The following is a 72,089-nucleotide window of genomic DNA, read 5'->3' on the forward strand; positions in this document are numbered from 1 at the left end:
CATTTTTCAATCACAAATTTTTTTAATTTACTGAGTATGACTTATATTAAACTAACAAGAAGTAAATGGATAGGTTCGAAAATTTCCGAAAAGTTACTATTTTTTTGCTTACACTTTTACTCTAGTAATGAGAGAAATTCTCTCAAAATTTTGGAAGAAAAAAATAAAAATGATAAAATAGATAAAATAAACATGATAAAATTATATAAAGATAGAAAATGTTTCAACCACATAAAATAAAGGTGATAACGCGAGTGTTGATGGGTGTAAGGTAGCAAGGGACAAACTCGTCAGACGTCAATTACCCAAAATAATCCGGGTTTACTTCGCGCTAATAGATTTTGTTTTAATTATATTGATTTAAATATGATTGATTTGAAGGTTAAAGTTTCATAAAAAAATGTATTGTGTAATAGTATAAAAATACGTACGTGTTGCATAAATGTCAATTTAGAAACACACGACACTATTTAAAATTTAATTAATTAATAATCGAAAGACTTTGATGTTGATTTTATATAAAATACACAAACAAAAAATAATAAATAAATAAATGTAATAAGTTTTGAAATTTAATTATTAAATTTAAATATGACATAATTATCAAAGTGAATTGTTTCAACATACCCAAAATAAATCATAAAAAATACCTGCCGATTGCCCAGAATGCTGAGAAGTCATAACTTATAACGAGAAATTTAAAAATATAGATATTTTTTTATGTTTACCTACACCTTAAAGTGATTCGGCTGTTTTGCAAAAAAAAAAACATTACCTTGAGGCGTTTTAAAAAAAAAAAAACTTAAAAAACTTTGGCTTTGAACGCTTTTTCGATATTTTTAGGGCATTTTTTTACATTTACGTCATACAAATTGCCTAATTTACGATATTTTTAGAGCATGTTCTTAACAATTACGTCATACAAATTGCCTAGTTTACTAGTTGAATAGAACCACTTTAAATATCGAATATAAAAATAAAATTATAAGAAAATGATACAAATATGTAGTTCATGAATTATTTTAGCCATAAAATGCCTGTAAAAAACTCAAAATGGGTTTTAAATCCCTTGTTACCGCTAATATAATTTTATATTCTCATATTGTTTTTCTTCCTACAGAAATCTCCCCGCGTGACGGCCCTATTTTAATCCTTTTTTTAAAATTATTTTTGGTGAACAATGAAAAAAATAGAACTTTAATGTTTTTATCATTTGATTATGATTATTTCAAGATTATGTAAAACAAATTTCAAATAAAAATCTTCATTAGAACGAAAGTTTTACCACTTTAAAGACACCCATCTCGAAAACCTTTTGTTAAGAAAAAAATAGAAATACTCGGAACTTTTCGATGGTTCTAAATAATTCCCAATTGGTTGAAAATTTAAAAAAAAAACCCAGTTTTGAGAAAAATATGTTTAATGCTTCAAGTATTTGAACTTGCCAATATCTGATTCTTCAAACAGCTGTATCACACGGGGGAAGGGGGTTTAAAGATATTTGTCACCATTAGCGGAGAAAAACAATATAAATGTCGAAAATTATGGTTTTCGAGTCGAAAAAACAATATGTAAATACTAAATAGTTTTTATGTATAAACTTTATACTGTCTACTTGTAATACATTTGTGTTAAAAAAGTTGCCTATGTAAAAAAAATGTAAAAAAAAATATTTTTATCATTTTATTTCCCATTTTTTATTTGTGTTCGATATTTAAAATAGTAGCAAAAAAGTTTTTGGACATTAAAAGGTACACTTTACAGAAAAAGCTTGGGAATGTATTTCTACCAAAAAAATCGTTATATATATGCTTGAACTATACATAGCTGGTGTTAAATTGGGCTTTAGTTTGGATATATAGATATTCTAAGTATAATAGCACATATTTTCCACAAAGATATCCTTACTATTATTATAACAAACATAACCTAGTATTGTGTGAAAGATTAAAGAGATTAAACTGTTTTATTATTCATTTTATTATCTTACTATCGTACTAAAATAGTAAAAACTGGCTGCCATGTTTTCTATCCAATATAGAAACGTGAGCGTCAGACAGTTTATCATGTTATATAATTATAAAATCCATCTAAAGTGTTACAAACGAATAAATTCTAATAAAATATTCAAATATTTTATCCATAAAGTCCTTCAGAAATTGTGAGAATTTTTCTAATCAAGAGAGCAAAGGTGTAAGTAAATAAATATTAACATCAAGAATTTTCGAGCCTGTTCGTGTACTTTTGTTAGTTTAAGTCGTACTCAGTAAATTAAAAAAATCTTGTGGTAGAAATATAATGAAATTAGTTAAAATGAACTTAATTACATCTCTGCTCTAATATTTTTTTAAAAATTAGCTTGTAGAATTAGAGCCTAAATGGCCGAGCGGTCTAAGGCGTTTGTCTTCGAGTGTTTGTCCATTTAGATTTAGGTTGCGGGTTCGAATCCAGGCAGCGGCAGTGTGAAAAATTTATAATTAATGGGAGTGCAGAATTGATCACATTGTCGTCGCTTGGATAAGAACGAAGTAACCGACTCCACCCACATCAAAATGTAATTGTAAATATGTTTGCAATTAAATAAATAAAGATAAACAAATAATGATGTGGGTGGCCTCTGTTATAGGAATATATGTCAGAGAAACGGAGGTTAAAACCCCATTATTATTATATTAAATTAGCTTGTACCTTAAAAATTAAATTAATATAAAAGTATGTAGAGGTTATGATTTACAAAGCATATTTGACACGCGAAATACTTTATGCATGTGCAGTACTCGTGAGTAATTCTCTCATCATGTGACTAAAGATTACCTAACGATACGAGTACTTTCTCGTTAAGCATTGGAGCGAATTTGTAATTTTGTTTCAAATACGTTGAATTCGCAAATTATCTTTGATAAGTTTACATTGAAATATATACCTACTATTGTTACCGAGTACCGAACACCGTTCCTCCCGACCGTCGGCTTACATACTTCGATAGAATAATATAGAATGAATATAGAAATAATATAAATGAAACCATTTATAAAATGAAATAATAATAAATAATAAGGCTTTCATCAAGTATTGTGTATGGTTCAAAGAATTTATTAAAACTATGTGCGGTAAGACGTGGTACCTTGAATCATTTCGTAATTTTTAACATACATATATTGTTATTTACTGGACAGAATTGGTACGTAATGCAGGTAGGCTGAAAAATGGTTATCAATTTGGTTTTGTTTTGAATGAGCTAAATATTTTTTTGCTAAATCTCATTAACCCCGGATCATTGAAAATACCAGTGTAATGTAAATTTTGATTCTAAAGAGGTACTACACGTTCCCCTATGTTCGGCGGGTACTGAGCACTCGCTGTCATAAACAATATTTTATTAAATATTGTTTATTGATTGGCATTGTTAAAGCAAACAATAATAAAATGAAAAGAAAAAAAGTACATATTATAGTCCAGTTTCACTGTGAGAGTGCAGTCTATATTTCATTTTTCCACATTCTAGTACAAAAGGATAATGAATTGATAAATAATATTTAAAATTTGTTGGAAAATTTTCATTTTTTCAGTCTCGAAATATCTTAAAACATTTTTAAAACTATACAATCAACTTTCACAATATACGTTTGCTGTAAGTTGAAGTGTTATGTGCTATGACAGAACATTTTGACATATTGTTCCAACAGTTTTGTCAGCTTGTTATACAAGATACAATATTTTGAAATTATTATCAGAACAAGACAGACAATTAGTTGTCAGACATTTAAAAAAGAATATCATATATAAAAATTCACTACATGTGAAAACTTTGTTTGTCTACATACTTTTTAGACATTTTTTTCTCCGAAAATAAAGACGTATGCGCTCTATCGATCATCAAAGACGAGAGGTGAGGGTATATTATAAATATATACAGCGAGATTACCTTTTATCAAGACGAATGAAAAAGCTCTTTAACAAATTTAGTTCTAATGCAAAATTTTCGAAATATTCTTAATGGAAAAATCAATAAATGCATTAAATATTAGCACTTAGTACTTCAAGAGATGTTCTTGGACAGGTAAGTAAACGCCTCCCTGCACTACCAAGTACCGACCTGCCTCCTATCTCTAAGTGCTCTATGATTAAAGGAATTCATTGATTTTTTTAATTAACAATATCTCGGAAAGTACACATCACATCTAAATTTTGTATAGAGCTTTTTTGTCCGCCTTGACGAGCTTAATCTCGAAGTATAGTTTTCCAAGATCAATAAACGAACATCTTGTATATAATATTCATGCGTTTTTTTTTTGACACAGAGTATACTTGCAACATCCATTAATTTAATGTAAGGTTTTTTACTGCACACATGTTTAAAATTGATTTTAACAATGCCGGAGGTTGATTTCAGGAATTTACCTGGGGAGATTTCTAGTTGGACGTTTTTAAAACTTTGCTCATATCTACAGGTCCTTCAAATTCAGTAACAGAGTTGAAAATTCGTTTGTAAATAAAATTCGTTTGTAAAATTCTTTTGGTGTCAAAAATTGGTGAAGAAATTTATATGAAGGTTGATTTAGTTCCAAAAAAGTGCTTACCTCTTACAGTTCCACAAAAAAGAAAAACCCACAACCAAAAGCACCTTATAAGTACCTATTGAGGGGAAAATATGACGTTAGTGATAGAGCTATGGTACACACGAGTTTTTTTTCTACGTAAATACGCGTGGGAGTACTTAAACAGAATGTAACTAGAGTTTTTACAGCAAAAATTTTTTTTATAGGCAATATGATGACACAAAGTGTTCAATATGGATGATAATCATCTCGTGTACTCTTACATTTTATAAAAAAAGTTGTTGAAGTTTATGGTATTGAATGATTTATTATTAGGGCTTTTATGTTATCCAATAAAAATTAGATGTGTACAAAAAAGTTTTTTTGCCTTGCCAATGTCAATCGAAAAATATGCTTTTACTAACTCCTGGTTTGTTTACATGCTAGCGTTATTCATAAAATTTATATTTTAATGCATTCTTATCGTTTAAAAATATCAAGCTCAATTTCGAAATTGGGAGAAATATGATTGAAGCAAATTAAAAAAAGTGAAAACAAACAATTGAGTGAGTTAATTGTTGAAATACCATGCATAGATAGTGTTGATTACTCTATCACATTACACATACATACATGTCACATTGATATAACTGATATTCCCATATAATGCATACTATACAATTTGCGCTCTCACGGATAAACAGTAATGTTAACGAAAAAATGTTTCAAACAAAAGTTGTTTATTTTTTGCATAAGGAACATTTTTTACATTTAAACTTTTGTTCTATCTCTAACGGTTTACAAGATGTGTCCTACCGACTCAAGACCCAAATGACCTATGTTGCTCATATACAAACTCGATCTCACTTTTTACGTCCTAAGCACGCTTTAAAAATTTCAGCTTGATTTCTCTTTTCGTTCTTGAGAAATCGTGATGACAGACGGACAGACAGACGACAGACAGACAGACAACCGGAAATGGACTAATAAGGTGATTTTATGAAAACCTGTACCAAAATTTTGTTCGTAGTATATTTTTAAGCGTTAAAAACTTGGGACTAACCTTGATATATTTCATATACATGGTATAAAAAGTTATCATATATTTTTATATATTTATGTCCTATGATCCCGAGGGGGGCGTAGGGCCTCAACAAATGCTCGCCAACGAACTCGATTCTGTGCCATGGACTTGACTTCTCCCCAGGATTTGCCTTCTTCAGTAATTTCTTGCTCCAGGGTTCTTCGCCAGGTATGATGAGGTCGGTCCACCCTTCTTTTACCTTGGGGGTTCCACTCAAGTGCTTCTTTAGCAATGCTGTTGTTTCGCCTGAGTGTGTGACCAATCCAACTATATTTGCGTTGCTTGATGGTGTGTGATACTGGAGTTTTTTGACACGTGTCCAGCAGGTTTTCATTGGAAATCGTGTTGGGCCAATAAATGTTTACTGTAACGTTTTACCTCCTGTAGGTTACATACAATAAAACAAGGATAAATTTTAACAATAAAATTATTTTTTACTTTATTTTTATTTAAATTTTTTGTTGATTCTACTTTTTAGTGAGTTTTAGAAGTTAGAAGCAATGTTTTTTCATACTAGCGTGAACAAATAATTTACTATCGTGTGAATAAACATAGTCGAGTTTTACTTTCAATAATGCATTGGTTTGTACACACATGAACAACTATTAGAAATTTGATGCATTAACTTCGAAGAAGTAAACAATGCTAACTACAATTGTTTTGTCTCATTTAATTTATAAATAATTAACTTATTGTTGGTATTGAATTACAACAATTTTCACTTTCAAATTTATCACTTTTACTTTAATTGGTTTTCTAACAAACTATTTGTTATTTCTCTATATTTCCCAGAATTCAATTACACAACATAAGAAGGTAGAACAGACGGAACAGAACATAAGAAGGTAGAATAGAAAAAAAAACGGTTTTAAATAATGAGGTTTACTTAGTTTGTTAAATATAAAACAAAATGGTAGCACGTGCAAACTTTCACGTTGTTTGACATGTTTCAATAATTGCTTTAACTTTAATTTTCCGAGTTTCCTTCTTATGTGGCATTCGAAATAGAAAAAAACTTGTGAGCCGTAGAGTTCCATCAATTAGGTTAAATTTTCCGATTCTTAGATGTTTTTTATTGCTCTGAAATTTTCGGTTTTTCATGTTTTTTTTTACTGATAAATTTTGCAAATCTTTAAAAATCACGACAAACCGTCATATTTTGGCAATAAAGTAGAAGTCGGTTGGGAAGTTGGTGCCCTAAAAAGACACTAACCCCACTTACATATAGATTTTTAATTCTCTCTAGCTAAGTTTGTCGAGGTTGTGGAAGGGTTTAACACAAATTAAAAACTGCGAAAGTTTCTGATATTTTGGAATCCAAAGAGGAAAATCTGTCTGGGAACTTGATACTCCAAAATAACATTCTTTTGACACTAATTCAGATGACATGTGACTAACTCAGATGAAAAACTTGCGAGGATGCCATACCAAGGCATGGACCAGCTACGAGGGAGGGCGAATCGCCAAAAGTCTGTTGGGTGAAGGAAACTCGCTCGGTAACAGAGCCGAGGAAATCTTGAAACTAAACAGAGCTGATATTAGAGTCATCGTAGAGTTGCTCACAAGGCATGATAACCCTGAACAAGTTCCAACATCAGATTGGAAAAAGACAATCTCCCGCGTGTGACAGACGCGGAGAAAATTCAGAAGAAACATCGATCCACTTTCTTTGCTACTGCCCGGCGCTCATACAGCAGCGAAGGAAATGGTTTGGTTCGACCATAGTCGAACCAGAAGAAATTAGGAAACTCAGCGCTAGTCAAATCCTGGGTTTCAGTACATCAGTTGGTTATAATAGCCACTGAAAAGCGTAGCGGGAATAGAGTACAAGGGTCTATTTGGCTAGGTGCTCTGAACCATTGCTTCGAGGCGCGATGCTCGAGCATGGCCGGCTAACCTCCATACCCATACCCATACCCAACTCGGATGACATGCAGATTTTCAACTCCCTACTTTAATTTCGAGGCGTGTGTTGGTGCACCTCGCTACAGTTTTAGAGAAAAATGAAACCTTAAGTTTTTCCCAAATTCTCTCCGCATGGGTCCGACGGATCTAAGACTTACTTATATTTCTAAGCGTTACAAACTTGGGACTAAACTGAATTTACTCTGATATACTTCATATACAGGATATAGAAGTAAAGCTGTTGAGTGAGACTTTGGAAAACTAATTATTATTCCGTTCTTTATCGAAATGCAATCATATAAGTAATAAGAGCTATTTTTGAGTGAAAGTTCGAGAAAATTATTTCGTTAATAATCGAAATGAATCATGTTAATTAAGGAACTAAAGCTCCAAAAACTTTCTACCAAGTAGTTTTCATAAATCATTCCACAATCAGTAAAAATTCCATTCCGTATTATAGTTTTTTTAATGGCTCTCGATTTTCATGCATTACTTCCTTTCTAAGTTTTAATCCACGTATGACGCAAAATTGTAATTTCTTTACACAATATATTATTTCTTGAACCAAGCATATCCCTATTTTCTACTGTATTATGATCTTTAAGACAACTGCAATATGAATTTGATAGCTTTATATAGAAAATTCGATATAAAGCTTATATATTAGAAATATTTAAAGTAAGTTAAAATCATAAATATAACTCGAATCATTAACCTTGCCCTTTTTTTACAAGAATAAAAAAACACATAATGTTGATATTAGAACCGCAATCCAGTAACCTCAAAGGAATTTATAAAATCTACCTTCTACCTACGTAGGTAGTTCACCTATATAAATGTATATATTTTGCTGAAGTTGCGTGTTTATTTATGTTATAATTAACAGATGATCATGAACTAATTTTAAAATAAATTTTTTTAAATAAAAAAAGATACTAATCTTAATTATAGATTAATGAAATGTACGATTTATTTATTATTTGATTGAGATAATTTATTTCGAAATGCCATGCTCGAGCATCGCGCCTCGAAGCAATGGTTCAGAGCACTTAGCCCAATAGACCCTTGTACTCAACTGATGTACTGAAACCCAGGATTTGCCTAGCGCTGAGTTTCCTAATTTCTTCTGGTTCGGCTATAGCCGGACCAAACCATTTCCTTCGCTGCTGTATGAGCGCCGGACAGTAACAGAGAAAGTGGATCGATGTTTCTTCTGATTTTTTCCGCATCTGTCACACGCGGGAGATTGTCTTTTTCCAATCTGATGTTGGAACTTGTTCAGGTTATCATGCCCTGTGAGTAACTCTACGATGACTCTAATATCAGCTCTGTTTAGTTTCAAGATCTCCTCGGCTCTGTTACCGAGCGAGTTTCCTTCACCCAACAGGCTTTTGGCGATTCCCCCTCCCTCGTAGCTGGTCCATGCCTTTAATTGTTGGTTTTTCAGATTATCTCCTAATCTGTTAAGATCTTCTTGGTATGATCATCCGTTTAGGCGCTACAAGGTCACAGACGGACATACACACAGAACGGTCAAACTTGTAAAACCTACCTTTGGTTCTGGGATTAAAAACTGGTTTTTGACAATAAATCGAATAAATTCGATAAAAATGATTAACAGATGCAAAAAATTTGTAAAAACAAAAAACGATTGTTTTTATCGAAACATTTATGGCGTTGAAATTTTAATTGAATAATCCAATAGATTAAAAATGATTAAAAATTGCGATAATTTTGCTGAATCATCCTTGATTTTGTAAACATTGACATAAAAATGCTGAAGTCACACAATTTAAAGTAAACAGTAGATAGATAGATATCTGGGTATAAAGTTAAAAATAGGTAAACATCGTAATTTATTGATAATTTCAAAATGGAATATAAACTTTAATAGAGTATAATTATATTTATGTTCTTCTATTTCAATGGTTTTTATTTAAAATAGTCACTTATATTATTATTATGCATTTATTTTATTAGTGGTCGTATATAAAAACCATTCCATTTGTTTTTTTCTACCATCCATAAAAAAAATCTATATTTAAAACAAGTGAAAACGAACAATTAACAGAGTTAATTGTTGAAACACCATGTATAGATAGTGTTGATTCCGCAATCGTTTGTTTTTTACGTCATGTAAATAAAGGCAGATAGCCACTCCTACACAAAAAGTAATAAGAGTAAGAAGAAGTCTTCCTTCTCACTTCCTCAGTCGATATAGTAATAAACAAACACGTAAATAATATAGGTAGCTTATAAAATTAAAATATATACAATACCTGTATAAATACTATATAATGTTTCTAAATTAATGTTTCAAACAAAAGTTGTGTGACCAAATGTTGCTCATTTACGAACTCGACTTCACTTTTTACGCCCTTAGCATGCTATAAAAATTTCAGCTTGATATCTCTTTTCATTTTTGAGTCATCGAGTTGACAGATAGACAGACAGACGGACGGACAACCAGAAATGTACTCTTTAGGTGCTTCTATGAACAGCTTTACCAAAATTTTGTTTATAGCATCAATATTTTCAAGCATTACAAACTTGGAACTGTTAACTAGTTAATATACTTTTGTTAACTAGTTGACTTAATTTCGTTAATAATTGTCGGGTTTAATTAATAAACGACCGCATGGATTAATTGACATTTTATTCCATACTCAAACACTTCTAACCTCATTCTCCATCCAATCACACTGCATAATATATATTATTATGCCTGACCTACACTTGTACATAAATCACATTTATGCCTGATATACACTCATGCCTGACATCCTCCTCTTTAACACAAATTAGTTTACAAAATTATAAAAACATAAAACATAATTCTTAGCACAAATTATTGTTAAAAAAAACATACACTTAAATTATCATGAATTTATGATTTTAAAATTCACAAATCTAACCTCCTAGGAGGTTTAATCAATCTTCCACTAGCCGTTCTATGGCTTGGTAACTTTGTTGGTAAGGTTTCTTCCGCACTTACTCTTTGTTGATCGCCTTGATTGTTAAGATCTTGCATATTTAATTCTTGACTACTTGCATTATCTGTAGCTGGTACATTTGGACTGGTATGATTTTGTCTAAGAAAGCCTTGATTGTTAAGATCTTGCGTATTTAATTCTTGACTACTTGCATTATCTGTAGCTGGTACATTTGAACTGGTGTGATTTTGTCTAAGAAACCACGAGTTTCTACGATATCTAATTCCTTCCGGGGTTTGGATAATGTAAGAATTCGATACAGGATGTTTGTCTATCACTTCGGCCGGAGTCCAATCCCGTGGAGCTCTTCTCCACAAAACTTTTTGCCCCACCTCGAATATTTGATTTGGTGTTTTACCTTTATCAGCCGTAGCTTTATGTTCAGTCTGCCATTTATTTAAAGCTTTTGAAACTTCAGCCGGATCTATTATTTTTGGCTGAAGACCGTGAGGTGGGCACGGTAACAGAGATTTAGTTTTTCTTCCCATTAATCTTTGAGCGGGAGAGCCGATGTTTCCTCTCGGTGTATTACGATTATTTAATAGAGCCAGATATATGTCAGAGTTTTCTTTTATACATTTTTTAAGTAAAATTTTTCCTTCTTGAACGTATCGTTCTGCGAGTCCATTGGATCTTGCAAAGTGAGGGCTAGATATTCTGTGCTTAATATTCCATTGATTCATGAATATCTGGAACTCTTGACTTGTAAACTGTGGACCTCCATCTGAGTTTAATTGATCTGGGATTCCAAACGTAGCAAACCATCTTTTTATAGCATTAATGGCCATCGACGTAGTTGTTGATTTTAGACAGACGAAGTCGAAAAATCCCGAATAGCTATCTGCTATTACAAGATAATCTTTTTGATTCAAAGAAAACAAATCGGTTGCCACAATTTGCCATGGTCTATTAGGAACTGGTTCTACTGTGAGGATTTCCATTGGTTTATCTTTTTGTATTGCTTGACAAATGGAACAAGCTTTTACATAATTACTGATATCTTGGCTAATCTTGGGCCAGAAGACATTTTCCCTAGCTATGCGGAGACAACTTTCCACTCCTTTGTGACTCCTATGTATTTCTCTGAGTATTATTGATTGGAAGCTCTTGGGAATGACTAGTTGTCCTCCTTTTACTACCAAACCTTCATAATAACCTAACTCTTCTTTAAAACTAAAATATGCTTGAACGTCTAAAGGAAGTTCTTCTTTGCTGTTGGGCCAACCTTCTTGAATAAGTTTTATAACCTTGGGCAACGTTGGATCTTCTTGAATTTCTTCTTTCAACTGCTCTAATCTGGATTTTGATAACGGCACATTTACATGGATTGTGATGTTTGATCCGTTTTCATTTTCTGTTTGATCTATTTCAGAATAAGCGTCACGGCTAAAAATATCAGCTAAAACCATATCTGTCCCTCTTTTATATTTAATTTTCGGACAATATGGCATTATTTCAAAAAGTATACGCTGAAGCCGAGCTGGGGCACAATGTAGCGGTTTCTTAGCGATTGCTTCTAGCGGTTTATGATCCGTCTCTATAGTCAAATTTGGGTTCCCCCAGATATATGAATGATATTTTTTACAGCCAACTAGAATGGCCGTAGCCTCTTTTTCAATTTGGCTATAATTCAGTTGACTTGTGGTCAACGCTTTGGAGCTAAAAGCAACTGGTCGATCTCCTTGCAACAAAACAGCTCCTACTGAATGTTTACTGGCATCAACAGACAGAGTAATACTTTCATTTGGATTATAATGTTTTAATATGGGGGCTGTTTTAATAGCATCTTTGATTTTATTAACAGCTTGTGTATGCTCTGCTTCCCAACACCACTCCACGTCTTTAATTAGAAGTTTTCTTAAAGGCGCTGTCAATTCTGATAAATTGTTGATAAATTTTGACAGATATGTAACCATCCCAATATACCTCTGCAGCTCCTTGACATTCTGTGGAATTTTTAGATTGTCGATTGCTTTCATTTTATTTTCATCAATTCCTAGGCCATGTTTTGATACGATGTGTCCTAGAAATTTAACAACAGGAACGTTAAAAATGCATTTGTCCGGATTTAATTTTAGCCCAGCCTTTTTGATTCTATCTAGCACTGTTTTCGTGATCGTTTCCATTTCCGCTTCACACGACGCATGTATTAATATATCATCTATGGCTACTTCCACTCCCTCTAAATCGCCCAGTAACGAAGACATCCAACACTGAAACACTTCGGGAGCTGATGCTAATCCAAATGGTAGCCGTAAACTACAATATCTACCCCACGGAGTGGCTATCCCCAAGTATTTCGAAGTTCGATCAGTAACTGGGATTTGCCAAAACCCTTTCGCACAATCTAATTTCGTAAATATTGATGAATTGTGTAGTTTTACCGCCACTTCCTCTATTGTTTTAAGCGGAAATTGTCTACGTCTGACATTTTTGTTTACGTCAGTTAAATCGATACAAATTCTGGGTTTATTGTTTTTCCAAACTACCACCATCGGGGAAACTGCTTGTGCTGGTTCCGTCATTGGAGCTATTATTTTATTTTTTACCATTTTTTCCAACTCTTCTTTGACTGCATTTCTTATTGAAAATGGAATTTTCCTTGGCGGAAAGATTTTAAACGATGGATTATCTATAAGATCAATATCATAAACATAACTGGTAGCACAACCAATTCCGGTGAATAAATCCCTGTCGTATTTAATGGTTTCCACTCTTTTCACTAGCCCCAAAGTTTCACATGTATTTTTCCCAATAATGCACTGGTGTCCCGAGGCTACAACTAAGAATTTTAATATAACTTTTTGTCCTCTTTTTGTACGTATTTCCACGCTTGTTTCCCCAATTACTGGCGTTCTATTGTTACTATATGATATGAGTGATTTAACTTTAGATTTTATCAATATTAACTTAGATTTTTTTACTTCGTCCATTGTTAAAATATCGGCTTGAGCACCCGTATCCAGTTTAAAATTTACTGTTTTGTTTTTCGGAAGTATCAATTTTTCTATCCAATCATTTTTGTCACAACTATTACTTTGAATGGACCCCACATAAATATTATCTTCCTCAGAACTTGAACGTATTGAAGAATTTTGATTCTCATTATCTTCACTAACCGTATTTACCTTTCGTAGTCGCGTACGGCAGGTTTCTTTAAAGTGCCCCGGAACTCCGCATTTTTGGCACTTCTTACCATACGCAGGACATGCGCGTTTTCCATGTTTGGAATTACATCTTCTACAAAAAAAATTGTCGTTCGATTTTTCCGTAGTATGATCAGAACTAGAACGAATATTATTTTTCCTAATTTCATTGACTGGTAGTGTTTGTAGTTGTTCTGAAATTTTCATTTCTGAAAGATGCTTTTCGGCTAATTCTGCCGCTCTGCATATAGAAACTGCTTTATCGTACTTTAGTTCATCTTCAGATAATAATTTTTTACGAACTTCATCGTTTATAATACCCACTACAATTTTATCACACAAAAGTTCATCTTTTAATGCGCCAAATTGGCATTTATTCACTTGATTTATAATCAGAGTCAAAAATTCATCAAATGTTTGTTGCTGCGATTGCATCATTTTATTAAAAAGCAATCTTTCATATGTTTTGTTTTGTTTTGGTATAAAATATTTTTCAAATTTTTCAATAATTACTGTTAAATCCTTTTTTTCCGCATCCGAAAGTTCCAACGAATCGTAAATTTCTAAAGCTTCAGGTCCAATAACTGTCATAAATGTCGCAACTTGTTTTTTGGCACTTTTTTTTGATAAATTCGTTGCTTCTGCGTACCATTCGAAAGAATTTTTCCACTGTTTCCATATTTGGCAGATATTTTTGGTTTTATTTGAAATTTGCAAAGGCGGCGGAGGCCGCAAGTTTACTCCAGAATCAGGATCAGACATATTTTCGAATAACACTTTTAACATAGAATTTATAAGTTTTGTTATAATAATTTATTTATCCAACCATTATTTTCTAATTTACTGGTTATAACCACTATTTCGGCACCATGTTAACTAGTTAATATACTTTTGTTAACTAGTTGACTTAATTTCGTTAATAATTGTCGGGTTTAATTAATAAACGACCGCATGGATTAATTGACATTTTATTCCATACTCAAACACTTCTAACCTCATTCTCCATCCAATCACACTGCATAATATATATTATTATGCCTGACCTACACTTGTACATAAATCACATTTATGCCTGATATACACTCATGCCTGACAGGAACTAAATTGAGTATACCTTGATACATATTACATATATACAGAGTATAAAAGTAGAACGGGATAAATAAGAACACGATTTTATTAGCAATAAATAGTAATAAGAGGCAAAAACTAATTAAAAAGATAGTTAAAAGTTTGGTTAAATTATCTTGAATATAGGCAATTGGCTTAATTACATAAAAAATTACTCAGGAGTAAAAAAAAATTGAATTCCTAATAAAATGAGCGTGTTTTGATTTTTCTTTAAATGTAAATGTAGGACTCCTAGCAATACTATCGATTACCTAAACATTTCTCAAGAGACCAAAATTATATTAACGCCAGAAAAAATAGTTAAATCTAAATAAACTCGCAGAACCGGTTTTAGCTCAGATCGCCAAAATATTTATGATGTATCTGTATCATTTGATTATATTATTAATAGAGTGAGTTTTTCCACAATACATTCATCGTAAATGTAATAATATTGCCTATGTCTATAAATCAATAATATCATTATTTAAAAATACAGGCAATATTATTTACATTAACGATACAAACATTGTGTGAAAATTCAAATTGATGATTTTACATAATAAATATTATAAATAATAAGAAAATTTATTTTCTAAAGAACGCCTAAAGACAATCTTGGGTGAATGTTTAAGTTGATGCCCACGAAATGTACTTGAATTTTTTATGAATTGCTCAAACTGAAAAAAGTACATATAAAAATTAATGGCTACTCACAACTTGTTTACAAATAATTTTAAGTAAAAAGTAGAAAAAGCACCCGTTTTATGACGTGTAAATTAAAAAAAAAAACACAAAAAACTTTTCATCTTTAAGCTCTGAAAGTTAAGGGAGGGGGTAATTAAAAAACAAAAGCTGTAGGTGTCTATTTTAATTAAATTTTACAAAGATTTCTTTTTTTTTTTTTAATGTTATAGAAGTGTTATTTTTTTCTTACAAGTTTGTACAATTTTTACATTTACCGTTTTATTAATTACGCTTTAATGGACGCCTTCCCGCAGCTTTGCTGCATGATTTTTTTGGAAAGAAATAAAAAAGACAGTGATTGGTACTCGTCTCTCGAAGAGGCTTCTTTAATTCTGTCTATCGAAAAAGCTTCTTCAATTCTGTAAAAAGTATAAAATCTTTTCGTGAAAATTTAATTAGTTTGATAATTACAATACTTTGAACTTTTAATAGAAGTAGAACATTAAATTAACAAAAAAAGGAACATACCTTTGGGAGCCTTTTAAACTTCTAGAACACATTTCAAGTGGTAAAATTTATGAAGAAGATGTTTTCATATGAAATTTTCTAGTTTTTCTTAATTTAATATTTAACATGCAAGGAAATATATTGTTTAAATTGGCAAGAAATATTCCTAGGAAATGAAATTTATTATCTATGGAATTGAAAGTGGACTAAACTTGATATAAAGTTTCAATGAAAACTAAATACACATAAGCGTATCCAAATTTTTGTTTAAACGGAGGCAAATTCAGGAATTTTTTTGCGTATAACTTTCATGAATTCAACAGTGTTTTAATATAAACGTACATTAAACTAAATCAACGGTAAATCCAGGTCCAAGTAGAAGCAGCTGCCTCCACCACCCCAACCCTTCGCTGATACGCTCGTGTAAATACAATAAAGGGTTGGTCATTTTAATATATATCTAGAAGTCCGTAATAAGAGTAATTCTAGTGTGCTGACTGACTTCATACATTGACTACTGAGACTCTGAGAGTGTTAATATCGATTTGTAGATACATATTTATTTAAATAGACATTCTACATTCAACTTGTTTGTACATCTCTTTAATAATAATAAGTGTACAGAACTTGAACAGGATGATTCAAGGAGGTAAAAACCGGATATACCCGAAATGGACACGATACACAGTACAAAAAAAACGGTGTGAGTCGAGGAATCTACGTCCGAAGTGAAACTAATAATAAATTTATGATTGATTATGTATCATGACAACAAATTGCCTTCTATGATTGGAAAATAGAATTATTGTTAAATTTTAGTACACGAGCGATATCTGTGAATGGAAACTAGAACTTTTGTTTCATAATAGAATGCCACCTGATAGTGGAAAATGAAATTATTGCTAATATACAGTGAGACTGAAAAAAAGAAGAACAAGTGAAAACAAACAATTGACTGAGTTAATTGTTGAAATACCATGCACATGTTGATTTCTTTATCACATTACACATACAAATATGTGACACATACATAACTGATAATCAAGTATAGTACATATTATAGAATTTCCGCCTAATTGGCGCCCTCACGGGTAAACAGTGATGTTTACGAAAAATTGTTTCAAACAAAAGTTGTTTAATTTTTGATAAGGAACATTTTTTATATTTAAACTATTGTTCTATCTCTAACGGTTTACAAGAAGACCCAATTGACCTATGATGCTCATTTTACGTCCTGAGTACGCTGTAAAAATTTCAGCTCGATATCTTTTTTCGTTTTTGAGTTATCGTGTCCACAGACGGGCGGACGGACGGACGGGCAACCGGAAATGGACTAATTAGGTGATTTTATGAACACCTATGACAAAATTTTTTTCCTAGCATCATTATTTTTAAGCGTTACAAACTTGGGACTAAACTTAATATACTATGTATATTTTATATATACATGGTATAAAAAGGGACGAAGCTTCAAGTTTCATCAAGTTCCAATGTGATGACGACATGATTCGCTTTTTATGTTTCGTTTTACTTCAAAAAGTATTTGTTGCAAGAAAGTATGTTCTTATATATTTTATTGGTTCAAGATAATCTTTACTTATAATATCTGCTATATTTTAATTTTTAAGTTGTCAAATACTTACTTTCTTGATTCAAGCATTGAGAGATCGTTTGATTCTTTAAATATTTACTTGTTATAAGAAAGTCAACAGCCAAGTAAATGCGTTTATTTGAATTCAGTAAATTTTTTACTGCCTGGTTGGTTGATTGCAAACCTCTTGCAATTCATTCTGGGTAAATTCATAGTTCGGCATGTACAGATGGTTTCATTTTAAATAAACCAGATTTAAATCGTCATTTTCTTCTTATAAAATATTAAGAATTTCAACAATTATTTATTTTGATATATAACTCTCCGGTTTTCCCAGTTATTTTCGGAAACATACCCTGGAGAGTATGTGTCATCGTACTTTGGTTATTATGTATTTATACTTTTTGAACATTGTGTACCGAATAATTTGGTATCCAAGTGAAAAATGTTTGTCATTTTCTTGGTAGACATTGTACATATATATAAAGCAAAATTATGGATAATTGAGCTTGTTTAAAGCAGCCAAGAGAAGTCACTATGGCAACTGTATATGATGATAACTTTATGTACATATACAGACTGATACCGTCACAACTAGCCAATCATATATAGAAATTTAGTATGAAAACCAATTATAATAAACTTTGTAAATCATAGTCTCTACATAGTTTTCCCATAATTCAACCAAATATATAATTTAAAAAAATAAAAGGTATTTATGTTTTAAATACCAATTTAGTCCCTTGGGAATATCTAAGACCAGTCTTGTATGTAACAAAACCAAAACAGAAGGTTTGCGATTGGTTAGGATGAAATATAACAATTGGATCAAGGGTAACGTTGATGAAGAAAGATATGAGAAATACAACCCAGATCATTTCACAGACATGACACTGTCCATCATTATTAGGGCTAGTCTTAATGGTAACAACCTGTATTAAAATATTATGCGTTAGAACTGCTAGAATACTTCAGTAACCATGTATTTAGTTAGGTATTATGTGGAGCTGACAGACTCAGTTGTCAGTTAGGCATGAAAATTATAAACACAGGCACTTTATTATTTGTAAGTTATATATACAACATTACAACATTTCCTTAGCTCCTAGACTTTGCTCCTGTGTAAATCTAATACATATATATAAATAAAGTGTTGTAATATTGTCGGATATATTGTTTGCCATCCTGTCAGTCATGATATTTGTCATTTATGCTCTACGTGTAATGTTGGTTGCCTATACTTACTTTATGATGATATACACGGTGTTCTGTTATTGACTGCAGATCGGTGGCCTACAGAATAAACTCATAAAGACAAAGGAAAAAGTTATTTTCCAATTTTGGATCTGAGACCTAATTTGGGCGCTACAGGCATGACAAAAATTGATAAATTTGTTCACTCACTGACTATTATTCGATAATGAGCAGCCAATGATAATCAGTAGATATTAGTAAATTTCATTTAATAATATTCACAAAAGTAAAGACAGCTTAACAGTGTAGGATTTTTTAAAATTGAGACCTAGGCGAGAAAAGAACGCCTTTTCACTGTTGAGCAAGGCTTTAAAATTAATTAACTTTGCTACAGTTCGTGATTTTCGTATCAACTCTGGTTGAAATAGTGAATTAACTTAATCAAAAGATAAAAAAATTTATTAAAAAAAATTCAGAGACCATGATAGACCTCCCAAATCATGAAGTTAGACATTACTGGATTTTTCCATAGAGTTTTGTACACTCTAAGATTTCTGAGAACAAGTATGCGACCATACTTGAAAGAGAAACTTCAGATCTGTATCATTACTATTCAGCTACATTTACACAAAAGGGTCAAGGAATATTTCGGCAAAAAAATGTCTATGTGCCATCAAGATCTTGGAATTTTATCTGATATGGTATAAATTTTACGGTATATGATATTTTATGGGTAGCTCTACACTGCAAACTTTATGAATTAATAAAAAATTAACAAATTTAAATTTAAAAAAAACTGTGTTTTCTATCAAACTTACTTCTTGCGTTAATTTTGGTACAACCTTTAAGTAAATTTAATTCGAATTTTATAAATATTAGAAAAGAGATGAAAAACGGAGACAAGAAGAAAATATATTGTTTTAAAATAAAACTCATGGTTCATGACAACTGAATGTGATAGATAATTATGTGCAAGGGTTACGTATAGTGAGAGAGTAGCCAAATTTGTCCTCCTTAACTTAAATGAGTCTAGCCCTAGTGGCCTAGTACATCAATCTGATTTACTAAGGGGTTATATCTAATTGCGAGTGCAAAAAAATACGTTTTTTTATTTTTTTTTGGAAAGACCGTTTATTTTAAATAAATATAAAAAACGTAGGTATACATATAGAAGATTTGTTTAATTTTAAGATCCCGTTGTCCGATTTCAAAAATTTGATATGATACGGCTCTTGTAAAGGATCTCCTGGAGGTCCTTCAAAAAAGGTGTCCACAACACCATATCTTTGGTTTCAAATACTAAAAAAGAAAAATTTCAGAAAATTTCTTAAGTCGATAGATGAATATAGATATTAATCATTAATATTTCCATATCTGCCTTGGCTTTCGAAATATCGAAAGCTGAATAATTAAAGTTTTAATTTTCAATATTTTGAAATTTACTCCAGATATCGAAAAATTGTACTCTAACTTTTCGTCTTATATTGTCAAGTTATTAAAAAAAATATTTTTTAAATTTGTTTATCTAAAAATAATTGATCTTTCACCCTCATATACCCATAAATAAAATTATGTCTTTGAAAGTTTTTGCTTCATTTATAAGTAGTATCTATTATAGTTTTCGAAATTTGAATAATTTTCCGTAATTTTGGTTTATTTTAAGGGTCTTTTATTCTAAGGGAAACAAACGCATGACATTATTTATATATTATACACAGGGTATATTAACTAATATATAATAATCAATAATTATTATTACCTAATATCCTAAACATCTGAATATCGTCTATTTTCATTTCCTGCATTAAATTGAAAATTCTTTCAATTTCAATCAGCTTTTATTCTACTTACCTATATTAAATATATCTATCTCTATATATTATAAATGCGAAAGTAAGCATGCTTGTTTGTTACGCTGTCACGCTAAAACTAGCGAATGGTTTTTAATGAAACTGTACAGCAATATAGCTGATATATCAGAATAACACATGAGATATGATTTATAAAGATATATTAATAAAAATTTAAAAAAAATTTAAAATTAATTTGACATTACCATAAATTACAGATTTCTGTAAAAGTAGTCATTTGACATTACCATAAATTACAGATTTCTATAAAAATAATCAATATAAAATATTTCACGGCCATCTTTTCTGATATACTCAATGAATAATTACGACTATTATACATTTAAAATGATAGAAAACCATACATATATTTTATCTGTGTAAAAAACTCCTTCCCATTAATTCGAGTGTTATAAAAAGGGGATAAGCGAGAGCAATCTTTACTTTTAAGCCCAGCGAAGCGGATGGGTACCACTCTAGTACTAAATAATATTATTTAAATGTATTTAATAATAATATTTTATTAAAATATCTTAAATTTAATTCAAATGAAATATTGTAAGATGTTTTATTTATATATTGTAATATTGCAAAATTCTTTAAGGAAATTATTTGGTAGAAGAGTTGGGAAATTGAGTATGACTATTATGTGCTCTATTATTCAAACCATATTTACTGATAAATATAAGAGTATCAAACACGGATAAAAAGGAACCTTTCCTCAAAAAGTATGAGAAATATAGGAATAATTAATTGACAGTTGAACATTATAGCCTTGAGCCTGGGACAGTAAAACTGCACTTCGAACGGATTTCGAAATTTCGCATCAATGATATTTAACGATAGGTACAATATGGACTAGGTGTGCTAGGGTTTATTCTGATAGAAATATTTTTGGCAGGATTTTTTTTATTGTTTACTGGTGTGGCAGATATTTTGGTAAAATTTTGAGCTATCACACCGAAATATTTCGAAAGTAGAAGTCAAAACGAACGAATTTCTGTCACGACTAATTCTATTGAATATTTATTGATTATACTTTTTTTTTTTTGGTTCTAGATGGCTGGTGGTGCAGATCCCAAATGGCAAAAAGATGCAGCCGATCAAAATTTCGATTATATGTTTAAATTATTAATCATTGGTAATAGTTCCGTTGGTAAAACATCATTTTTATTCCGTTATGCTGACGACAGTTTTACATCAGCATTCGTTAGCACCGTGGGCATTGATTTTAAAGTGAAAACTGTATTTAGACATGATAAACGTGTTAAATTACAAATTTGGGTAAGTTTTAAGCAATTTTGATTTTATTTGTACTTGTTCACAGAAATATTTTGAAAAAAAGAACTTACTTGATCTCAATCAATAATTTCCTTGTGGAAAATTTTTTAAATAAAAAAAGATCAAGAGGTGTCGTGGGACACCTGGTAGGAACTATATTACTTTCGTACCTAGGTACATCATGAATGTAGCTCTTAATTTTTTATTTACCTACAAAATATTTTTCTGAAAATTTAAGGTATTAATTTTAGAAGTCAAATACTTGCTTGATTTAAAGAATTTAATTTAATAGCTACTTTTAGTTTTTACTGTATGAAATAATTATAGTATTACTTTAAAAAAGACATACTTCTGATTTAGTAGTCAACCCAATATGTGAGTACATCATTATTAGGACATAGCATAAAAAATGCATTTTACTTATTTTAAATTATCTCTGTTTTCTTTAACTTCTGATAACTTTCACAACTCAATTTTTTTTAATCATAAAACATAAAATTTTAACAAAAAATACAAATTGACAGTTATAAAAAGATTTTTGCATTTTCTCAAAAATTCATGGCAAACTGAATCGATTGAAAAAGTTTTAGTTTCCTAGATTACCTAGAATGCGGTTTTTTGTGTCAACCGAATTGGATTGGTGTAGTTTTTTTACGTCGTCCTTTTACGTCGGTTAGTAATAATAATCTCTATGTTATTCATCTAGAAAGTTTACTTTTAATGAGCTTCATTAATTCATAAATGAGGAAAATTTAATTAAAATAATAATTTCTCAGAAATGCAACATACAAAGTAAATCATATATATAATGCAGCTTTTTCCTCGAAGCTTATTTATAATATATCTTCATTGGAAAAATATAATAATTTCACAGAATTCAATTATGTCTGTGTAGTGAATTTTAAAGTAATTTTTCTTTTCTTAAAAAATTAAATTAACATAAGTTATTTTAAGCTTTTATTCTAATTGAACAAAATGTTATTTTCTAGGATACGGCTGGCCAAGAACGATACAGAACAATTACAACAGCATATTATCGTGGTGCTATGGGCTTTATTTTGATGTATGACATCACAAATGAAGAATCATTTAATAGTGTCCAAGATTGGTTAGTATAATTATATTTTTAAAAATCAATATTAATATTACAAAAGCTAAACAAAGTCTGCCTGTGTTCTACGTTTTTTGATGACTACCGGTATAGAAATAGATGGGATTTTGGGAAAGAAGGCTACTTTTTGTCGAAAAAATAAATCCTACTAGTGGAAAAATTTTTTTGACAGGTTATAGCACGTTAGTTTTGACATATCGTTTAGTTTTGTGTAGTATTCATAGATGATGATTCTGCATGTATTGGATCATAACTTTAATAATAGTTTAGTTTAGGATTCACAGATGTCGTTATATGATTAATTTTTATTTAAATATGCAATAATGTACACATGCCAATGGTTTTGCTGACTTAATTCAATTACAATTGGTCCTAAGAATCAAAAGCACATGTCTACAACACATTGACGCGATGATACTTCTAAATGAGGGCAAGATGGGTAACGCGATAGTCTTTATTTTCAAAGTTGAAATTGCACAGCAAATCGGTTGGATAACTGCTAGTCTACAGTAAAACTCCATCTACGCTTGAAACAACCAAGTAAATTATCCGCCAATGCATAGAATATCACCACATTAATCAGTGATTTATTGATTTTCATGTTAACATATGTAGATAATAAAGATAGAATTGTGGTTAAAGCCACATTAGATAATTACCACATACGTAATAAGTCTCTGATTATACACATTAAATTTATTATCAATAATTACAATCATTTGTAGGAACATGTTCTTTTTGTCATGGTATACTTACTACACTTAAATGTAGGATACAGAATAATTTCATTACTATTCAATAAGACTATCTTTTTTTATCTCTACACTTAATGTTAGTACACCGTGGTAAAAAGAACATACGAATTATGATGTTCGTTAATTTATGGTTTGCGTGAACAAAATGGTAAACTAAAATAAACATTGACCACTGCGCTGTGCAACAAGTTATATTACCTACTTTATTGTAACATTTGTAGGAAAGAGTAATGGCAGAATGGTGTAAAATTAATTATTCACAGGAATTTAAAATATTCTTGACACCTAGGATATAAAAGTATCTTCACTTTTCGAAACGAAATTACGTCATTTATCACTACATAGTATAAAACAAAGTCGATTTTTCTGTCCCTATGTCCCTTTGTACGCTTAAATCTTTGAAACTACGCAACGGATTTTGATGCGGTTTTTTTAATAGATAGAGTGATTCAAGAGGAAGGTTTTTATGTATAATACATATTATAGTAGAGTAAGGGGTTGAAATAGGGGTTGAAAGAGATATGCTTCAAAAACTAAAAAAGTTGTGCATCGATTAAGCTCAAATATTGACACGATATACAACCAGCTTCAAAGATCTATTGTTTTTATCTAATTTTAACCTTCGGAGGGTAGAAAGGTGTAGCGAGAAAGTGGGAAGGAATTATCGAATATTTACAAATATACCTAAGTGGGGTATCAAATAAAAGAGCATGACGTGTACATTACAAAACTGTTATCCCACGCAAGGAAATGTGGAGGGAGGGGTGCAAGTGGGGATGTTGCCCAGCAAAGCGGGTAGTTCACAGCTAGTACAAATACAAAATAATTTACATACTTGGGGGGTTAAATTATATATTTTCTTACCTCCATACAGAAAGTATTAACTTTTTGCCCACTGTGAAAAACGCAGTTACCGCTTTCTAGCTCCTTCTGGGAGAAAAATAGTATATATACACGGGGTCAAGTAAAGAATATCTCAGGTCTCATGTTTACCACACTCGGCTACGCCTCGGGCGACATTGAATATGAGATCTGAGACATTCTTTACTTTTGCAGTTTTGCTCCCTAGATGTGTAATAAACTATTTGTCCCCTCCGGGTGGACTTGTCAACATGCTTCCCGCTGTGCTAAACAAAGTTGCTGCTTTCTGTCACCATCGAGCAAGAAAATAGTATACACGTTACGGGAAGAAGTAAAGAATACCTCAGATCTCATGTTTTTCACCCTCGGCTTCGCTTGAGGCACCAATTTTCAACTCTTTCAAGAACTGAAAATACCTATTCTACAAAATTTTCAAAATCTGGCCGGCAAAACCTTCTAAGCCCATCACTGCCGTGCGAATCCTGAGCAGGTGGCAATCCTAGTTATAGTCATAAATTCTGAAGTTGTTTCTACACTGTTCCATGGTAAAAATGACATCTTCTCCGAATGGATTTATCAAAGTGATTTTCTAACTTTGTTTCAATTCCAGCAGAGTTCGATAGGCGTGATTATTTCCCCCACACAGGATCTCTAGTCCTTTAAAACAAACCAATGCTTTCTTCCTTGTCAGTTCATCTGTTGTCTCAATTTCCAATTGCACTGATTTCCAGGAGTTCATAAGTTTTTAAATCTTACTTAGGTCTTCGACTTTGATAAAGCGTTTTGAGAGTATTTTTGAGCTATTAATATGGTTTAGGGCTACCTAATCTACTTCAGTACCTCTTATTTTACATACTATAATTCCGATAATTTGTTTCACACGAATTGAATTACAAGCTTCTCAATTGCTTTGACATCTGGTTGAAAGACTTAGGATGTTTTCTAGTAGAAAAAGATTTCTTCTAGTGTTTCATCATCGATACATGCTTCTTAAGGATGTATGAGCATGGTAGTGGGGGCACAAATTTAAAAATAGATATTTTCAATTTTGATGATAAATTTATATTATTACTTGACGATATAAGACGAAAAGTAGGAATAAAATTTTTCGATATCTGGCTTAATTTTCAAAATATCGAAAATTGAAAATTTTGTTTAATTATTAGCTTTCGATATTTCGAAAACCAAGACACATATCGAAAAATTTTATTCTTATTTTTCGTCTACATTTATGAAGTTATAACATAATTCATCATCAAAGTTGAAAATAAGATAAAAATAATTTCAACCCTTAATCTACCCTGCTCTTACATCCCTTATATGGACGGTGACACTTAGTTTTTTTCTTTTCTAATTCATTGCTAATATGTTTACTTTCTATTAAAAAGTTTTTTTTAAATTTGTTTTCATTCATTCCAAATGAAAATTATCAAAAACTTCCAAAATATGTCGTTTTTTGAGATTCCTCCATAAGAGCCAATGTATTTTATATCGATTTTTAATGACTTTTTTCTTAAAAGTTTGCAAGGTTACCTAAGCTAAAATTTTAGCATACATCCCTTTTTTTTAATGATCTCGACGGATTCATAAAAACATTGCCGTAAAATTACAAATATTATCTGTAAATATTTCTACCGAAGTATAAAAACAATTCGATATCATTTATTTAGCAGAAAAAAACCTTCTATTATAATAAAAAGAATTACAAATGATAATTAATGTTTATTGATTAATATACGGGTAGGTACTTATGTTGTGTATTCCTAAACATCTGTAGAAGTTTGTTGTAGCATAACAACAGCGAATAAAAGTAATATGATAAATATTTTATGTACCTATGCTACTGCTCTAGTAGAAGGACATTAAATTACTTATTTATACAAGATGTGTCCTATACCAATAGTTATGTACAATTAATTACTTTTATGACATTTTAACAACTCATTGAATAAAAGATTCTTATAGAACTAATTCAATTAAATTAAATGAAATTACAACATCTTTTTAACATACTTTTATTAGCTCGAAGAAATTTATTGCCCTAAGAAGGTTTTTCATTGTTATACTGATGCAAAAAGTTGAAGACAGCTTTAAGGGAGTGCATGCGGTATTTTCCAAAGGTATGGACGTGAAGTTGATGTTTAAGGGGTGGGCTATACAAAGACAAGCGGGTAAAAGAATAGCATGCAAGTCCTCAAAGCTGGCATTGTCTATATTGCGAGTGGTGTTTATAGGGATAAGTGAGATGAAAGTAGATTCATAGTAGACAGATAGGCAGACAGACAAATAGACAAACAGACAAACAGAGAGCCAGACAGACAGGCAGACACAGACAGACACACAGACAGACACATAGACAGACAGATACACGGACACACACATCCACCTAGTGGTCGAACTTGTAACACCCCTGGTTCGGGTGTAAATAAGGTTTAATGATCGGAAAAAGAATTAAATTAATTTGACTTTTTTTTCAGGGTGACACAAATCAAAACATACTCATGGGATAACGCACAAGTTATTCTGGTTGGTAACAAATGCGACATGGAAGATGAACGTACTATTAGCTACGAGCGAGGGAAACAATTAGCTGATCAATTAGGCGTTGAGTTCTTTGAAACTAGTGCCAAAGAAAACATTAATGTTAAAGTAAGTGATAAACTGTTGATTTAAACTGTTTCTAAGCGAATTCTAACTAATCAAAAATTAAATTTTTAGGCAGTATTCGAACGATTAGTCGATATTATCTGTGACAAGATGTCGGACAGTTTAGATTCAGATCCAACATTAATGAGCGGTGGTGCAAAAGGTCAACGACTCACAGAACAGCCACAAGGACCCCAAGCAGCAAACTGTAACTGCTAATACTTTTAAATTTGAGGAAAAAATTTTCGCAAAAACAAAATCGAAAAAAAAAAATATATATATAATTCTACTGCCATTTTTTTTGAAAATAAAAAATGGTATACAAAAAAAAAAAGTTTGTTGAGAATTTGATGAAACTAGCATTTTATCCATCCAATTGCTAAAAAATTTAATTAATTTTAAAGTTTTTTTTTTTTATTATTTAGGAAGGGATTTTTATGAAGCTCACTCACAATTTTGAACCAATTAAAAATGTCACAATTCGAATCGTATTTCAACTTATCCATTTCCTTTTTAAAATGTTCCTTTAACAAGTCTTTAATTCCGTCCCTTATCCCTTGTTCCAAAATTTCGCCAATCTATATATTGTGACAAAATTTATAATATGATGTTAATGTGCTTAATAAAACGTCAATCACACTTTTTTTTACAATCGAATAACATTTTCGAATGATTCGAAAAACTTTTCTATTGAATAGACTAGAAACGATTCGAAAATTCTATCCGAAAATTGTAAAATATCCCAAAAAAATAAAACTTACCTATTATGCATATCTTAGGAAAAATATTTAAAAGAAAAAAAAATATATATTGGCCTATGTTGCTAATAAGAAGATATCAGGCAAAAAAAATCTATGTTTAATTGTTAAATAATTGTTAATTAAAATTTAATTTTCAAGGGGACGATAATTTGCAATTTATTATCTCAAACAATTTTCTCGTGGAATTGATTATCATTTTTTTTTAATAAATGTTAAAAAGTATTTGTTATAATTGTTGCTTTTTAAATCCCAACCAAAAAAAATAGGACAATTTAATTTTTGGAAGAAGAAAAAATTATACATTGTGCCTAGCCTAGATGGTTAAGGCACTTGACATGGATTCTAGAGACCCGGGTTCGAATCGTGGTACCTGCGTATTCTTTTTTAATTCTCTTGAACTTAAAAAAAAGGATTTAAATCTACTTAACAGTGTTTAATCCAAAAATAAATGTAAATGTGTAGTTTAGAATCTCAAATAATCAATAGATTTTACAATGTACCCAAATTAAATTAAACGTCGTTTCCTGTTTTCATTTTCTCTTATTTCAAAGCATGCCATCTTTGAAAAGGCAGTCCGATTTCTTTCACAAACTAGGAAATTATTTTCTAAGTTAATTAGAAAGAAAAGTGTTTCTAAATGTATTCCGTCTCCTAAAAAAACTACAATTACAACGTTTTAAAGTCCCCTGAGAGTCTCAGGTTGCCATAATTAATGCTGGAATTTGTTTAGAACGTTTTTAACGTGCCACAAAGTTTCAAAGTTTAACGTGCCAGAAGGTTTCTCCATAGAGAAATCCTTTCTTTCCTGAACCTTTATAGGTGAAACTGATCCATTCTTTTCGTTTAAAAGAAAAATCAATATTGAAATCAGACTAAAAAAATTGAAAAACATGTTTTGAGATGATAGAATCTAGAAATAATTAAGATGTCTATTGGAAAAGACTATGGGCAAAGTTCAGGCTATCGAATAACGTCAAGCAATCAATATGGCAGGCCAGTCATAAGCAGGCCGAGCTATTTTTATTAGACATTTGAACAGTATTGTAATACATTACTATGGTTTCTTAATATCTATCTACTTATTTAACGGCTGAAACTCAGCCTGTGGCTGGTCATTATTTTTTTGCATGCCAAAATAGATTTTCCAATAGCGCTCGTGATAACGATATACTCTTGTAAAAATTTCGAAAGAAAAGAACCTTGTTGTCTCAACGCTTTGTATTAGAAACAAGTTACTAAACAAAATGACATGACTGAAATGTAAATTTAGTTAAAATTAATTAATTAATTAAATTAAACCTTAAAATTTTACAATCGAATTATGTTAAGTTAATAAATTTATTTTTTATTGAACAGGGTAATTTTTGAATATTTTGCACAAAAACACAACAAATTTAAAAAGTAACAATTTTCACAAATAATTTCGTTTTTTCATATTTTATCATTTTACGAATTTTTCCATAGAAAAAATTCAATAATGTGTGTAATTATTGTATAATACATATAATTTAGAGAAATGACATATATGTAAAACAAAAAAAAAATTGCAAGCTGTAAATGAAAAACTTACAGCAGCAATTTTAAACAAAACAAAAGAATATTAGTCAAAAAAAATAATATTATAAATGGTTACTCAAAAACATTAGTTCATTATGAGATAATGTTGGCCAATTGGAAAATATTTGGATAATTATATTAAAAACAATATTTCGTCTCGAAAAAATTGCAAGATTTTGCTTAAACTGTCACCGAATATGATATCACTGATAATAGAAAATGTCAATAATAACAAAATAAATAGGTCTTTTCATTTTCTGGTCCTTCGAGCCGGATCTTCTTTAATAAGACATCACTGGCAATAGAAATTGTTTATAATAAGAAAATAATTAAGTCTTTTCATCTGGTACTTCAAGCCGGATCTTCTTCTGAAAAGAAGATCCGGCTCGAAGATATTTTACTTATTATTACTGTTATGGTACTTAACTTCACTGGTCCTTCGAGCCGGATCAGCTCAATCATTCAAATATATTTCCGATACACTTGCACAATCTCATATTGGCCTAAACATATAATAAAATTCATTTATGAATTGTTAGTAATTATATTTTTCTAAAAATGTCAGCACTGTATTCATTGAATTTTATTCAAAAAAAAACTTTGTTTTGATGGAATATATGAAAACAAGTATTTTTTGAAATAAAAATAAATGAATTATCGAAGTACCAAGACTAAATTGCACTTCCATTAACTACTAAAACTACGTCTTAGGTATATAATATATATAATTATATAAAGAACAAATATTTATATATATTTTTGTTTTTAAATATTAAAAAAATAAAAAATAAAACAGCTAAATATAATAGCTTTATATAATCGAAAAAAAAAATTATAGTTTCAAAGAAAAGTTATTAGGGGTATAAAATAATGTTTATAGCATTGATTACGTATAAATTTTAATTCATATGTAAAAACAAAAATAAACAAAAAAATGTAGTCAAAAAATATAATAACTGAAAAATAGATGTGAAATTGTGAGAAAATTATTAATTAATTAATAAAAATGGCTAAAAACCTATTAAAAAAAAAATTATGACAATAGAAATTGATTTTAAAGTTTTTTTTATATTTATTTTTATTTAAATCCACTGCATGGAATTATCAGTAATTTAATTATAATATAATTAAGGAAAAATAAAATTCGTACCCAAATTGAAACCGAAAAGTGTTAAGATTAATTTAGAAATTTTTATGGTAGTATTTTGATATATAAAAGGTATTCGAAACTACTTATGACTGTTATAGTAATTTACAATTTTGGTCCTTCGAGCCGGACCGGATTAGAAATAAAATCATAAATTAATTTTAATACTTTTTGAATCCATATATAAAAATTTGGTAAAAAGAATGCATTTCGAAATAAACTGAACAAAAAAAATCATAATATCCTACAGTACAGTGACATATATATATAATGCGCATGCGCTCACAAAATTACGCCATTAAAATGCACTTTTTTTTAAATATTACGTCAATATTTTTCGTTTTGAAGATTTAATTTTGTTGGCTTACGATTTTTTGTTTAAATATCTGTACTGTTTGTTATGAATTACTCGGGAAAAAAGTAAATTTCATTGAATTTCCAACAAGATTCTTTTAGCAAAAGACAAAAGTAATGCTTTAAGATATGACCAAATTTTTATTCATTTGTTATTTGTTAAAAATTAAAATGGTGGATAAATCCTATTAATTTTTCATTTCATTTTATAAAACATCTCTAGCCCAGCGGACATTTTTCATGTTATGACACAATTTTGAAAACTGTTCACTAGGAAAATATTGTGTGATAAAAAATTTAACGAGTTATATAATTATTAACTAGCAAAGAAAACTTTCATTTACTTACCAAAAAAAAAAAAAGAAAAGAAAAACCATGTTATTATTGTCAGTGTAAAAAAACAATCGTCAATTGCAATTTTATTCCAATGAAAAATTGCTTAGTAACCCGATCATCTTAGTTAAAAAAAAGTGGTAAACCTCGAAATCTAACGCAGTAACCTGAATTTTGGTAAGCACCTTTATTTTCATGGTGCAAATGTTGTCACAAAATTCACAAAATATGGTCACGCGTCCTTAGATTGTGAATATCTCGTTTCATTTGACGTCAATCGTATTAACATTTATTATGAGGGCAACAGAAACGAGATATTCACAAAAAAACTGATTTTCGCAACCTTTGACCTTGAATATCAAAGGAGGCGTACACGTGACCATATCTGACTTTTGAGACAACGTTTGTACTATCAAAATAAAGGTTGGCTTAAAATTTCAGCTTATTCCGTTAGCTTCCGAGGTGAAACTCTAAGATGATTCGAGTATAGGAGAAAAAAAAATCGTATATAATTGTAGATGTACTAAAAATTTGTTAATTTTATCGATTTCGATTATAATATTAATCGTTTAAAAAAAATGTATTGCTGTATAATTGTGGTATACAAAAAAAAAAAATGCTTTTTAGAAAACAAATCATTTCAAATTCTAAAAATGTCATTTAACTGCGTGTATAAAATGGATACATATACTCAAATTCTAATCATGTTGAGAAGAAAAAAAAAACTTACTTAATTATGAAAGTTGCCAGAAAATAGTTGACAATAATTTTACTAAAAATGCTATTTACAATAAGGTAAACTAATTTAGTCAATTACTTGCAAGAACACCTTACACAAAAAAAAAAACCTTTCTAGATACATTTTTAGTAAACGAAAGAATTTAAAAGTTTTTTAAAAATCAGGACTCTAAAAACTTACCCCTTGCATACAATCCTTCTTATATATATACGAAAAATATTATAAACTTACAAAAAAATAAAAATATTTTTCACTAAAATTGTCATATAGTTGGTGGAAAAACTATTACCAACCTATTAAATAATTGTTCGTTAAATTAATCCTAAAAAAAAAAACTTTTTGTGCCTCTAAGTCAAAAAAAAATCAAAACATCACCTTGCTTCGAACAAAAATTTGTTGTACTGAAAACATATTTTAATTTCACGAAAATAATTTTAAAATATTTCCATAAAAAAAAAAATTACACAACGAATTAATGGGAGAGCCAGGTCAAAAAATATTTGTTGAATTTACTAAAGCTGATCATTTGAGAATGGGTTATAGTAGTTGTGTACCCAAAAATACTGCGGTCAGTCAAGCGAACGATAGAACACGAGTCAGATATATGCTTTGATTTCCGTGGTATTTAAACGAATTCACCAAATCTGAAAATTGTTATACAAATTATATATTGCATATAAATAACAGTTATGACTGCCAGTCAGTTAAATGTTAGAACAGAGCTGGTCTGTCAGCCCTAATGTGTGTACAATAAATAAATAAGATAAAGTTATGATTGTCGTGGTATTTAATAACTGAAACTTATTTATTTATTGTATACTCAATGTCACAAAAAATGCTCGTTTTAAAACATTCTAAGTGTTACTATTATAACATAACATATGATGCGTACGCTTAGAATGTTTTAACTGTGGCACTTTTTCTGACAGTGAGTGTACATACATAAAGGCTGACTGACCAGCTCTGTTTTAACATTTAACTGACTGACAGTCACAGCTGTTATTTTTTATGCAGTATACTATTTGTATAACAATTTTCAGCTTTGGTAAATTCGTTTAAATACCACGAAAATCAAAGCATATATCTGATTCGTGTTCTATCGTTCGCTTGGCTGACTGCAGCATGTGTGTGTACACAACTACTATAACCAATCCTCAAATGATCAGCTTTAGTAAGTTCAATGAATTTTTTTCGGCCTGGCTCTTAATCCAAATGGATAATGTTTTAAAATCTAAGTCTTAAATCATTTTCTCATTTTTTAAAGCTATTTCCATCGTACTTTTTTCAATTCAAAACATCTTTATATAAAACTTAATTGTTCTATTTCACCAAAAAAACACATTTTGATCCAACTATAAATTCGTTTTGTACATAAATTTCAACTTCAGCTACTGTCAAATTTTAATCTCTCATATACAAAAAGATTTTTTTATACATTTGTTTCATTTTTTGTTTGTAAAATTAAAATTTCTTTTTTGACAGGCATGTATATTTGAGGTTATGGTCACAGTAGAATTTGTTGTTAAATCTCGTTTATTATTTCCGACAAAAAAAAAACAACTCTGTACTATCCTTTTAATAACTCTAAATATATCGCACATTTGATGAAAAAAAAAAATGTATTCATCTGAGTTAAATGGACTACATAAGTGTTGACGTCATCCAAAAAGAAATTAAAGGTTATGTAAACTGTCACTACACACTATTTGTTTCCTGTGACGTCAGACGTGTACTACTTAAGTAATCTATAATGAAAAAAAAAGATTTTTTATTTGTTATAAATTTTTTGTTTCGTTTTTCTCTTGGAATAAATAATTATATATTAAACGTCATAAAATTAATGATTAAACTCTCTATATTTATGTAGAATAGAGCTAATTTGTTGCAATGTACATTATTATAAAAATATACATATTATAAACTATTATTTTGTGAATTAGTGTTAAAGAAAAAATTAAATTTGTGTATAATATGCAAAATCCTTTATATTTTTTTATTTTCTGGAAAACCACAGCCCTCGAAGACATATAATCTCTGCTATTTTGGTTCAATTCTAAAGCGTAACAATAAATAGATCATTTCGACTGTATTTGGATAATTTGCAACTCTGGCTGATGGAATAATAATCCAAGAGAATCAAACGCCAGAGTATACAATTATACACATTTCCCAACTCCTAGAAAAAGATAATCTCGCAAGTAGGTCAGTTCAAAAGTCTAAGTTAAGAACGCTTAAAATTATAAAGAACTCGGATCAACCAAATTTCATTCGTTTCTCATTCACATTAGACTCAGTGTTTACGTCCTGTGGTCTAGAAAGGGGAAGCTTTGACGTTGTATTCATGGAGACCTTCATAGCCAATCCAATGGTTAAGAAACGCCACAATTACGCTGCTGTAGCAAAAGTGTAAGTTTTAAAAGAATTGCTCAAAGTCATAAGAGTAAGATAAAGATCTAAGAAAATTGCTAGAGAAGGATAGACAAGTTAATATAAAATGCCTTTTGCTGTCATTTACGCCTTTCCGCGGACACTTTTTGAGGTGAAACAGTCATAAGAGATTGTGCTCCTTTACGTCTGCACTCCAGAACTGAAGTTAAAATAATATGTTATCACCGAAAACTTTTTTGGAGGAAAAGTATAGATGTTGTTGAACAAACAGTTCTCTTTGCTCTGTACTGGAAATTGTTTGCATGGAAAAACAAATTCTAGTGCCATCTAGAGTATCTACTCTGTGTTAAGCAAATAAAACCATCCTAGGTAAGTATTATCTCTATTAAAAACAGTCTCAAACGAAAAGAACTCTCAGAGTAAAAACACAGATGGAATTACTCTGTAAAAAAATATTATCTAAATTGGTAAAAAATATTTAGTGATATTATTGATAAAATGGTAAGTGATCTCTGGTAATCTAAAATGGAACTGCTGAAAAGGGATACACTTCGTGTTTTAATTAGTACGAATTATTATCGACAGTTGACGGAGTTGATCTGATTTTTAATGACGTTTAAAAATGGTGAGTTCAAATATTGCCACCTGGTATTCTAAATTAGAATTAGATACTAAAACGGGTCCTACTTCCAGTTTTAAATCGCGAGATGGCGGTATTGCAACTACTACTTATAAATTTTCTTGTGAAACTTAATTTTAAATTATGACCAGCGATATCATCAAGTTTAGTAGTTAGTGGTTAATCTAACAAATCACAATGGCTCAGATGGTGCAAAGAATGGAGGAAGGAAGGATACCCAAGAAAATATTGCATGCCAAAGTGTACGCTACACGAAGAAGAGGCAGGCTTCGACTGAGATGGTTGGACCAAGTTATCGACAACCTGGGTGATGCGAGAGATCGAGCAATCTGGAAGAGAGTGGTCGAAGAGGCCAAAGCCCACTCCGGTCTGTAGTGCCTATTGGATTGGATTGGCTTATCTAACAGTGACATAATGGTGGTATCAGTTCATTTGCCTTTTCTTTTGTTGTATTGCTAAAGAGGGTAAGTAGGGTACGGTAATTGAAAAACACGTTTTTTTTTCTACGTAATATTATATTTTCAACAACAGTTTTTCGCTTCTATGTTTACAAATTTTTTTTCAAGTTTATAATATTTTTTGTCTTTTAATAATATTTTTTTAATAATAATTCCATCGATATATTAATTTTATGTTTTTTGTTATCTTTGTACAATATTTACAAAATTTTTTATGTATTTTTTAAAATTTATTATTTTTTTTTTTTAAATTTGAAAATAATTATAATATTTATTTTCTTATAAATTAATAATAATTTATTTTTTTCAAATATATTTTTGTGTCATATATATATAATATGTATATATATTTTTGTTAAATTTATTTATTTAATAAATATTTTAATTTAAGTAAGAAGTTTTTTTTTAGTTTTTAAATTTTTTTATAATTAAATAAATTGGTGTTAATTTTTGTTTTATTTATTTTTTTTATTATGATATTTATTTTGGAAAGCGAAATTTAAAAAATGCAATTTGCATTTATAAGTTTTTTTTTTTTTTTTTTAAATAGAATTTAATTTAATTTAATAGAGTTTCGAAGATAAAATTCTTAGTTATATTTATTTAATTTTTTATGATAAACTTTTAAAGTATCAACAATTCATAATTTTTTTTTCTTTGTAGTTAGACGGAAAAATTAGTTTTGTGTATGCGTCTTGCGTTAAAATTGACATTTTTCTAAATGCATAATAAATATAAATATGTATTCTTCTAGAATTTCTAGAATTTTTTTTTAGTTCTCATTTTAAATATATATATTTATTTTATTTTATTTTATCAATATAATTTATTTAGTTTAAAATAATGTAAAATACCCTAACTTTTTAAATAACTCAAAATTAAAAAAAGTCAAACCATTTTTTTAAATGCAAAAGAGCTTCGCTATTAAACAAAACTGGATATTTAAGAAAAAAGTTTCTATTATGGAGTTGAAAGGCGAAATTTTACTCGTAAAGTCGTATTTTCTAGTTTCAAAGTGGAATTTAAAAAAAAACATTTAACTCAATATTTGTCGGTTAGTTTAACCTGTCAGCACTCGCGTGATGAGAATTTTGCTCACGAACGAATTAAAATTACCGAACGGTTGACGCGTGTCCCTACAGATCAAAAAGATAGGTCTGGTATACTTTCTTGTAAGAGAAATTTAAATTTTGAAATGAATAAAAAATTACGTTTCAATCAAAATTTAAAGACCTTTGAAGTCAATTAATTTACTTTTGATTAGTAAGCAAAATTTAAAACTTTGAGTAAGATTCTTTTTCTAAAAATTTTCCATCCAATTGAGCTAAAACAAGTAAGCAGAACAATTTTTAGGGAGCATGTTAGAATTATTAAATATAGTTCTGAACGCCAGCATCCAGGTTCTAATATAGTTCCATAAGTTATGTTCTGAAAGGGAGAGCTTATTGAAAAGGTCAGACCAGAGAGAATAAAGCCAAGTGCAAAATTTTGTCTGGGTCTAAGTTATTTATCTAGGCTGAGGAACTTGTTTATTGAAATCGTATATAATTTAAATTTATTCCAATTGGTTTCAGTTACTATCGTTAGTGGCGCTGTTATCGTATAAATGAATTTAAAAGATGGCGTCTCGAACATAAAACTATTGAAAATTTAAAAATAAAATAAATTTTGTTTCCTAAATTTTTAGTTTGTGAATTATCTCACTTATTATTTTAAATACTTTTTATGTTTTATTTAATTTTTCAAAATATGATAATTTTTTTGGTCTATTTTATGTTTTTTTATTATAATTTTTTGTATACGTTACGCAATTTTTTTCTTTTTTCAAAATTGTATTTCTTTCGAATTTAACACTTACTTCAAATGAAGAGAAGAGATAAAACTACAAAATTCTTGTTTTTGTTAAAACAGCATAAGACTTTTCGTTTAATATCACGTCTATAATTAATATATTTTTAATTTTTTATTATATAAATAGTTTTTTTTTACGATTTTGTTAAAATATGTAACTTAATGTATGGTAAATTCTTTTTAAAATTAAGTATAATTAATTATTCATATAATTTTTTTTTATTTTTTCATTTAATTTACATAAAATTTTGGCAGTATTTTATTTTAACATATTTTTTGGTCATTCCTGCTATCGCGTTAATTAGATTAACTTTGTTTTGCAATGTATTAACAGAATCTAAATCCTCTTCCGTGAAGATTAGCCTTGATTATCGTTTGAGTCGACTTTTTTTGGTTTTACTTTGATGATTGGCACGAATATACGCCAAAATTTTTAAAAAACGTAATTCCCATTAACGAAGAAATGACTTTTTTCTTTTCATAAATCTTATTTAATCTAGAAATATTTTTGAATCTTTTTATTTTCATTTTGTTTTCAACTAATTTATATCACCAAATACTTTTTTTGTGAAAGAGCGACAATAATTGTGGGAAATTATGTATTTTTTTTTTAAATTTGCAAATGATAGATTTTTATTTAATTTTAGAATCTATGACATCATAAAATTTAATTTTAAAGCTAGCTACTATTTTTTTTCTTCTCTTAAATAAATTTTATTTAAATTTCAAACAGGTTAATTTAGTTTGAGAACTTTCAAAATGTCGTTAAATATCGGGAAGTGGTCAAGCTTTAACTATTCTTATACTTAAAAATTCAATGCTTAATTTTTCAAATGACTTTTTTGCCTCAAGTTCAAGTTTCAAGTTTTATAAGTTTTTGAAAGTTATTAAATTCTGAGTTTATTTTTTATGGGAAAGAAAACACACTTCGGAAGAGCATTGTCGCGGATTTAATTTGTAATTCGTCAGCGAATACGAAAAAATAATTCCCGATGAAAACATACATATTTGACGGCATAGTTTCCAATTGAAATTTAAATAAAATATAGACTATTGACAATTAAACGTACTGACATCTGGTGTTAAAATCTAAAACCCATTATATGAGTTTTTTTATTCATGATATATTTCAATCTTATTTGCGTATACATAAATCTATTCTCATATATAATGGATTTAACTGAACTAAAGTCGAAGATATTGGACAAGAGCCATATTACAAAGACATTTTTATTAAAATATATTCGCTGATCGTTTATCTCCATGTAATTCGTTAAAACTCAACCCTTGACCTAACATCTACATTCTATCATCTATAATATTTGACTTTAATTGTCAATAGTTAATTAACCTTTTAATTATATTCACTTTTATCTAATTTATTTTCTTTTAAATGATTTAAAGCTTTGTTTTGTCACATTTTCTAGTCATAAGAACGATTATTATTTCATTTTTTTTCATAATTTTCTAACTAATTTTCACAATACATAACCTAAATATTTTTGTGACACTTCGGATAATTTTTTTGAATTAATTTGAAAAATAAAATTTTAAGAGTGTTTAATAAATAGATGATAATAAAAATAGTGTTTTTTTTGTTTGTTACTAAAGTGCAGGTACAGATCTACTTTATTTAAATTCAATTTTTCCAATTTAATGAAAATATATTTTATAGAGTTAAATATTTAATGTGGATTAAATTAAATTTTTGCAAATTTACATAACAATTATAAATATATATTCTTAAAAATAAATATTAGATAGGTGTACTCACTTAATGGACTCTTAAAAGTGATTTTTTTCTTTGGTTATGTATCTTTTTATCTGTCACTTTGTGATGTTATAAAAGTAAAGTCAATAAAGTGAGGTTAAAAAACTGAATAAAATTTGGTTTAAAAAAATATGAGTTTGTTTTACAATTTAATACTGTTTTCGCTAATGTCAATTAGTTTAAACTAGTAATTATTTACGTTACTTAATAAATTTTATAATATTTTGCGTATTTTAATGCCAAGTTATTAGGTAAATAGTAAAGATCAATTAAACTATTAATTGTTTTGATGTTTTAAAACATAACCTAATTAATTTTTTTTTTTGTTAATTATATTTAAATTCTTGGATGTATTTTTTAATGAATTTTCTTTTGCTTAATATGTGTGTGGTTTTCGACCCAAAACACAGTACCTATATGAAATCGCGCACGCTATAAAATTGTTTTCATCAATATGGTGAAACGTTCAAAATAATTCAATTCGCTTCACAAGGCAATTTCGAGCCTTAAAAAGTATAAAATATAATTGAATACACTATCGAATTGAATTCAAGGTGGATCATCCACATCTTTGTCGCGTAATGCTTTTAATAAATGGCTACGTAATTCTGATTCAGAACTTCGCCATAATAATACAAGTTCATCTTTCGATAAACGTTCTAATGGGGACTTACCGTTCGAGTTACGTGGACTACAATTTGGTGGTGGTGGCGCTGGTGGTAAATCATGCTCTTCGCATCGTGATGAATTTCTTCGAGATCTTCTACCGTCTGATTTATCTAAGCTTGTGGTTCGACGATTTTGTGATTTATCTAAACTTGATGTCCGACTTGATGGGGGACGTGATTGAGATTTATCTAGACTAGATGTACGATTTGATGGAGGACGCGATTGAGATTTATCTAAGCTGGATGTACGATTTGATGGTGGTGGACGAGATTGAGATTTATCCAAACTAGAAGTTCGAGTTGATGGTGTGGGATGATGTGCTTGGGATGTATCTAAACTTGATGTTCGCGTTGGAACGGAATGATGGGGTTGAGATTGATCTAAGCTAGTTGTTCGACTCGACGTTGGCGGTGGTCGAGATTTTTCTAAGCTAGATGATCGACTTGATGAAGGACGTCGATTTTGTGATGGATTCGATAATCGTGAAGGTTTTTTCGCTTCGGGAGATGATTTTGGAGGATGACTTGAATCTAATGATTGAGAATGCCCTTCTAATTTTTGATGCTTATTTTGATTTTGTGTATTATGATGATCACCTAAACTTCTATGACGCTGTTTGATTTTTTTAGGTTTAGGAGCTAAAGGCGGAGGTCCTGAGGGTGGTTTTGATGTATCTTCAATTTCAATTCGTATATGTGGATTTGTTTGATTATTCTTTTGCGGCTGTGACGTACTTGGTTTTGGAGTTTTTAGTTTATTCTGTAATTGTTGAATTGTCATCTGATTTCTACGCATGATTTCATCATTCGATAATGTTTTGGCCACACTTAATTGTATTTCGTCATGATCTTGTTTACTGGTCGTTGAATCCGGGATATTATGGACACTCTTCGCTGTTTCAATTGGCACAATCTCTGTTGATCCAAATTTATTGTTGGACGATAAAATGATATCACTTTTACGTCGAATCAAATCATTATCTAAAACATTTAATGTCGATTTGTTTGTGTATTTGGGTAATGTCGCTAATTTTCTACCAATACTTTCTACATCAGATAGTTTACGAACCATATCCATTGGATTATCTGATAAACTACAATCAGAAATATTTTCTATGGATAGTACAGGACTTTTGACAGCACTTAACTTTTGTCCACCAACGACATCTAAATAACTGGATCGTCTACTGTTTATGTCTGGTGGACTACTTTGTAAGAATGATGGATCACGACTTAATCGTCTACCGACCGCAGTGCTTGTGTTGAATGTGTTTGACAGCACGCTATCCGTACTAAATCGGCGTACATTCAATGTACTTGAACTTTTCGATTGTTTCATTTTTGCCCGTGGACTGAACAATTGTTTAACAAAAAGACGTTTCGCTGGTGATTTTATAATGTTTGGTGATGTGGTGTCAATTTTTGGATTTGAACGTCTAAAATGACGTCGTAATATATTTGGACTTAATTTTGAACGTTTTTCATCACCTGAGGCTAAGTCTTCTTCATCTGGATCCTCCTCAATTTCCATTTCCGTGACGGATTCTAATGTGGATAGATCGCGTTCTTCTTGCTGCACCCTAAAACAATTGGAGAAAAAGATTTGTCATTATTAAGTAGAGAAGTTTTATTTTGAATGGCCTTATTTCAAAGCTGGAGAGCGATTATGTGGTGTGCTTCTCCATTTTCGTGGTTAATTTTAAATGTGCCGTCATTTTTATAGAATGCCTTACATTTCGACATCAGGCCAATAAGAACATTTCGAGTAATGAAAATCTCGAAATCTTTGATATTTGAAAGGTTTGATAGTCTAATAATCTCTTGTAAAGCAGATTTTTTTCTTTGAAGATATTTGAAGACATAGATCTACCTCTGCGCTAATGATTCTCAAGCCAAAGATGATTTCAAAATAAATATAATTGATACCATTCAAGATAAAAGTGTGGAAATGTATATCGAATGTTTATTTTTCCTTCTGAGGGCTTCCTTGGTGAAAATTTATGAACGGAAAAAGATATCTGCTTACCTTCGAATTTCTTGTATCATCTCGAAAAATTGTGCTTTGCTCTTTCTACGCCGACGCTGTTCGTGTTCCTTCTGAAACAAATAAATTAATCACAGCAAACACAAGTAATGTAAACTCTTAAATGAACATGTAAGGGAAAGGGGTCTAAACTAAATACGTTTCTATTCTAACTACATTTATAGAATCTAACACAAACCCTTTTTACACTTTTCTGGAAGAGACTAGTTATTTGTCCTTGTCTTATTGTATGTACCAATTCTCTGGCAGCATGATGTGGCGATACCAATTCCACGCAGTTTATAAAACGGTATAATTTCTGTAACATAAAATTTTCGATTTGAAAGGAGATATGAAACGAATCCAGACACCAGAATGATTTTGATGGCATGATAGATGTAAATCGGTTCAGTCGTTTCTAGAAAATATTGTTTTTGAATGAACAGTTTAATAATTACCTGACTGAAGAACATTATGTTTCGGCTACGCCATATAGTACCTTTCGGTTTATGTCGTAATATGGGTAATGTATATCGATAAAATAGATGTTCGACAATAAGTATTACACATCCAACTAACATTCCAACACCAAGAGAAATAAAAACTCCAGCTACGGCAGCCACACCTAATGGTCTGGGTTGAGCCATATCCGTAGCTAATTTAAAACAGGGTAATCCCCCGTACCATTTTTCTTGTAAGATATCCATGTAACCATTACTGGAATATTTTGCAATTACTGCCGAAATACTATCCTACGAATTATAAAAAGAAGGTTATACAGTTTTTAGGAAGTTATACTTCTTCGGTAATTAATAAATATAATAATTTATAAATAAAAGATTCATAAAAACGTTAGTGAATTGATTACCTTCAAAGGGAAGCCTTTAGTCATTCCAACACCGTAAGCATCTTCATTAATTGTATCCCCAATTTTTTGTAATTTACATCCATGATCTGTTGCACGATAATAATCTAAAATCGGTGTGTCAGCAATTAGTATATCCAATGATCCATTACGTAATTTTCGTACACCTTCTTCAACATTTTCTAATCTATATTTTGACATATGGTCCCATAAATGTCGATTTGCACGTTGTACATAATATTCGGCTGCTGAGGACATTGGTGCACCGACTTTTTGACTTAATAGCTGCAAGAATGGAATACAAAATTTATTGTTTTTAAGTTTGTATGTCCGGGTTAAACCTTGCTGAGTTTTAAATAAACTATCTTCAATACGTTTAGTTTGGATGATAATGTATTGTTAGCTTAGTGACGTCATTCTAAATCCAATATGGCAGACCACTCAAGATGGCGGACTTGAGTGGTCTGCCATACTTTTTAACTACTCCCATGAAAAAGGTATCAAATTATATAGTTTGTAGAGAAGAATACGAATTACAAATGTAAATCAGAAGATACATTTTTGTGGTAAGCAGAACCTGGTTTTCACATCGCTTTCATCATATTTGATATAATTCTTTTTGTATAGTACAAGAGCCCGTGTAAGGTCGATCTTCACCCATCTGATAACCAGATGAGACATATTTTTCTATCGAAAAGTGTTCATGTCTAGTTTTATCAATTTTTTCCATGAACGGTTTTTTCTGGCAAGCCTATACTTTTATTTTTGTAATTAAATTATCTTCTGATACCAATTTCGACTGGTTAATAGATTTGTGTAGATCTGTTCATATCATATGAACAGATAAGCCAGTATAGGTAACTACACCCATTTGTTAACTAATCGAAATCGGTATCAGAATTTTAAAGGTTAAAGTTCAAGTCCAAGGCCACATAAATTTTATCATGGTCTCGAACTTTTTGAACACTCTGTATATATAATTTAAATTACCACACAGAGATAGATACAATTCTTAATTACGAAAAAAAAAAAATATTTCAATAATTTGTTCCCCATACAATAATTTTATCGTATAAAAAAGTTTCTAGTTCGAGGTACCTACATTTCTTTTCCATTTCTGTGTTTCGTTTCAGAGTTTTTTTCCTTGCCCCAGGGAAATTAATAATATACCTACACTTTCTATTTTTAATATGAAACATAAACTGCTTAGGGGAGAAAGAAAACTCAACGTGAATAATCATAATTAGAAAAATATATTAATGAAAATAGCAGGCGAGAACGTCATACGACCTCTATGTCTATAATCAAGTTAATACTATACAGAGTAATTCAGAATGATTGCACATGAACGACAAAGTGATATCGAGAAAAAATTTAATAGTTCAGACTCTCTCAATTTATAGGCCAACTTTTTTGAGGTACACACTTCGTGATCATGAGGGATGGGTTCGTAATGTTATCAAAAACAAAAATCCAAAAATGATGCACTACAATTTGCCACGAAACGATCTTTTTTATCGGTGTTTTTGAAAAGTTGGAAAACTATTGTTTTTCGCTGATAACATTAAATCGGAAAGTAGAAGATAATTCCGACCAGCATTTTGGGTTTTGGACTGAAATTTGGGTTTGCGAGCTTACCCCTTAAAAATTGTTTTTATAAAAATGTTTAATGTAAAACTAAAACAGTTTCAAATATGGTGAAAGCGACGAAAAACTGAGATTATGCTTGCGATGAAAATGTATTGTCATTCTATTGACATATGACTGCAAAATTTGAGCTAAAACGGAAACTGTGAAGTGGATCAAATTCAATTTTCAAAATTTCATTAAAAATCGTATGAAAATTTTTAATATCGGATACACAAAACCTCTTTAGTATATACCACATTATAATCTGTATATGGACGTAATAAAACAGAACATTTTGTATTCTAATTTTCCCTCAGTGAAATGGTATTATTAGCCATTAGCTTTCAATTTTCGTAAGAAAATTTCTTGTAATGTATTTAGTTGAAGGAAATTTTTTGTAAAATTGCTAATTTTGATAATATACTAAAAATGGGAAATTTAATTTTCTTTTTGAAATAAAATTTTTTATGAAGAATTTTAGAAGAATTATTAGCCATCGTTATATAGCCTTAATTCATGCTCTCCGCCAGCCCCGTTAGCCAGGGTTCTTTTCTGGAAATCCAGGTAAATATTGCTGAAATTTAAACGATTGATAAACTTATCTTCAATATAGAGATGATTATAGAGTGGCTAGGTTACTCGCTGCGAATACGGAAAATTGAGAGGTCAAAACTCATCCATTTCAAAAACTAAGGTATAAATTGGTTTTTAATATTGCAGAGATAGAAGCTGTATCCTGTGAGGGGGGTATAAAAATTATTGGCATGAGAAACGGTACTTACACTTCGATCGTGATAATTGCTGACAGCATTATGAAAAAATAATCCAGCAATTAAGGCTGCAATATTGGCAGTGTAACTAGCAACAAAGATAACAGAAAACCCACCCCAAACATTAATTAAAAATTTATTAGGCCAACTTTTAGGTGCTTTAAATGCCACCAGATGTCCACACAACAAACCCCACATCACCCATAACGCTGAACTCATACTAAAATTTTTCGATCGTTGTCGACCCCACGGATTCAAACCAAACGGTGATAACCATTCATAAACAGCCACGGCAATCGCTGTAATATTTAAACTTGTAAATATTGCGATCCATAATTCCGTGGAAAATGGTAGTAAAAATGAAAATAATGGTATTTCAGTTTTTTGCTGGGGTGCCGCTAAAAATGACACACCACTAAAAAAGAATGGAGCACTAAAATCAATCACTTCCGATCGTATACTCGATACACTTAACGCAGCAAAACTCATGTGTGCCGCTCCCGAAACTAAATCACCAACAATTCCATTCCATTTCACATTCGTATTATCATAATCCTCGTCATTTTCATCATCTTCGAAATCATCAATCGATTGACGAAATTCTTTACCGAAATGTTTATAAATTCCATCACGGAAATATCGTGATTTTAATGATTTTTTCGTGAGTATCGATAAATCACGTTTCGATTTTTTTGTGCGTATTTGTGTTCCAAATAATCCATCAGCCACAATATATAAACGAAAATCAAATTCGAGCTCTTGTGCAATATTTTCGAGGAGATCCATTGCTAGACCATAACAACAATTTGTACGGTATTTATAACGTTGGAATGGTAGAAATCCATTTTTATCGATGTAATCATTCGGTGTGGATGAATGTCGAAAGTCAAATGGATTAGTCGAGCCAGAATTTTCATCTTCCTCTTCTTCTAAACGTTCGTGTGTTTCCATTTCGTTGAAGACCAATGTTAAATTGTCTTTATCGGATGTTAAGACTCGATGACACGGTAAACCTGGAATTAAAAGAAAACAAATTAGTTTTTTTTTTCTGAAACCACTTTTAGAAATTTCAAGAATTTCCATTATACAGGGCGTTCTGTTATTAACTGCAGATCGTTGGCCTACAGAATAAGCTCATAAAGACAAACAAAAAAGCTCTTTACCTAATTTCGATATGAGGCCAGATTCGGGAGATGTGCCTATGGGAAAATAGAAAGATTTATGAATTCACAAACCTATCAAATTCATTAAATTAGTAGGTGTCACTTAGAGAAGACTCTCATAAAACAATAATTGATTTAATTGAGTATGGAATAGAAATATGGTGAAAATAATTAAAATGAAATTAACTTCTATAAAATTATGTAGAGGTTATGATTTACAATGTTAAAAGGATATTTAATGCGCGAAATATTTTACGCGAGTGCTGACGGGTAAAATAACAATATGGGATCTTAAAAACTAAATAGTTTTCATACAATGCTCAAGTATGTAGTAGAAATAACTAAACTAAAAATATGTTTAAAACAAGTGAAAACAAACAATTGTTGAGTTAATTGTTGAAATACCATGTATAGGCAGTGTTGATAACATTTCACATACATACATATCTGACATATTTAACTGATATTCTCATATAATGCGCAAGTGTTGATGCGCAATCGTTTGTTTTTTTTTGACGTCATGTAAATAACAAAAGATATTCACTTTGATATTCCTATATTATTAATACATACTATAAAATTTGTACCTAATTAACGCCCTCGTGGGTAAACAGTGATGTTTACAAAAAAATGTTTCAAACAAAAGTTGTTTATTTTTTTGTAAGGAACATTTTTTACATTTAAACTTTTATTCTATCTCTAACGGTTTACAAGATGGGTACTACGGACCCATGACCCAATTGACCCATGTTGCTCATTTACGAACTTGACCTCACTTTTTACGTCCTAAGCACGCTGTAAAAATTTCAGCTTGATATCTCTTTTCGTTTTTGAGTAATCGTGACCACAGACGGACGGACGGACGGCCGGACGGCCGGACGGACGGACGGACGGACGGACAACCGGAAATGGATTAATTAGGTGATTTTATGAACACCTATACCAATTTTTTTTTTGTAGCATCAATATTTTTAGGCGTTACAAACTTGGGACTAAACTTATAATACTATGTATATTTCATATATACATGGTATAATATGTATATTTCATATATACATGGTATAAAAAAACATATTGATAAAACGGAAATTAAATGTGGCTATAACAATGAGGTTTTGTGAGGTTGGCTAGCACAAATAAAATGGATACATAACACGTATTAAGATCATATACAATGATAAACTTTGAATGGACCTCATTTTTTTTACACTGCTAACTAACATTATACACATAGTAATGATACACTAAACGGTATAAAAATTGGAAATCGTATCTAAATTATTGGCAGAGAGAACATGGAACCATAAGGTCCATCAACTGAGTCGACATAGAGCGCCAAATGGACAAAATTTCGTTAAAATGTTGCTCACGTTCAGAACAATAATTCCTTAAAATAAATTCCATTTTATAATTGAAAGATTAAAGTGGTTCGGCTACCACGAGACTAGTCAACTAGTCAACTAGTCAACTAGACAATGTATGTTGTAAATGTAAGAAAATGCTCTACAAATATCGTAAACTAGGCAATTTGTATGACTTAAATGTAAAAAAAACCTCTAAAAATATCAAAAAAGCGTAAAAAATCAAAGTGTTATTATGTTTTCTTTTTGAAAAGCGCCGAAAAGAAATGTTTTTTTTTTATACCATGTATATGAAATATACCAAGGTATACTAAGTTTAGTCCCAAGTTTGTAACGCTTAAAAATATTGATACTGTGAACAAAATTTTGTTATAGGTGTTCATAAAATCACTTAATTAGTCCATTTCTGGTTGTCTGCCTGTCTGTCGTCTGTCTGTCCGTCTGTCATCATGATATCAAGCAAAAACGAAAAGAGATATCAAGCTGAAATTTTTATAGCGTGCTTAGGACGTAAAAAATTAGGTCGAGTTCGTAAATGAGCAACATCGGTGAATTGGTCTGGATTTTTTTCGTAAACATCACTGTTTACCCGTGACAGCGCAAATTTTATAGTACGTATTATATGGGAATATCAGTTATATATGTGTGACATGTATGTATTTGTAACAAGTGAAAACAAACAATTAACTCAGTCAATTGTTTGTTTTCACTTGTTGTTACACGGATTAATTTTTGTACAGTTAATATTATTGAGTGTTCTTTCCTACGGTGGTACAGTGTTAAAAATCACAATTTTAAAATGAAATAATTCTAAATTTCACCATGCAAGAGGCTTCAAAACTGTATTTATTGTGATCAAGGGACTTTGAACTGTCATTAACCGCAAAAAGTAAATATTTATCGTACTTGCTCAAACAGCCTAAATAATGTTTCATTTTTTGCGTTTACAAGTATATATCATATCAAAACAGAGCTTTATCCAAGTCTGATATACAGTTTAGTCCTTTTTATTTCTACAAGAGAAAACATAACTGGATTACTGGATTTACTAAAATAACTTTGTTAGTACAATATTTTATTATAAATTAACCAGGATTCAATGACGGTCATCGTAGGTATAAAACCACATAGACTGGAAATGTCAGAGGTTATAATATGTTGTGATATCTTGAGAATGGACGACAGACATTATAGACTCACACTAAAACGAACACATTTATTTACCTGCATGTAATAGGTATCGAACCACAATTACCTTTGCCAAGTTTAATTTAAATGAATTTTTATTTTACATTGGTTAACTATTTGACCTAAAATAAGTTGTATTTCTTAATGTCAGTTAGTAGGTTAGGTTTAAGTTATATTGGCTGTGCACGAAGGACACATTTAGACTATAGAGAACCTTTGTGATACCATATTTGTGTTTTACCACCTTTCCGCTGATAATTTCATTTATCAGCTCCTCAATTTCAGAGGCTGAGTGCACCTCCTTCATGCACTACGCCAGCCCATCACAACTATTAATTAAATTAATTTTGTTGCGACGTCGGGAATCGAACCCGCAACCCTGAGCATACCGTGGACGGAATTGGTTACGCCTAAACCAACTGAGATCATAGGGCGACATCAGTTAGTAAAATCTTAGATAATATGTTTTACTAGATATAGGCCCAACGTATACCAAATGTGTACATTTTTGCTTCACAGAGAAGATAAACAAAGACAATAATACAATATTCAAACAGCTGACAGAGAAACACAATTACTGAGCATAGTTTTGAATGCGCATGATCGTATTGGCGGAAGTCAGCTGCTTCAATAGTTACTTTTTGTTTAATTAATTCTATACAAAAGTTCTAAAAAATGGGTCGATATTGATTCATTTTTGTTTGAACCCAAAACTAACAACCCCACCCCCCCGTGAATCCGGCACTGGTTTTGGAGTTATCGTGTTGACAGGCGGAAAGGCAGGCAGACAGATAACAGGAAATGAAGTATTTAGATGATTTTATAGACACCTATACAAAAAATGTGTTAGTAGCATCAATAGTTTCAGGCGTTATAAACTTGGGACTAAATTTAGTATACCTTGATATATAATTCATATATACAGGGTATAAAAAGCCTTCGAAATCTCGCATATGAAAGATAGGTACAATATGGACTAGGCGTGCTAGGGTTTATCCCGTCAGAATAATTTTTTTCCCCGAATTTTTTATATTTTTTACTGGTTGGACAGATATTTTGTCCAAGTTTTGAGCTGTCACACCGAGATATTTCGAGAAAGTAGAACTCGAAACGAACAATTTAAAAAAAAAGTAATTCCGCGATTAGAGTAAACTTTTTATTGGCTTTATATATTAAAAATCGGTGTGACAGACAGAACACATCAAATTTTTCCGGAAATAGATAAAATTTGCAATAAAATGTTCTTTTACAAATTAATTTCCATGAAAGTGCAAAACACTAGTAATGATTAAAAATTAAAAAAGAATATTTCTGCCAGAATTAATCCTGACACACCTAGTCCATATTGTACCTATCGTTAAATAGCATTGATTCATATGCGAAATTTCAAAATCCATGTAAGTGCATTTTTACTGTCACGAGTAAATCCCCGGCCACTACTTCATGAACTATTTGAAGCTCTTTAGGACTAGCAGGAGTGCTTTGACGTCAACGGACTTCAGGGGAGAGATGGTCAAAGAAAGACTGGCTCAAGTGAGTCCACCTTCTCGTAGCAAGAGCTGGACCGTGACAGAGAAGGTGAAATATCGTTTATTTCCCCTCCTCACTGTGACTGCTCCTGAAGTATTCATGATACACTGTGAGGCACAGGCGTTTAGCGTGCCTGCCGCCTAGCCAGTCTCCTGTAATAGTCGCAACAATTTTGCTAATAGAGGCTCTTGGAAGTGATAAAAGATCTTTGAAACGTACTCAGACCATATCTATCTTGTAGTATGACAAGTACGTTCCTCCCTCCATTAAAGATTGAGGGAGGAACGCTTTTCCGCTTCTAATTAAGTTATTTAGGATGAGTCGCTGGAGTTTAAGCTACATGATTTATTCTAAACACTCTGTATTAGCGTCTTTTTAAGCTTTAGGTACATAATTCACATTTGTATGTTACACGTGCTGATATTACACATAGACCTAAACATATGGCGGCCAACATGGTATTAAAATGATATTTTCTATATAGGATTATATTTTTCATGTATCTAGTGTTCGTTACTCGTCGTATATTTTTACGCCTCATATATAATACCCAGAACAAAATATAACACAGAACTAAACAACAGAAGGCTCACTTTATGATTATGACTAAGATAAATTTCATCTAATTTGTGATATAATATAAATAAATGAAATGAAAGAAAAGAAAATCTTTACAAACAACAACAGAAAACAAATACAGAAAAATAAAAATCGTTCGATATTTTGTTTTCTTTCAAGATTTCCTAAACACAACTGATGAAAATATAATAATAATAATATACAAAGTGTTCTGTTATTAACTGCAGAAACCTAATTTTCCAAAATAAGCTCATCAAGAGCAACAAAAAAACTCTTTTCCAAATTTGGATCTGAGCCCTAATTTGAGAGCTACAGGTATGACAAAAATTGATAATTTTGTTTATTCACTGACTATAGGGTATAGGGTAGGACAGTGAAGTGTACGATTTTGAAAGCTCTGTAAAGTAATAAGCCCATAAATTAATTTAATTAAGAGTTGTGGTAGGCTTGCGTAGTGCATGGTATATGCATGAAGGAGGTGCACTCAGTCTCTGAAATTGAGGAACTGATAAATGAAATTATCAGCGGAAAGGTGGTAAAACAGATATATGGTATCACAAATGGCTCTATAGCCTAAGTGTGTCCTTCGTGGACAGCCAATATAACCTAGCCTAACCTAGCCTAATTGCGCGTTGATTGGGTTGAAGTTTGTCGACTATAAAGGAATTGGTTGTGTTCTGAAGTTTTTATCCCTTGCGTTCTAAAATGGGATACTATTACAGAAAACGGAGATATTTTCGTAAACATTATTCACGCGATATTTTCTTCGTTAATATGAAAAAATAGTATCATTGATCGAAAATTTACGATTTTAGTAATATTTTAACACTCATTACTATCGAATGCATTCTTGTCAGTTACTCTTTTTCCGGGTTCTATTTTTGAGTCTATTTTTCCCCTGAATCTATCATTTCTGATCTAATTTTGCCTAAATTCCAAATAAAAACGCATCAATTTTGGAACTAATTTTCTTGTCGCGAGTTTTTCGAATGGGGACTGGACAAAAAAAGTATCCAAAGTAAGTTCGTTTTGAAATTTTATTTGCAGTATTAATTGTTAAAAAATATTGATAAGTTGAAAATCATTCAAAATCACTTTTAATCCCTAATCAATTTTGGAGTATTTTCAATAGAATCCGAAATATTTGCAAGAAACAAATCTAATTTATAGCTCAGCCGCATAAAATATGAAAAGATTTCCCTCCAGAAAAAAGGAAAAAACCCCAAAACTACGTGGTAATGAACAATTCGGTGTCAAATATATTTATTTATTGCCAATATCTCAGTTTCCATTGCAAATGCGTCAAAAGTGATTTATTCAAAACTTTTTCCATATCTTCGTATGTTTTCGAGATTTTCAAAAAGTAATTTTGGGGGTAGTTTTTAATGTGTTCTTACTCCCTTAATAGGATTCAATATTTTTTAACTATGTATACTTCAAAGTTATATTCGAAAATGCCGGCTTCCAAGTTGATAGTAGTTTAAATCTCCATTTTATTGAACTAAATAATCTTCTTAGAGATTTTGATTTTTCAGAATTCCATTCAAAATTAAAGCTTAAAAGTGATCCTTAACTTACCACGTAAGCATTGACCATCTTCATCCAATTCACTTTCCATAACGAAAGGTGGTGCCAATGCGGTCACAACTCGAAATACACTACGTGGACGTGTCGATAATCCGGATACAACAATGTCACCACCCGGCCATACAATTGTATCCAAATGTACTGAACGCCCCGAAATTCGACCAACCGTTCGCCATGTTAATTTTTCATGAGCTGAAACAAGAAATTTTAAATTAAATTTAAAAGTAAAGTTTGATGGTAGCTCACAAGAGATATTTTTTTGTAGCATTCAACCCAGATATCAAATGCAATTGATTTCATATCACATAGAAAATACTCCTGCTAAGTCCTCTGAGAGTTGTCACAACGTACTTCGATATTACAGGGTGTAGTTCTTATATTAAATATGGGTCAAAAGTTTAGGAGATGCAAACTTCGGAAAATTTGTTAACAATCATGTTCTTGGAGAAGAAATATTGAAACTACTTGTAAAATTAAATTTCAATTTTTCCCCAATTTTCTAAATCATGTTTTGTATTATATAATTACGTATTTCAACTACCATGTAGTCATCGTCAGTATGAATTGGTCAATCGTATATGTTACTTGTTGCTAATTTGGTGACGGCCTGCACACTGCTGTTTCGATCAAGTGATTAGTGCTTAGCCAATCTGCCTCGATCAAGTGATTAGTGCTTAGCCAATGAGAGTGGATCTTGTAACATTCTCAATATAGTCCAGAAAATAAGCAATTTCACTTTGCAATTTGGGCTACCGTTTGAAATTTTTGTACCGATGTTCACTAGCAAACTTAATATTTGTTAAAAATTCTAACTTTCCCAAAAATTACAACTACTTTCTAAGAAAGTTTGACAAGGATTAAATGGATTTAAAAAAAAAAAATTAGAATCTAAATTTGAGATTATTTTTGAGATTGATTACGGTCGTGGTTTGCAGTAAGTGAAGAAAATGACCGACAATATTCTAGAAAGTTAGGGAATAATGCCGGGTATAACAGTTACCTATAGTATAGATTATAAGTGACAATGACAAAAAAATCATAATTTCATAAAAATAATATCTAAATGCAATACAGGTACTTTATTATTTATAACGTATCTAACAGTATCGGTGTTATATTCAGCTCGCCAATTTTATTCTGACCGTGAGGTCACAATGAAGCGAAATTTACATGCTTTCTTTTCTGGCTTCCTATTTTTAGTTTGGTTTTTCGGAGCATAAATATATAAAGACGATGGCTTTCCTACACGTGAACACGCGACATATAGTTGTCCATGCGAGAAGCATGGACATAGTTGGCCTTGCGATTTGTTTATGGTCATGGCAAAGGCCAGGCGCACGGGTATGTTGATAAACATACACAATATAAACAATATGGGAATAAACACAAATAAAACAAAAGTAATGACATTTTGAAATTTTTGGTTATGTTTTACAAACTGAATATAGATAAATAGTATAACTTCGCAGTATACAGGTTATCATGCCCTGTGAGTAACTCTACGATGACTCTTATATCAGCTCTGTTAAGTTTTTTTTCTAAACCATCCCTGAACTACAGCGAACAAAACAAAAAAAAATTTTGAAAATCGGTCCAGCCGTTTTTGAGTTTTAGCGAGACTAACGCACAGTAGTTTATTTTTATATATACAGATCAATAAAATTGAAAAAAAACCCCAACTCAACCCACACCCACACCCACACCCACACCAGCACCCACACCCACACCCACACCCACACCCACACCCACACCCACACCCACACCCACACCCACACCCACACCCACACCCACACTCAACCCAACCCAGCCTAACCCAGCCTAACCCAGCCTAAATCAGCCTAACCCAACCTAACCCAACCTAACCCAACCCAACCCAACCCAACCCAACCCAACCAAAAATTACAAAAATTGTGTTTTTTTTGAATTTTTTATGATTTTTTCGATTTTTACAAATTGCAAAAAGTGTAAAAAAAGTTTTTGTTTTCGATTTCGATAAAACTAAGTTTATAAGGTAATTTTGACCCGGAAATTACAAAAATCGTGTTTATTTGACCATTAAATGAGTAATTTTCGAGATATTTTATGAATCTGACTGTAGAGCCAACATTTTCATTCCGTTCAGTCTCTGAAATTATTCCGCATTGAATTCAATTATTCCGAAATTGTCCTTTTCATTTCAATTACGATTTATTACTGTTTCGGACACACAGTAATAAGTTGGACAAATTTTTGTATCCAATTATTCCATCTGGCAGTCCTGGGGCAAGCCCCTAAATCAACAGCCAAACCAATGTTTATGAAAAATAATGTGATTGGCATATTCCATCTATGGGGTATGGGTATGGAAGTTAGCGGACCATGCTCTAGCATCGCCAAATAGACCCTTGCACCCATTATAAACCAACTGATGTACTGAAACCCAGGATTTGCCTAGCGCTGAGTTTCTTAATTTCTTCTGGTTCGACTATGGCCGGACCAAACCATTTCCTTCGCTGCTGTATGAGCGCCGGGCAGTAACAGAGAAAGTGGATCGATGTTTCTTCTGAATTTTCTCCGCATCTGTCACACGCGGGATATTGTCTTTTTCCAATCTGATGTTGGAACTTGTTCAGATTAGCATGCCCTGTGAGTAACTCTACGATGACTCTAATATCAGCTCTGTTTAGTTTCAAGATCTCCTTGGCTCTGTTACCGAGCGAGTTTCCTTCACCCAACAGGCTTTTGGCGATTCGCCTTCCCTCGTAGCTGGTCCATGCCTTTAATTGTTGGTTTTTCAGATTATCTCCTAATCTGATAAGACCTTCTTGGTATGGTTATCATGCCCTTTGAGTAACTCTACGATGACTCTAATAACGCGGTAATGACTCTAAGGTTAATACATTGAGGCAAAAACGAACCTAAGATTTGATTTCTGTATGAGCTCATGGTCTAATTCATTTTTATATTTTTATATTTATCATTTTTATTATATTTATTTATTTTTATTTATAAATAAAAATAAATAAAATAAAAACATGATGAAAGTATTGTTTTGTATGGTCTCCCATGTTGACGTATATACCTACCTATATGAATGAATGATGTTGCATTAAATAAATAAACAATTCAATCATATCAAAATTTGTTATAAAAATGTAACTACTATGATAAGTAAATATAGAGTGATTCAGAAATAGTTATTACCATTAACTGGGATTAACTTTCATATTCTCTTCTTTCTTATTATTCTTCATATTTCAGTATTTTCTGTTACTGCCCGGCGCTCATACAGCAGCGAAGGTAATGGTTTGGTCCGGCCATAGTCGAACCAGAAGAAATTAGGAAACTCAGCGCTAGGCAGATCCTGGGTTTCAGTACATTAGTTGGATTTAATAGCCACTGAAAAGCGTAGCGGGGATAGAGTACAAGGGTCTATTTTGCTAGGTGCTCTGAACTATTGCTTCGAGGCCCGATGCTCGAGCATGGCCCGCTAACCTCCATACTCATACCCATACCCAATTTTCATAGTAGTGAAGTACGTAACCTTAAGATTGATTAGACATTAAGACAATGTAAAGACAAAAATCTGTATTTTAAATGTTATTAATTTCTAACTCAAAGGTATACAGCATTTTTCAGGAGGGAGTTGTCATAAGATTATATAAAACTAGATTATTAATAATATATTTACATTAGAATGTGTAAAAAACAAATTTCATGTTTATACAAGCTCATAATTTTGTTGCAAAAAAAAAAAAAACATTGTATAACTTTAGTGATTGTATTCGCACCGTGCGTGAGTTTTTTTGGAGGCATTTCCATGGTAACGATACACTACTTTAATTATAGAATTGTATGGATGCATACATAATTGAATGGATTGCATGTATAACTTAAATTGAAAATTTAATGTTATTGTCTCACAAATTTAAATAAATAATTATGATAATTTACATTTGAAAAATAATATTTGTGCAATTTGATTTCTTATTTTCACAATTTTTTAAGTTTAATTAATTCGTGTTTTTCAATAATTTTAATTTGACATTCACTATAACATTTCCATGTAAAGAATTGCAAATTAGTCATAACAGCCTCCTTTAACGCCAAAATTTTACACTGGAAGCGCTGGCATCGATTTTATTGTCCCTACCATGACTACGCACACAACGAATAAATATAATCTTATCTGATTATTATAAAAAATATTATCTATCCCCTATTTACTGTTTTTTCAGTCGCACTTTTTCTTATCGGTGAAGGTAGTTTTAATTGGCCAGATAGTAATTTACTTCTTCAACTAGCTGCTTCTTTTACTAGCGCGGATTTTGAGTCAATTAATGCAACCACTCTCAGGAGCAATACGTATACTTTATACATATACCTCTTAGTTCTATAAAAAAAATAACATACTGTCTAAACTATCTATATTTTAGGTCTAATTATTGGTACCATTCTGTAACACCCCGTATATAGGTACAGAATGAATAAAATATAAAATCAAATCATGTTTTATGGAATAATATATCTTACGTTATCATTGTTGTAAAAAATAAACGGATATGAACAATAAAATATAAAACATTAAAAATATGAATGGATTTTTATTACAGAACTTGTGTACTTGCGTTTAAGGTTGATCGAACATTAAAGCTCTGGAGTCCGTGGCAGTAAAATTGCACTTATACGGATTTCAAAACTTCGCATATGAATCAATACTATTTAACGATAGATGCAATATGGACTAGGTATGCCAGGGTTTATCTTGGCACAAATATAATAGACGGTTTGACGGGCGGACAGACAGACGGACAGAAAACCAAAAAAGGCCTAGTTAGGTGATTTTATGAACACCTATACCAAAATTTTGTTGGTAGCTTCAATATTTTTCAGCGTTACAAACTTGGGATTAAACTTTATATACCTTGATATATTTCATACATACATGGTATAATAGGATATTCTACTATTTTTGAAAAAAAAGCTTCTTGCCAAAAACTAAAATTAAATTTTAACCTTTTTTTAAACTGTCAAAAACGCGGGCATCTAATTTGATGACGTAATATGGGTATCACTATACGAAATAACACAAATAAGTTTGACAGATATAGTCCTAGACATCTGATTATAATAAATGTAAATACTTATTATCTATGGATATATTATACCCACCTGTCTACACTGAACTAATTGATGGTCTATGGCTCATACCGATGTGACATCACAGCAAAGCTTGTCCGCGTTTTAGGTCACGTGATATACAGTTTAAAAATTACGATTTTTAATTTTAATATATTAAAAGAAAAATGTGCTTTTATGACTCGAAATCAGAATATTTAAGTATATTTTTACATAAATTTTAACTTTTTTCATATTTCAAAATTTATTTTTGACTAACGATAATACCCTATTATCGGAGTAGATTAGAAAACCCCGACTCACTTTTCGGGTTTGTTACTTACTGGTCTAAATTTTTGAAGAAGAATCAATGATCTTCATTCTGATCATTTCATTTCAAATAAAATTTCTTTTACATTTCACAAAAATAAAAATATCATTCAGAATTACAATTTAATAGGTTTTTTTTTTTCCATTTTAGATTGTATATATTTTTCTTTGAATCGCTCTAAAGTATAGTAAATGATATTATAATTTTTATGAGGTGATCGTAAAAATAAATATATTTGTATCTGTGGTAATAAATTTGATAACCACATTTACCACTTAGAAAATGTATTCGAGAACCATGGATATTATAGACGAAACAGTAGATAAACAATTATATAAAGAACTATATTTGATACAAAAACCTTTATGCATTTAATGAATTATTTAAATGTATAAAAAATATTTTTAATGGTTCATAAAATTCTTCATAAATCTAAGTCTACTTAAAGTTGTCACGGAGTTTTAATCATATTCACGATGTTGAAATCAATATTTGTGTTCTAAAACAGGATTGCCTACTTTTAAAAATACATTTTGAAAAATAAAATTTATAACCATCGAAAAACTATGTCATATATTGGTTAATAACCCGTCAACACTCGCGTTATTACCATTTTACTCCCGTTCGATTTAAAACATAGGTAACTTTATGGTATATGTGGTTGAAACTTTTAACCTATCTCCAGCTTTTCAACTTATCTTAAAAATCTTGGAAAATACGTTTTAACAACTTTTTTGTAGATAGTAAATTATCTATAACTTTTATTTGAAACTTTTTTTCCGTATAATGCATTAGTTTTTTTTTGAAAAGTTTGCAGCGCTATAAATAAAATTCTATGCGTTTTACAGAAAAAAGTTTCAAGTAGAAGTTATGAAAAGTATTATTGTCTACAAAAATGAACCCAACAATTTTTGTTGTACGATGGACAGTTTAAGAGATATTTGATAAAATTTGTTTTCCTAGATGGAGGCTGAAGCTCGTCCCTCTCTCGTCCCATCACCTTGAGTTTACGTACGGGGTATTCTCTTGAAGATGTTCAAACAAAGAAAACAATTGCTGCAGCAAATTGCAGAAAAAAGTACAACATAATTATAAATAAATTGCTTGTTCGGTGTTACTAAATCAGAAAAATGACTAGCTTTTTTAAGGTTAAAGAGTAAGATTTATATTCTCCCTTAGGTTAGGTTAGAGTGGCTGTCCTGGGGTGGGAAAAAATTAGCCAGTAGGATACGTCGTGATACAGAAAAATTGTTTACCCATCCCCGGCCACTACTGCATGAACTATTTGGAGCTCTTTAGGACTAGTACGAGTGCTTTGACGTCAACGGACTTCTGGTTGAGGGGGTGGTCAAAGAAAGGCTGGCTCAAGTGAATCCACCTTCTCGTAGCAAAAGCTGGACAGTGACAGAGAAGGTGAAACATCGTTTATTTCCCCTCCTCACTGTGACTGCTCCTGAAGTATTCATGATACACTGTGAGGCCCAGGCGTTTAGCGTGCCTGCCGCCCAGCCAGTCTCCTGTAATAGTCGCAACAATTTTGCTAATAGAGACCCTTGGAAGTGATATAAGATCTTTGAAACGTACTCAGACCATATCTATCTTGTAGTATGACAAGTACGTTCCTCCCTCCATTAAAGATTGGCTTTTTGTTTTTTAAGATATCCTCTTTGAGAAGCAACTTGCTGTTTACAAATTAAACTCCCGGATGTCTATTGAAGCTTGTGTCCGGCATCATTGTATCTTTTTTAGCAAATTCGCTGGCTTTTTAATTTCCGAGAATGTCCCTGTAAATTCTTCCTTGTTTTGAATCGATAGCGATTTTTTTTCTTATAATTTAGAATAAATCTAAAAATATCTCATGTAAGAACAACTATAATAAATATGTTTATAAATAGGAATAATAATATTTTACATAAATAATTAGAATGATTTTGGTTGTAATAATATGACGTCAAAATGATTTAAAAGTGATATTATAAGTCTAAATATGTTGTAACAGTTCCAGTTATTACACAGTTCCAATGGGTAATAATATTTTGCCTGCATATTTAACTACAGTTTGGTTTAAAGTTGTGGTTCAAAGTTGAAAAGTTAATATGTGTATGAAATATTTAAACAAAATATAGCAAACCTACAGAGTGAGACGTAAGTGACTATACAGTTTATCAAACGTATTAGTTTCAATAAGATAAAATATATAAAAAAAATAATAATATTTTTAGTTTGGTGGGAAGATCAAAACTAAACAAATTTCACATTATTCTGTCAGCACTCGCATCAACCGTTCTGTAGTCTTTAGTCACGAGATGGCACATTTGCTCATGCTTTCTGCAACTCTGTAAATCATTACTTCTATATTATAATATACAGTTTGGCAACTATCTCGTTAGCCACTTAAAATATATGAAGTTAAAAGAGACAAGATAAGGGTCTTCAGACAAGACATTGTGTGTGATGCACGCGCAATCATATCATTTATTAGTTGTTAATGTGTATACGTGACGACAGCCGACTTAAGTTATTTCTATTACAAGTTTTTTTATTTACTAAGTACGACTTATATTAAACAAGCGAAAGTACAAGAACATCTTTACTTTCGTGGTAAGAAAAATTCTCACAATTTCTGAAGGACTCAAAACAAAAATTTTTATTCTAAATACAGAAGTTTTCGGAGTCGCTGTAGAAGTGTTGATCCTAATTAATATTAATGATACTAGTACTATCATATATCTACTTACACCCCACTCTGTACAAGAAATATGATGAATATTTCAAACATTTTACACACAATGTTTCTTCTATATCCTACCATTTTAGTCCTTCTGTGTCCGCATAAAATGACCGACGTCCTTCTTTTGTTCTTTAGTGTGACCAATTTAATATTTTATTATTATAAATATATGGTTTGAGAATTATGACGAAAATTATAAATTTTATAAAATTTAATTTATAAAATGAGAAAATCGTGTTTTAATTTTTTTAACATAGTTTTAAAGACCCAATTATTTTTTATTTAGCGTCGATGAAAAGAGTATTTAACTTATTTAAGTTTTTTGAAGAAAGTATATCATACACTTTTTAAAGTACTATATGAAAATCCATGAACTTTCTTCAAAAAACTTTTTTTTTCAGTTATTTGACGTTAAATACTCGAACTTCAATCGCCAATAACTTGGAAAGATTCATCATAACAATTCTACCGGCTTCTTTCGACGACTGCTTTAAAGACATGAGCTCAGACCACAATTTTGGAAATATATCTTTAATCGCAGCGGATAGTTTCTAGACTGGGAAAAGTGTCCAACCGACACTTTTGCTGACAAAAAATAATAATTTGAAAAGCCTATGAACAGTATAAAAAACCGAATCAAAACAGGAATAAAAAAAAATCACCAATTACTTTCTGACATTTGGTAACTTCTGATCCCTGTTCATATATGCCTTTTTAACGATTCTTCACTATAATTCTTTTTTGATAGTACATAATTTATAGTCGAAGGCACATAGTTCTTACCGAGTGTCTCACGACACCTCTCGTTCTATTTTTGCATGTTTAAGGATGTATGAGCATGACAACAATGTTTGATTTAAAGGCTCAAAATTTGTTTGTAGGTAGTCTTTTACTCAAAGAATATGTGGTTAAAATTTCAGCTTAGGTAACCGTGCGAATTTTTAAGAAAAAAGTCATTAAAAATCGATATAAAATACATTGGCTCTTATGGAGGAATCTCAAAAAACGACATATTTTGGAAGTTTTTGATAATTTTCAGTTGGAATGAATGAAAACAAATTAAAAAAAAACTTTTTAATAGAAAGTAAACATATTAGCAATGAATTAGAAAAGAAAAAAACGTCCATATAAGGGATGTAAGAGCAGGGTAGATTGAGGGTTGAAATTATTTTTATCAAATTTTCAACTTTGATGATGAATTTTGTTATAACTTCATGAATGTAGACGAAAAATAAGAATAAAATTTTTCGATATGTGTCTTGGTTTTCGAAATATCGAAAGCTAAATAATTAAACAAAATTTTTAATTTTCGATATTTTGAAAATTAAGCCAGGTATCGAAAAATTTTATTCTTATTTTTCGTCTTATATCGTCAAGTAATAATATAAATTTATCATCAAAATTGAAAATATCTATTTTTAAACGGTGCCCCCACTACCATGCTCATACATCCTTAAAACCAGCCCATTTCCTTATGAATATTAATAATAGTAATAAAATTTTCTTAGTACCCATCTAAACAAAATTATCTAGGAATTCTTGTGAAATATGACAGTTAATTCTATTAGAAACGGTAACAGAACGCTTTGTTGATTTCGAGGAATAGTTATGGTAAAAAAAAACATTCTTTTTTAATTAGCGTGGCTCTTTGATTCAAATAAAAACTAGTAATATACAATATTCGTTGAAATTTTTTGCTCGAAACTTAATTAACTAGAAATTTCTATGAAATATATGAATGTTTAATAAACACTCAACTTGACAACAACAAAAGGTATAAACATTATTATTAATGATGTCATTTCAATTAAAAATTAAAATAAATTGTTGAGTAATGTAACAACAGGTTTGTTCGTAGGAACTCGAACTGTACTTTACACAATTCGAACAAAGGTGTTTATATTTTCTATCTAAATATGTTTGTTCAAACATTCAAAACATAAATTATTAAAACACAAAAGGTAGCAATAGCAAGCAGGTACATGCTCTTTAGTTAATAATAATAAATAATAAATTTAAAATTCATTAATCATAATATTTCTATACGAAAATGCACGGTTTATATCATATAAAGTTATCCAATTCACATTTTTTACTGCAGGAAGGTGTTTTCTATGAAGATAATAAAATAGGGTATTATCGTTAGTCAAAAATAAACTATGAAATTTGAAAAAAATTAAAATTTATGTAAAAATATATTAAAATATTCTGATTTCGAGTCATAAAAGCACATTTTTCTTTTAATATATTAAAATTAAAAATCGTAATTTTTAAACTGTATATCACGTGACCTAAAACGCGGACAAGTCATGATGTGATGTCATAGCGGTATGAGTCATAGACCATCAATTAGTTCAGTGTAGACAGCTGGGTATAATATATACATAGATAATAAGTACTTATATTGATTATAATCAAATGTCTATGAATATATCTGTCAAACTTCTTTGTGTTATTTCATATAATGATACCGATATTACGTCATCAAATTGGATGCCCGCGTTTTTGACAGTTTAAAAAAGGTTTAAAATTTAACGATAACTAACATCTCTCAGGAGAATGACGATTAATTACTTTATATTGACGATGACTTTGTGTTATAAATAGGTATTTATTTACGGCATCATCAGGAATTGGAAATTTTATTGAAAAATATATTTCGTCTGATTCCATACCCAAGCTATTATTTTCGTATGAAATAGTTGGAGTACACTGTACAGTATATCTGTATTGTTAGTAGTGGAAACGAAGCACTGAAGTTCGAAATTTTGAACAATAAGACAGATTTTAATGCGGTTTTCTTCATTCAATTCGTTAGAGCGTCAGGAAATTAAAAATATGCAATTTGCATAAATAATGTGCATTTTATAAATGCATTTTAAGTTGACCGTAAATATATTTAATTCACAATTCAGTTAAGAGTGAAGGAAAATGTTTCCAAATCTGTTACATGAGAGGCTTTTGGGGTCACTGGACACGAATTTCACGTCAGAATTGGTCTATGTGATACCTGGTGTCTTGGGTAAATGGTATACCTGTCGTTTCCTGGAGTATTCGGTAAATTCGTCATATAAATGGCCCAAACTCGTACTAGGGTGTTCTTGGGGTCACTGAACATGAATATAGGGACAGAATCCGAGATACCTTGGACACCAGGTACCTAGAAGACTAATTTTGTCGCAATATTCGTATTCAGCTACCCCAAAAACCTCCCAGTAAGGAGTTTTCATTGATTATAAAACGAAGTTCCCGAAAAATTCAAAGGATGATGGGGATATCGTTTAATCTGGGCACAAGGTATCTCGGAGATCAATTCTGATGCGATATTTGTGTTAAGCAACCCCAAAAACTTCGTGTGACAAGTTTGGAATCATTTTCATCATTATTTTCATCATTAAGTGCCCAGGGTAAATGGTATCCCCGTCATCTCATGGAGTTTTGTAGTTTTCGGTAAATTCGTTATATAATCTTCTTGAGGTCGCTGAACATGAATATCGTAACAGATTCGAGATACCCTGGGCGCCAGGTACCTTGGAGACCAATTTTGTCGCAATTTTCTTATTCAGCGATCCCAAAAACAACCGAGTAACGAGTTTGGACTGATTATGTAACGAATTTCACGAAAACTTCTGAAGATGACGGAGATATCGTTTACCCTGGCCACCTTGTTCCTCGGAGATTAATTCTGACGCGATAATCGTGTTCAGCGACGCCAGAGACCTCCGTGTTTCCGTGACGCTCTAACGAATCGAATGCAGAAAACCGCATTCAAATCTGTCTTACTGTTCAAATTTTTCGAATTTTCGACTGTTTATAGTGTTTCGTTTCCGCGACTATGTAGCTATGTAGTGCTCAGTGACTCTTCCAAACTCTAGAGTTCATCATATTATTATTATTATTATTGTAGTACAACAATAAAATACAATGATGTTATATTTTGGATGAACTTTATTATTATTTTCCAGTACAAAAATTTTATTCAATACATTATTACAGTTCTTGTTCTTGTTGTTGTTTGTCTATTAGCTTTGTACTTGTACTACTTGTATTCTTTTGTATCGTGCTACTGCCCTTGTTGCTATGGGACAGACATAAAAATATGATATGAACATAGTTTATTACATTATCTCTAAATTCATAATTCTGTTTCTACTGTTGTACCAATTTTTCTGTTGTGTGGCTTAAGATCATAGTCATATAATATATACAAGTCATTTATATTAACTTTTAATAAATAAATATGGGTATGGGTATGGGTATGAAGGTTAGCGGGCCAAATAGACCCTTGTACTCTATCCCCGCTACGCTTTTCAGTGGCTATTATAACCAACTGATTTACTGAAACCCAGGATTTGACTAGCGCTGAGTTTCCTAATTTCTTCTGGTTCGACTATGGCCGGACCAAACCATTTCCTTCGCTGCTGTATGAGCGCCGGGCAGTAACAGAGAAAGTGGATCGATGTTTATTCTGAATTTTCTCCGCCTCTGTCACACGCGGGAGATTGTCTTTTTCCAATCTGATGTTGGAACTTGTTCAGGTTATCATACCCTGTGAGTAACTCTACGATGACTCTAATATCAGCTCTGCTTAGTTTCAAGATCTCGTCGGTTCTGTTACTGAGCGAGTTTCCTTCACCCAACAGGCTTTAGGCGATTCGCCCTCCCTCGTAGCTGGTCCATGCCTTTAATTGTTGGTTTTTCAGATTATCTCCTAATCTATTAAGACCTTCTTGGTATGGCATCCTCGCAAGCTTTTCTTGAATGGGAGTCATGGTGGTTCCCAGTTTGGCCAGCTTGTTTGCTCTCTCATTACCGTTCCAACCAGACTGTCCGGGGATCCAGGTAATATTGACTTTATTGTGCCTCGCCAGGTTGTTTAGACTGTTTTTAGTCTTCTTGACGAGTCGCGATGACACTGTACAGTTTGATAGCGCTTTGAGTGCTGCTTGACTGTCTGTGCAGATACTAATCACATCATCCTTCAAATTGGCCAATTGGAGGTGGTCAGCACATCTCATGATGGCTATCAGCTCTGCCTGGAATACAGTATTGTAACTGTCCTACTTGATAAATAAATAAATAATTTAAATATTCAGTGGATTTGACGAGTTCAACATTACAATTACCGGAAAAACCTGGCCAAAAAATTTTTGATTTTTAATAAGTTTTAAGACACTATTATAATTTCCAGACAGTTTAACCAAATGGCCACACCGGAAGATATTTTCTAAGGTAGTCGAACCAATGATGGCTCGGATCCTATGATAGCCCATATTTAAAAAAAAAGGATTCAATGATTAATTCATTTCATATTTTGTGGACATGCGTATAAATTATCACAGACAAAAAGACAAACCCACTAAGACACATTTATGCCGCTATATTAACAGTGTTAATGAAAAAATCTTGAGCATGTTATACAACTTTCTATCCAGGTATGAAGTTTTTAACTTCGTATATTTAATTTTTTTGTAGGAATAATAAGTATGTAAATAAGTAGGTAGTACTTAATGCTAATGTTATATAATATGCGTGGAAATATATTCCCAAAATGGTACATAAAATTATTTATATTATATCATATTTTCTTTATAACAAATAACATTCGGGCTTTAATATAACATACTTAAGTTACTTACTTACTTTCACCTTACATTATTCATTCATTTATACAGAATGTTTCAGATTTTATGGCGGAAAATTGAAAAAAATGGAAAGATTATATATAAGTTTTATTTAACAAGACTGTTTTTAATATACCATGTATATGAAATATACCAAGGTATACTAAGTTTAGTCCCAAGTTTGTATCAATTAAAAATATTGATGCTATGAACAAAATTTTGGTATAGGTGTTCATAAAATCATCTAATTAGTCCATTTCCGGTTGTCTATTTGTCTGTCTGTCGTCTGTCCGTCTATCATCACGATTATTCAAAAATCAAAAAGATATCAAGCTGAAATTTTAATAGCGTGCTGAGGTCGTAACTGAGCAACATCAATTGGGTCTTGACCCATCCTACGGACCCATCTTGTAAACCGTTAGTGATAGAATAAAAGTTTAAATGTAAAAAATGTTCCTTATACAAAAATAAACCACTTTTGTTTGAAACATTTTTTTGTAAACATCACTGCTTACTCGCGAGAGCGCATGCTATGCGCAAATTGTATAGTATGTATTATATGGGTATATTAGTTATACGTGTGTGATATGTATGCATGTGTAATGTGATAGAGTAATCAAAATTGTCTATACATGGTATTTCAACAATTAACTCAGTCAATTGTTTGTTTTCACTTGTTTTTTATTTTTTCAAGATAATTTTAAAATTACAGACATCCTGTAACGTCATAATGTTAATTAATAATTGTATACAGTGTTTACTATTCAATTAACATTATTACGTCATAACAATGTTTAACTTGTTTTTTGTCAGGTGTCTTCGTTTTTCTTATGAAAAGTTTTTTTAAAAACTGTCTGTTACTTTACTAATTACCTTTCTATTTTTGTCAAATTTGGTTCAAAATTCCAATTAAAATCTGTGACATTCTGTTTAATTCATATAAAAGTAACTTAAACTATTTTATTTATGAAAAACATTTTGAATATTAATTTTGATATCATTTTATTTAAATTTACATAAATTTATTTACTTTACCTACAAACAACACCACACAAGTAAAAGTGTTTTAATATTTATGAAAATTTATTAAAGGACGTAGATAGAATTTATTTTTAATTTTAATAAATATGAGAATGAAAGTGAAAGTGAAATTACCTATATATATATATATCATCATGGTAATAATTAATTAAAATTTATAACTCTAAAAGAAATACTCATTATTTGACACACAAAATTTAAGGTTTTGTTTTGTAACAATTTTGTTTTGGTATCGAAATGCCTTAAGCAAAAACCTTAAGACATCTTTAAAAAGTTAGTAGTCCAAACAAATTAGACGATTGACTACACAAATTCTGAAACGATCAGTGGAAAGACGAATGGGATCTTCTAAACTTTATAACTTTAGAAAACAGAGTGGATACGAGTTTCTTACTGAAGTGTAAAAAATGTAGTTGTAAAGTACTTTTTATAAAAAATTTTTAAATCTTATTAAAAAGTTACATATTCGTTGTGTGACATGGTAAGGACAATAAAATCGATGAAAGCGCTACCAGTGAACAATTTTGGCGATAAAGAACGAACGCTGTTATGTTATAGAAATGTTATAGAAAATGTCAAATTATTGAAAAATACTAATTAATTAAACTTAATGCATTAAAAATTGTGAAATTAGGAAATCAAATTGCACAAATATTATTTTTCAAATGTAAATTATCATAATTATTTATTTAAATCTGTCAGACAATAATATTAAATTTTCAATGTAAGTCATAAATTCAATCCATACAATTATATATGCATCCATACAATTCTATAATTAAAGTAGTATATGGTTACTAAGGAAACGCCTCCAAAAAAACTCACACACGGTGCGAATAAAACGTTCACAGTTTTTTTATTCTTATTTATACAAATATCTAGTAATAATTACAATTTTAAAGTTAATAAAAATAAATAAATTTAATTTTTTTTAATAGAAAAACTTTCTAGATGGCACCACCAGAGTTAATGGTCTTATAAAAATATTATACGAAAATTTTATATTAAATAAATTTATTGTATAAATTAAATGGTTGTTTACATTCATACTAATAATAGTAACAGAAAAATAAAGAACAGAAAAGTAGAAAATGAAAAAAGTTTACATTACAAAGATAACAACAAATTTATTTATAAAAATTATTATTATTTATTTAAGTTCATATTTCATGTTTTTATTCAAATATATACGGTACGTATTCTATAGAATTGAATATACACTTTATAAATACAAATAGCTAGACTGAAAAATTCACATAATTATCATTAATAAAGAGAAATATAAAAAAATATAAAGCGAATACTGTAAGTCTGGTTTGGTTGTCAATTATACCATCTTTTTATACCATGTATATGAAATATACCAAGGTATATTAATTTTAATCCCAAGTTTGTAACGCTTAAAAATAGTTATGCTATGAACAAAATTTAGGTATAGGTGTTCATAAAATCACCTTATTAGTCAATTTCCGGTTGTCTGTCTGTCTGTCGTCTGTCATCTGTCTATCTGTCATCACGATTACTCAAAAACGAAAAGAGACATCGAGCTAAAATTTTTATAGCGTGCTGAGGACATAAATAGTGAGGTCGATTTCGTAAATGAGCATCATAGGTCAATTGGGTGTAGGATCCGTAGAACCCATCTTTGTAAACCGTTAGAGATAGAACAAAAGTTTAAAAGTAAAAAATGTTCCTTATATTAAAATAAACAACTTTTGTTTGAAACATTTTTTCATAGACATCCCTGTTTACTCGTGAGAGCGCAAATTGTAAAGAATGTATATTATGGCTATATCAGTTATACATGTGTTACATGTATGCATGTGTAATGTGATAGAGTAATCAACACTGTCTATACATGGTATTTCAACAATTAACTTAGTCAATTGTTTGTTTTCACTTGTTTATTTTCAATATTAAAAAAAACAGTTAAAGGTATGTCTTATCTGCCGTTTTGTATCAAGATTAAATCTTCTAATCCCAATTTGGGAGGCAATATAAACTTCGTCAAATTTCGTCAACTTTTAGCAAATATCTAATCATGCAACCTAAAGATTACCGAATGGTTGGACACGAGTGCTGCTGACGTGTTCATAATACTGTGCATGGAATTAAAGATAATAAAATATAAGTTTATTATAAATAAATATGTCAAACAAATGTTCAAACCAGTAATTTTTCTCTTAATTATAGAAAGGGAAAATTCGTATAATATCATTTATTTCCTTGTGTTTTCTCTGATTTAATATCTTTATGCCTAATTTATTTATTTACATCGTTGATAATAGAAATTATTATACAATTAACCTAATTTAATGTCATTCAACTCTTTTTTTTTTGTTATTGATAGACATAATTTTCGCTTTCTTTTTTCTTCTTCTCCAGTCAAGCATTAACGTACGTCGTAATCTTATAAATTTTCCTAGACTGGCTTTTCCTAGATGGGTAATATCACAATTCTTGAAGTATATAATAAAGAAGCAAAATAAAGGCAAATTTGTTTCATTGATTTTATTTTTTTTTGTTTCATTTGAACGGTTATTTAATGGACAGAGCTCTTGATTACGTTTCAAGTGCGAGTTTAGGTTTTCGTTACCAGAAAATATGTCGGCGGTTTCTTAAATTTTGTAAATTTAACTTCTTTAGCTCCAATTTAGTATACTTTACAATATTTCAGTGTATATAAATAATGTAAAACTTTCTAAATATTCTTAGAAAACTTATACATTATGACAAAATTTTCATTATTATATCGGAAATATACAATTGAACAGTGAAAATCCATTTTCATAAATAAAGTTTCATAAACAATTGAACTACAATTTCCATCACACAAGAACGGAAATATATATAATTATAATAATTCATAGATTCATGGAAGGATAGAGTAGTAAGCGATTTTGAAAATGCTGTAAAAAGAATGTATTATTCTACTATTTTCGTAAAAGTACTTCAAAATGTTGATTTTGCTAATAAAAAGCCACCGAAAAATACACACGCTTTCTTGCCAAAAACTAAAATTAAATTTATTAAACCTTTTTTAAACTGTCAAAAACGTGGGTATCCAATTTGATGACGTAATATCGGTATCATTATATGAAATAACACAAATAAATTTGACAGATATATTCATAGACATCTGATTATAATAAATATAAATACTTATTATCTATGGATATATTATACCCAGCTGTCTACACTGAATTAACTGATGTCTATGGCTCATACCGATATGATATCACAGCAAGGCTTGTCCCCGTTTTAGATCACGTGATATACAGTTTAAAAATTACGATTTTTAATTTTAATATTTCAAAAGAAAAATGTGCTTTTATAACTCGAAATCAGAATATTTAAGTACATTTTTACATAAATTTTAACTTTTTTCAAATTTCATAATTTATTTTTGACTAACGATAATACCCCATTATTATTAATTATTCCTGTAGGGCTTTTAATTACTTATATTAATTTTTTTAAAGATTTCTTAATATTTTGCTTGCTTGACCCAGCTACCTTAAACCAGAGGCTTCAACAGGAAATATTTTAACAAAAACTTTTCAAAATCGCACTTTGCTTTGTGTGTCATCTAAGTATTTGTAAAATGGATGATTTGATTATTATATAATATATACGAAACTAAATGTTTTATACTTATTAGAACTTTAAAATTTTCTTAACTTAATATAATAGAATATTCTAAGTTCTAACAACAACAACAAGATAGCGCATAGCGCATCTAGGTATTGTTTATTGTTGTTGTTTATTACATCATCATACCATTCCACTCACTCACTGATATACAACAACAAGAGTGGTAAAACAAGATGTAAACAATAATTAAATTTATTATTATATCTAAAACCATTTATTGTTCATGTTTGTTTATTAATTTATAATATAGTAAAGAACACTATATTATCGTATAGGGGAGAGGATAGTGCCACAGATCATGAGAGAAAATCATGAATTACGTCAAGCTGTTAATATAACAGTCATAAACAGGCGTAAATTAAAAAAAAAAAGAAAAGAAACAATTGACTGAGTGTATTATTCAAATACTATGTATAGACAGTGTTGATTACTCTGTCACATTACACATACATACATGTCACACACATATAACTGATATACCCATATAATACTAAAATTTGTGCATAATATGCGTTCTCACGAGTAAAACAGTGATGTTTACGAAAAAATATTTCAAACAAAAGTTGTTAATTTTTTTAAAAGGAATATTTTTGCTCTTTAAACTTTTGTTCTATCTCTAACGGTTTACAAGATCGGTTCTACGGACGCAAGACCCAATTGACTTATGTTGCTTTTTACGTCCTCAGCACGCTATACAAATTTCAGTTTGATATCTCTTTTCGTTTTTGAGTAATCGTGATGACAGACGGGCAGACGAACAGACGCCAGACGACAAGCGACAGACGATAGACTACGAAACGACAGACAGACAACCGAAAATGGACTAATTAGGTGATTTTATGAACACCTGTACCAAAATTTTGTTCATAGTATCAATATTTTAAAGCGTTACAAACTTGGGACTAAACTTAGTATACCTTGGTATATTTCATATATACAAACTATTATACTTTTAGTCAAATTTGAAAAACAAAAATATCTGACCAAGAT

At 30.5% G+C, this 72,089-nt stretch overlaps 3 protein-coding genes across 4 annotated transcripts; 1 reads left to right on the forward strand and 2 right to left on the reverse strand.

Annotated features, from left to right (window-relative positions):
* Positions 1-12,516: 12,516 nt before the first annotated feature.
* On the reverse strand, positions 12,517-14,428 carry LOC123290426 (uncharacterized protein K02A2.6-like). Its single transcript, XM_044870600.1, has 3 exons — positions 14,180-14,428; positions 12,626-14,089; positions 12,517-12,543 (listed from the first exon to the last, which is right to left on the reverse strand). Exons 1-3 carry the CDS (start codon positions 14,426-14,428, stop codon positions 12,517-12,519), a joined length of 1,740 nt encoding a protein of 579 aa, XP_044726535.1.
* A 7,228-nt stretch (positions 14,429-21,656) lies between these two features.
* On the forward strand, positions 21,657-27,523 carry LOC123305724 (ras-related protein Rab-3). The gene is made up of 4 exons (XM_044887525.1): positions 21,657-21,889; positions 22,876-22,994; positions 27,091-27,262; positions 27,332-27,523. Exons 1-4 carry the CDS (start codon positions 21,665-21,667, stop codon positions 27,476-27,478), a joined length of 663 nt encoding a protein of 220 aa, XP_044743460.1. The 5' UTR covers positions 21,657-21,664; the 3' UTR covers positions 27,479-27,523.
* Positions 27,524-29,914: 2,391 nt separating this feature from the next.
* On the reverse strand, positions 29,915-52,711 carry LOC123305723. 2 transcript variants are annotated; one of them, XM_044887524.1, is made up of 8 exons: positions 52,613-52,711; positions 45,226-46,226; positions 42,818-43,099; positions 42,408-42,701; positions 42,149-42,268; positions 41,953-42,023; positions 39,933-41,506; positions 29,915-29,945 (listed from the first exon to the last, which is right to left on the reverse strand). In XM_044887524.1, the coding sequence occupies exons 1-8, from the start codon at positions 52,650-52,652 to the stop codon at positions 29,929-29,931; spliced, it is 3,399 nt and encodes a 1,132-aa protein (XP_044743459.1). In that variant the 5' UTR covers positions 52,653-52,711; the 3' UTR covers positions 29,915-29,928. The 2 variants fall into 2 exon arrangements, with proteins under 2 accessions (XP_044743459.1, XP_044743458.1); XM_044887523.1 differs by lacking the exon at positions 29,915-29,945 and having other exon boundaries at positions 39,674-41,506; positions 41,953-42,020.
* Between the last annotated feature and the right edge of the window lie 19,378 nt (positions 52,712-72,089).

Source organism: Chrysoperla carnea, chromosome 1 (genome assembly GCF_905475395.1).
Source record: "Chrysoperla carnea chromosome 1, inChrCarn1.1, whole genome shotgun sequence".
Taxonomy (NCBI): domain Eukaryota; kingdom Metazoa; phylum Arthropoda; class Insecta; order Neuroptera; family Chrysopidae; genus Chrysoperla; species Chrysoperla carnea.

What these genes read in the sequence shown, in the direction of transcription:
- LOC123290426 (XM_044870600.1), bottom strand. Translation starts at nt 14,428, where the DNA reads ATGTCTGATCCTGATTCTGGAGTAAACTTGCGGCCTCCGCCGCCTTTG. An exon ending in CGGAAAAAAAGGATTTAACA is followed by an intron (nt 14,090 to 14,179) that starts GTAATTATTGAA and finishes ATGCAATCGCAG; the next exon opens with CAACAAACATTTGATGAATT. An exon ending in TGGAAACGATCACGAAAACA is followed by an intron (nt 12,544 to 12,625) that starts GTGCTAGATAGA and finishes TTAAATTTCTAG; the next exon opens with GACACATCGTATCAAAACAT.
- LOC123305724 (XM_044887525.1), top strand. Translation starts at nt 21,665, where the DNA reads ATGGCTGGTGGTGCAGATCCCAAATGGCAAAAAGATGCAGCCGATCAA. An exon ending in GTGTTAAATTACAAATTTGG is followed by an intron (nt 21,890 to 22,875) that starts GTAAGTTTTAAG and finishes GTTATTTTCTAG; the next exon opens with GATACGGCTGGCCAAGAACG. An exon ending in TTTAATAGTGTCCAAGATTG is followed by an intron (nt 22,995 to 27,090) that starts GTTAGTATAATT and finishes CTTTTTTTTCAG; the next exon opens with GGTGACACAAATCAAAACAT.
- LOC123305723 (XM_044887523.1), bottom strand. Translation starts at nt 52,652, where the DNA reads ATGGAAAGTGAATTGGATGAAGATGGTCAATGCTTACGTG. An exon ending in AGATGGTCAATGCTTACGTG is followed by an intron (nt 46,227 to 52,612) that starts GTAAGTTAAGGA and finishes TTTTAATTCCAG; the next exon opens with GTTTACCGTGTCATCGAGTC. An exon ending in GCAATTATCACGATCGAAGT is followed by an intron (nt 43,100 to 45,225) that starts GTAAGTACCGTT and finishes CCATTCTTGCAG; the next exon opens with CTATTAAGTCAAAAAGTCGG.